Source organism: Lithobates pipiens, unplaced genomic scaffold, assembly GCF_037356315.1.
Source record: "Lithobates pipiens isolate NorthernLeopardFrog02 unplaced genomic scaffold, aLitPip1_a1.2 Scaffold_1, whole genome shotgun sequence".
In the NCBI taxonomy this organism is placed as follows: Eukaryota; Metazoa; Chordata; class Amphibia; order Anura; family Ranidae; genus Lithobates; species Lithobates pipiens.
In genome coordinates this window covers 128,058,431-128,119,378 of record NW_027507685.1, presented here as the reverse complement: position 1 = coordinate 128,119,378, position 60,948 = coordinate 128,058,431, and the positions used below count along the sequence as shown (strand labels likewise).

The following is a 60,948-nucleotide window of genomic DNA, read 5'->3' as shown; positions in this document are numbered from 1 at the left end:
CTCAACATAGAGGACGCAAGGATTAGGCCGCTACTTAGTGTGACATAATTAGGAAGGACAAGGCCTAATTTAACTCTTATGCTGCCACAATCTGCTAGGTCTCGGCAGCTGTTGGTTTTATCATTCAGATAGAAGTGGTTAGTGGATGGTTAAAAATGGAGCAGCCGCTTTGTAGTGTAGGCTGAGCATCAGGAGGCTGATTTTTAGATTATTAGGAACATACTTGTGCAATGTGTTGGTACAGACACTCCTAGTCTATGTTGAGGGTGACAAAGCACAGCAATTGGAAGACATACATTGTCACCCTCATGATAAGACGACCGGGTATTTGTTTAATGAAAAAAATATTGAATATAATTTACAAGCTTTGTGTTAAAGAGGAAGTAAACCCTGATGAGTTTACTTCCCCTTTCATTCCCTGCAAAGGCAAGGCATAATGGACTACTATGCATCACATAGTATCCCATTATGTGTCACTTACCTGACACAGGAGCCAGCGAAGTCACCGATGGCCCCTGTAGTCCGCCGCATCCATCTTCTCGGTGGGTCTCGCAGCTCCACCGCTGTCATTCGGCGAAGCCGCGATGACGTCACTCCCGCGCATGCGCACGGGAGCCGAGACGCGCGGCATCTTCGTTATCGAGGATGCCATGCTCAGTGCGCCTGCACGCCGTAGACAGCGGTGCCTGTCTTCGGGCAAATATCTCCTAAACCGTATAGGTTTGGGAGATATTTCTTGGACCTACAGGTAAGCCTTAATCTAGGCTTACATGTAGGTCAAAAGTGGTTTGTAAGGGTTTACAACCACTTTAATGTAATTATGTAAGTGATTTATAACAACTGTCCTTAAAATAGTAGTATTGAAGAAAGTTGGCCTTTAAATGTAAGTTCAAATCTATAAGGCGATAGGTCATGATAATTTATTCATATAAAATACACCAAATACCATTCATAATATGTTACAGCTAGAAGAAAATTTGCAATAATAGATGACAAAAATATTTGTCTGCCACATTTTGGTAATCATGGGTATACAGAACTGGACATGATCTAAAAACAGTGACTTAACACACAGGGGTCAGCATATAGCTTGCTAAAGTGACCGACTCACTGCAATTCCCTGGCTTGCTGAAAGAAAAACTTAGATACATCGTATGTCTGCCCCACCGACCTCCCAAAAATTCTAGTTGTCTGGCTGTCAATACTGACCCATACTGACCCAGAACAAGAACAAAGCAACCAAAGACAGAGCTTCCGATCTGCAATGTGCTGTATGTAGTTCAGGGTTTGGAAAGCACGCACTGGAACAGCATGAAAGCTGTACAACTAACATTTTCAGGAGAGGTTAGTAATGGCAGCCTTTGTATTTCTTCAGTAGTCACTTAAGCCAGCCAGAGCTGGTTTGAATCCTGGCCGGTTAAGCTGAGACCAGCCGAGATTCAAACTGTCTATGGGCAGGCTGATTGTATCAAAGTTGATCTTTTGATCAACTTGGGTACGAACAGCATGCTGGATTTTTACATGATTATTAACAGTGACTATATCTCACAACAGTGGTGGTTCCCCCCAGCTAGGAGAACACAATAGCTCCGCAGGAGGAATTCCCCCATCAACACTGACTCTGTTGATTGGGGGGGGGGGGGGGTTGTTTTTTTTTTTTAGGTAATTTACAAGAAAAAGGGTTTGTGCATTGACAGATTCATTTTGCCAGTGCTGGCACTAATTTCATGTTAATGACAGGCAGACCCCTGCCACTTTCAAAAGACAGAAGCAGGTAAGAATCAGCAAACATACTATGCATAGAATTGTCCTGTTTTTTTTTTGTTTTACCTCCCAAAAGAAATAAAAATGGTAAAACAAGCCAGCAAAAGTAGCAGCAGCCAAACAACTATTTTCATAGATAATTTAAAGGTCCCATTCACACCATGGCAGTCTGTTGTGGTGCAGTTAACATGCATCATGTTAAGGCAGCCCATTCATTTGAAAAGGCTTCCAACACATCACAAACAACTAAAGCTACACCTGCCACATTTTTGGTAGTGCCCAAAAACTTGTGGCTGTTATCGGTCACATTCAAGGCTCCCTTCCAGCTCTCAAAGCCAATTGCAGAGCTGGTACTCATCCAGGGCACACCACACCTTTGTAACATCAGCCAACTGCAATTGACACCACTTAGGGTTTGGACATATATTATGATACATGTGTAGAGCTACAGTTCATTTATCTTTGATGGGTGTCAGAAGTCAGTTATGTATATCCCTTAGTGAAACATAATCAAGATGTATTTCATTTCATCAATGCAAATAAGTACTAAATATTTACACTGTACAGAAGCTCTTAATGGAAAAGTGTAGAACACTGCTGTCCCAAGAGGGGAAGGAAAAGACGCTCGTTTGCTCCCCATTAACAGTGCCTGCAAGAAGTTAAAACTTTGCCGTTTTTTTCTTTCCTTGCTCAAGAAGCGTTGAATATTTTCTGCAGTAGTGAGCGATTTGTCTGTGATCTTTCCTGTGCACGCTCTGCCTGCTCCTGCCTCTTCTGGATTCGTTTCTTGTCACCAGATGCCTTAAGGACCTGTATTTCAGCCTCAGTCTTGCGCTGCGTGAAGTTCCACTGCTTGTCAGGGAATTTGTTGCCCTCTGGCTCCATTGCCCTCTTACGGTCAGCTTTGGAGAACTTTTTGCTGCGCTCTATGTTCTGCAAGTAGAAATTAGTTTCTCTCTTGGCCTGGGACACCTCGGCGCGCATTCTCTGCTTCCGCACTTGCCTCTCGATGGCCAGCCTCTCGCTGAGATGAGTCCACTTGAAACGATGCAGATACTGTAGATGGAGAAGTGCAATAGTTAGCGAAAGTTACTTCTAGTTGCACCCAATCTGACAATTGTTCTAAATTTTCACCGTATATTATCTTTAAACATTTTTTTTAGGGATGTCAGTTTTTGTCCCTCTTGGAGTGATTTCCTATGTAGCCACTGCCACAGAAGTGAGGAAAATCTCTCTAATGGAGACATAACAAAAACCTAGCAGGTTCAAAATTTCTACCTACTATACTGTATGCAATTCTGTTAAAAAAAAAAATTTGCATTAAATTCCATGTTTTTGATATTGCTCAAAAAGCAGGACAAATAAGAAAATATGTTTTTACCCCATTTAAAAAGATATTTTAAAAGTGGTTGAATCTTTGTGGTTTATTTACTAAAAGGCAAATCCACTGTGCACTGCAAGTGCAGTCGCTGTAGATCTGAGGGGGACATGCAAGGGGGAAAAAAAAAAAAAAAAAAAAACAATTTTTGCACGAACATGATTGGATGATAGAAACCAGCAGAGCTTCCCCTAATTTCTACAGCAACTGCACTGCACAGTGGATTTGCCTTCAGTAAATAAACCCCTTTGTTCCCTATTAAATATTTTTATTTTCTTATAGCAAAATCATAAACAGGTTCTACATTTTTACTTTTATTACCACAGACTACTCCAACTTCTAGTACACACTATCAGCTGCCCAATTGGCAGAAACTCCAACCTCACCTTCATATTCCACATGTCATCATGGAAGCGGTTCTTTTTCCGTGTGCCCATAGGGGCGTTGTTCAGGCTTTTAGCTATCAGCTTAGCCACGCGCTTATCCCGGAATTCCACCCAGCCCTCTGTGAAGTCGCGGGCATTACTGCCAGCTTTCTTTTTCTTATTGCGAATTGCACGATCTGCCAAAAAAAAGTTTAAACACACAAACGTTACTTTAGAAATGTAATCACCCAACGTTCATACTAAAATTAAAGATGATATAATAATCAATGGACAAATTCATGTATAATCTAGGTGTAAGCTTGATCTAGGAGCCAGCAAGTGTCAGTAATGAATCTGCCCACTGATATTTCATTTTTCGGTGGATGTTGTAGTATGAACACACTGATTTGCTGGTGGAGTTACTTTTTTAAAAAAAATACTAAACAGATTAACCACTTCAACTCTGGAAGGTTTTACCCTCTTCCTAATCAGGCCATTTTTTTTGTAATATGGCACTGCTGTGTGATACTGTACACAAATAAAACTCATATTTTTTTTCCCCACAAATAGAGCTTTCTTTTGGTGGTATTTGATCACCTCTGCGGTTTTCATATTTTGGGCTTTAAACAAAAAAGGCAGACGATTTTGAAAAAAAAAATTTTTTTTTAACTTTTTGCTATAAAACATGTCCATCATCAATTTAGGCCAATGTGTATTCTGCTACATATTTTTGCTAAACAAAATCTCAATAAGTGCATATTGGTTTGCGCAAAAGTTATAGCGTCTACAAACTATGGGATATGTGACGGAACTTATCCCACATCATGGATACTCTCTCTCCCCCCCCCCTCTAGCAACAACTTAAAGACAATTATATAATTAACATGTTAATTAACACAGCACTTAAGGCAGCCTAGGTGACCAGACAGTCCGTCTCCGGAGGTCAATGTGATCAGCTCTTTCAATGATCATGTATTGTTCAGAATTAACAACCAAAAATAGTCTTTGGGCAAATCCAAGAAAACCTTCTCACAATAGCTGCGTTAATTAACACAAACAACAATGGGAGACTCTAAGAGCCCACACTATCCTGATTTACAATAAACACATTATAGCAGACAACAGACAGGTGGCTGGAGTTGATGACATCAGCATCTTCTATGAGCCCCAACATTATGAATCAGTCACTATTTATAATATGGCCGATGCAGGGTCCCCAGAGTCTGTGTGTCTTGGGGGACATGGACATGAATCTAAAGTAACACCACCTCAAGGGACCCCAGGCATATAGCTCACAAACAGCACCTTTCCTCCAAATGCTAGGGCCCATAATCGGTATAAAAAAAAAGACTAGCAGTCAGTCCCCTCCAAAAGCCTCTGTTCCTGTTGAGTCTGTCACAAGATAGATTTGGGGACTTTTTATATATTTTTTTTATACTAGTAATGGTGGCAATCAGCAATTTGTAGCGGGACTGCGACATTGCAGCAGACAAATCTGACACTAAGTGACACCAATACAGTGATCTGTGCTAAAAAAAACAAAAACGCACTCATCACTGTATAAATGACACTGGCAGTGAAGGGGTTAACACCAGGGGCGATCAAAGGGCTAAGTGTGTTGCCTATGAACGCTGGGGGGAGTGGATGCACTGGAGGAAAAGAGATGCACATTTCAGCTTAGCTGAAAACACAAGATCACTCTTTTACTCTGACAGAACAGTGTATTGGCTCCTGCTGTGCCCAATAACAGTGGGGGTGGCGCTCTGGCGGCGAGCACGCTCCCCCTAGATAGCATGCACAAAATCACATACAGGTACGTGATTTTGCGCAGCCAAGCCACCCTGCCACAGAATAAGTGCGGTGGGCGGTCCGAAAGCGGTTAGGGAGATTATTGTCATGAAAATGACCTTTTCAAATATATGTTAAAGCGGTTGTATACCCTTTTATTTTTACCTGTACTGTTTAGGAGATATTAAATTTACATGTAGCTGCTGACGTCAGTGGCGCATGCGCTGTAAAGGCCCGGGAGACCCTGCTGAACCTTGCCAGGAAGAAGACTCCCCTCAACCTCTTCTCAGGTCCTATACCAGCGCTTTTGACTCCCCTCTTGACCAGTGTCCCCAGAGCAAGCAGCTTGCAATGGGGGCACTGGTGCATGCTTTCTCCCAAGTGTCCACAAGGCAGAGTTGTGGCTTGGCCCCACCCCTTTCTCATTGGCTCACTGGCTGTGATTGACAGCAGTGGGAGCCAATGGAGCTTGTCTCAGCCAATGAGAAGTCACGGGACAGCTGAGTCTCTTATGCATATCGCTGGACCAAGAAGGTGAAAACCTTCCGCCTTTACAACCATCTCTAAGTGAAATTTATCATATATGTACATAGGGGCCATACACGGATAGATCATAATTTTATGACCACTGACAGGTTAACTGCTTGCTGCCCGCCCACTGTCAAATGACGGCGTCCAAGAACGGCTGCGCCGTGTTGCTAGGACACTGCACGACCCCGATCTGTGTTAACCATATGATCGGCTGTGTCCCATAACAGTCGGTCACATGTAAACACGGACAAAGTGTGAGGAGAGACGATCAGTGGCATCTCCTCACAGGGGGACATGTAGGAATGTAATCAGGGCACCGATTACAATAGTGAAATACAGTGCCCACAATTTCCCACCAATGCCAGCATACAGTGCCCACCACTGACCACAAGTGCCACCAATCAGTGCCCATTAGCCATGCCAGTCAGTGCTGTCCATCAGTGCCCATATGTACCGCCTATCCGTGCCCACCAGTGCCACCTATTAGTGCAGCATATTAGTACCACCTCATCAATGCCCACCAGTTCAACACTTTTTTTTTTCAAAATTTTTAATTTTTTTTGTAAAAAAAACAAAAAAAAAAACACAGCAGTGATTAAATACAAACAAAAGAAAGCTCTATTTGTGTGAATAAAATGATAAAAAATGTGTTGGGTACAGTGTAGCATGACCACACAATTGTCATTCGAAGTGCGACAGTGCTGAAAACTGAAAAATGGCCTGGGCACGAAGGTGTTAGTACAGTCCAAAGTAGCAGTTTTACTATAGTTTTACCTATAGTAGATCTATAGGCAAATCTTGTATAGAGTAAAGCCCCATACACACCATCAGACTTTCTGCAGATTTTTTCCTTCAGGATTTACCAAAACCATATAAAACCTTAGGAGTTTTCAATTTGTATGCAATCAGGCAGGCCCATGCATTACATGGTTTTGGTAAATCTGAAGACAAAAATCAGCAGAAAATCTGATAGTGTGTATGGGGCTTTAGGCAGGGTTATAACCCCTCAGATTTTTTTCACCATCTGTGTCCCACTGCAGAGATTTACCTGAATCTCCCTAACCAGTTCCTGACCGTCGCACGCGGATGTACGTCGGCAGAATGGCATGGACAGGCAAATAGGCGTACAGGTATGTTCCTTTAAATTTGCCGCCATGCCATCACGTGCACGCGCCGGCCGGGACCTCTGTGAGTCAGGTTGCGGGTCCTGCGGACTCGATCACAGCAGGGATACCGGCGGTCGTCTCACGGGAAGGAAGAATGGGGAGATGCTAATGTAAATAAGCATCTCCTTGTTCTGCCTAGTGACAGTGTCACTGATCTCTGCTCCCTGTGATCAGAGACGTGTCACATGTAGCCACACCCCCCCACAGTTAGAAACACGCCCCAGGACACACTTAACCCTTACCCTGCCCCCTTGTGCCCAACCTCTTCACTGCCAGTGTCATTTAAACAGGAACTGATTGCCGATTTACACATAGCACCAATTGCTATATAAATGACAATGGTCCCAAATATGTGTCAAAATTGTCTGACAATGTCGCAGTCACGAATAAATAAATAAATAATAAAAAAAAAAATCACAGATTGCCGCCATTACTAGTAAAAAACATATATAAATTAGTGATTTTCTTTTAATATCACTTTCCATAACCGTAAACGTGACAAATGAAAAGGGTACATTTTCTCAACGGGGCATGGACAGCAATAAAAACGGAGAGGTTCTAATCTCTCTCCACTTTATCCAAAACTTAAAGCCTTTAGACTTTAAGTGAATGACATTGATAATCTCTTTACAATGGAATCTGAAAGTGGGTGTGATGTATTGGGCAGCAAGTGAACATGTTGTCCCTGAAGTTGATGTGTTGAAAGCAGAAAAAAAATGGGCATCACGGTTTGTTGTGTATGGAGCCGAGTAGTTGCAGACCAGTCAAGGAGCCCATGCTGACCCGTGCCCACAGCCAAAAGCACCTAAAATGGGCATGTGAGCATCAGAACTGGACCACTGAGCACATTATAAAGCTCAGGGTCTTCTCTACACTTTGCACATCCAATTATGGTTTATTCCTCCTTCTCGCAAGTCCAGGTGATGGCTGACTTACTGAAAACAATGCACTTGTTGTGTGTCAAGAGACAAGAACAGTGACTGCACTGGGAATTTCCTTTGGTGGCAAATCGACAAAGACTAGGAAGAGCAAGCTTGTGAAAACTGATGCCAAGGCAAGCAATGCAATAATGAATCAATATTTGTGTTCAGTGAAAATGCGATATTACCGCCGCACCAATTCTGGTGATAAAGTGCTGAGCTTGAGCTTCTAGGCCTGCATACCTGCCACATCTATCCTAAGAAGTTGACCTTTCTGCTGGATTTTAGCATTTTACAATGGAATGGGAGAAATGCAAGCACCCTTATAGCAGGATGAATGAGTGATGTGAGTAGGGAAAAAAGGGGAACGTGCAAGCAGACCATACTGTTAAAGTCCCCAAAACAGTCAAGAAGCCAGCAAGTGAGAAAGTCCATCAGGCTACACCTAAAACTGAATTTTCAAAAAGTGCGACGCTTAAAAACAAAACAAAAAAAAATAAAAAAATAAAAAAAAACACACAATGACAATGCATCTATTGATGATAAATAGAATACATGTTACACCAGCACAATCTACACACACACACACACACACAACTGGAAAAATAAGTATTGAACATCGATTTCTAAAGATGCTATTTTAGAGCTGCACGATTCTCGATAAAATGAGAATCACTATTTTTTTTTGCTTAGATTAAAGATAACAATTCAAGGTGTAACATCATCTTTCACATTATACAAAAATAGGGCTAACTTTACTGTTTATAGGTTTTAATATTCAATAAAGTGTATTTGTTCCCAATAAAATGGCGTTTGAAAGACCGCTCTGCAAATAGTGTGACATAAAATATTGCAACAACCACAATTTTATTCTCTAGGGTCTCTGCTAAAAATATATAATGTTTGGGGGTTTGAAGTAATTTTCTAGTGAAAACATACCGATTTTAGCAACAAGTGTCAGAAAAAAGCTTAGGCCTCTTTCACACGGGATGGATCCGTGATGATCCGCCCCGTGGACATCCGCTTGCTAAGTGGGGATCCCCACTGAACAGGAAGATGACAGGTCCGTCTCTTCATACTGTGCAGGGATGGACCTGTCAGAGCGCCGCTCTCCCCTATGGGGTCACCCGATCCGATGACAGATGGAAAAGTAGGGTTTTCCTCCGTCACACTTTTTTTGGATCTGATGTCAGCGGACATGTCACGGGGCATGTTTTTTTGGTTTATTATAGCCAAAAATAAATACATTTCTAAAATAAGTGTGTGTGTGTGCGCGCGTTTACAAAATTGACGCTTTTTTGTTCTGTTTATAGCGCAAAAATTAAAAACCGCAGAGGAGATCAAATACCACCTAAAGAAAGTTCTATTTGTGGGAAAAAAGAAAGACATCAATTTTGTTTGGGTACAGCATCGCATGACCACGCAATTGTCAGTAAAAGCGACGTAGTGCCATACCGCAAAAAAAATGGCCTGGTCATTAAGGGGCACATCTTCCGATCCTTAAGTGGTTAAAATGTGGGTCCTAGCATGTTTTTTTCAGTACAAATATAAAACTGACCACCTCCTCTGTAAACAAACCAAATGGACTGCACTGTATTTATCACCTACTGTCCAGCAATATGGGAAATGATGTATTATGTTGACAGTTTGTGGACATTTTGAATACAATTGAACCAAAAAGTGCGCAGTATCCCTGAAACTGGACTATTATCCCAAAGAGTGCAATTCATAATGGAGAGTGGATATCACTGACTGCTGGACACCGTGGTCTGCATTTTATGACGTATGAATACAGGTCATGACTAGACAAAAGACCAGCCATATGAATTCAGCAGGTCACATGTTCATGCTCACCTTTGTTTTTGCTTTTTATTATCCCCCCCATTCATTTTAACCAGTTCTGGACCACCCACCATACATATACTGTGGCAGGGAGGCCCGGCTGTACGAAACAACATACTGGTATTATGTGTGCACCCACAGTGATCAGATTCGTTTCAGAACCGATCAGTCTACAGGCCCAGGTCAATTTCTGGCCCGGACCTGCTGATCGTTTCTGGCAAATGACAGACTGTCCTCTGTAATGTAAACACAGCAGAGGAAGTGATGTAATCTCCTTTGTGGAGCCCTTTTAGGTTCCAGTGAGCAAGGAGAAGACATCTACAGTGATTACATCAAGCACTAAACTGACAACAGTACATGTAGGCACACTTTTAACCTCCTGAAGGACCCCCCCCCCCCCCAAGTTAACCCTTTCACTCCCTGTCACCATGTCACCAAGTGCAGTTTTTGGATTTTACTGTGATCACTACATTGGTGTCACTTGTGACACTAAACAGCGTTAGGGCAGTCAGTGGTAGGCCCAGATAGGTATAGAGTACCCCTCCTATATTTCCCAATAAAGGTTTAACCCCTTGATCACCCCCCAGTTAACCATTTCACCCCATTACAGTGTCACTAGTATAGTGTACAGATCTCTTTTCTGATCACTGAATTAGTGTCACAGGTGTCATCATTTAGGCGTTCGGGTCAGTTAGTGGTAGAGTCAATCCCAGACAGCGTCAGATTTGAATTGCATGAACACACACACACACACACACACCCCATACCCTCCCTTACTAGTATAGTGTCTGAACGAATCAATATCTTTGATCTGATCTATACTAGTGTCCCATGTAGTATTGTGTAGTGTTCCCAAAAAGGCGGTGTTAAAAGGAGCAGCTCAGACACCTGCCATTACCTGCGTTTAGCCCCTCCGCCCAGCCCACCGAAAGTGCAGTATCAATAAATCACTGTCACTTTACAAAACAGCACGTCTGAGTCACGCCTGATCCCTGCATGTAACAGTTACATTTATTTTTTTTGGAGCGATTCAAGCAGTCTCTGACAACCAGGTGCATTTTTAGCTGTCACAGTAGCTATACCTGTAAATTTCGTGGTCAAAATGTTAAAGGAAAGGTATACTAGTGAAGAGGCCTACACGATACCGAGCATAACAGATGAGAGCGCAGGGGAAGCCTCACTGTCAGAATCACAATCTGATTCAGGCTCACTGTACAAACCTGTAGAGAGCAGCGGCACCCTGACAGACTGCTCTGACAAAGAAATAGGGGTCCCTGCTAAGGTCAGCCATACCAGACCCCATTCTTCTGTTACTGAGTTGCAACAACCGCATGGTTTTGTTTGCAGCAGGGAGCCAATACTAGTGCCGCTCAACCTTCTGGTGAACTGACAAGTACCAGCAGCCTAGTATGTCCTTGTTGTAGACAAACCAGCACTGCAGTAACACTTGGTGACTTGGCGAGTCCCATAAGTGCAGTTCAAGCTGGTACGGTGGCTAGCACAATTAGTGCCCCACAGCCACCAAGAATTAGAACACAGGCCCGTAAAGCCCATAGTGCCCTGACTGATGTGTATGCAGATCCTGATTGGAAGCCCACCACTTCTGCAGTGCCCGTACTTCCCCTATTCACTGGCCAACCCGGAATTCAGGTGGAAACCGCAAATTTTACTTCCTTTGACTTTTGCAAGCTATTTTTCACAGAAGATCTGTACAGATCTATTGTGGACCAGAGAATTGGGCTGGAAGCCTATAACGGTTCCCGAATTTAAGACCTAGCTGGGCCTATCCCTCCTCATGAAAATTACTAAAAAAAAAGTTAGTTGCAGATATATTTAGTTCACTGACCCAATTCACCATATGCTTGTGTTCTCTGCTGCCATGGCCAGGACTCAAATCTTGTGGTTCGTGCACTTCAACGACAATGAACTCTGTCATCCTCAGGGTGACCCTGAATTACGACAACCAACAAATTGCAGTGTTTATTCCCGATCAAGATGTCTGCATTGACAATTCCCTGATTCAATTTTCTGGCCGCCTTGTATTCAAACAGTTTCTCCCCAGCAAGCATGCCAGATATGGGGTCAAGATGTATAAGCTCTGTGACAGGGCAACAGGCTATACATATAGTCACCTGGTTTACAAGGGAAAAGATAGGCGTGTGGAGTCCCCCAACTACCCAGATTACATAGGATGCAGCGGCAAGATTGTTTGGGACTTGGTGTCACCCTTGTTTGGAAAGGGGTACTATTTACACATGGACAATTTTTATATAAGCATGCCACTTTATAGACACCTCTTTCGATTAGGAATTGGCGCATGTGGCACCATGCGGTCTACTCACCAAGGCTTCCCCCAACGACTTGTAGATGCCCGACTTAGTGTGGGGGAGAGAGGCTGCTTGAGGTTCAATGAATTACTTGCCGTGGGATGTAAGGACAAACCGAATGAGAAGCCTTGGAAATACTCAGGGACAATGCAGCTGAACTCTAAACCCCTCAGAAAGGCTTGAAAACACTCAGGAACTGAGTATTTCCAAGTGATTTCGGATGGCTCCGAACAATTCTGAGTGTAATCTGTGCCCCTGCACATCTGGCCAAATGCGGTACTGCACACCCCATTAGCTTGAATTCTGCTAGTTTTGTGAGACAACACTCGCAAACCAAGTCAGGATTTAGAAAAAAAAAAAAGCTGCTCATCTTTCAAAACGCTTGTTAACTGCGTTACTCGTTAACCAAGGTTCTACTGTATATATTTATAAAATAAAAAAAGTCAAAAATAATTGTTTTATTTTTGTGCTCTCTATTGTTCTGCTCTGTTTTACTGTATATTATGCTATACTGCAATGTTTTATCTGCAATGTTTGCTTTGCAGGCATGTCATTCTTCTGTTATACTGTACCGTTACTGTAATTTATGCTATAATGTCATGTTTTGTTACAGTATTATTACCTTTGCAGATATGTCCCAATAATATACTGTAGGATTACTGTGTTTTATTGTTATCCATTATTTGCTTTGCAGTTATGCCATTCAGCTGCAGCACAGGTTAATTTATTTTGACAGTAACAGGGTTTGCTCTCATGATATGTAAATCCCTGACTCCAGCGCTGTAGGCGGTGATTTAGCCACCACAGTTAAATAAAAGAGCATATATGCCAAAGTTTTTTTGTGTGGAAATTATCGATTTTATTTTTTGTCCACGGCACAGATCTCTGGATTCCTGCTGAGCCTGCTTTCATTCCAAGCTGACCACCAGTTGCTATTATCAGCAAGCTGCTGTGATTAAGCGCTAGTTGCCATGGATAGACAGTAATGGTGACTAGGACGGACACATTGACGCTGTCCTCAGGATTCACAGTCCTAGTCCCATCCACACGGATAATGTGTTGGCTACTGGTACCTTAAGCACAGACCTTACCTGCACTGAGGGCTTGGAGGATGTCCCCCCAGTCCTGGGTGAAATCGAAGTCTCTCAGTGGCTGTGTCCTGACGTACAATCCGAGAGCCAGGTAAGTGATGCCCAGCATCACAATGCATACAAAAAACGTGATGATGAGGGGATGATGGAGGACGCAGAATCGCAGGCCCTGACACAATGGCCACAGCGTGGTACACCAAGGATGGACCTGGCCTCAGCTAGGACACCTGCCTGGCTGCACTCTTTCCGGTACAAGTGGATTGCCCCTATGCTTCAGCATATATTTTTTACTCTTTTCTTTTTGGCACAAATTGCAATAATAAAAAAAAATGAAAATAAAGTTGTTTTATTGAGTTAATGTTTTTCTGATACTGTGATTTATTGTTACCATTATTTGCTTTGCAGGTACGAAATTCATCTGCAGCACAGATTTATTTTAACAGCAACAGGGTTTGCTCTCACAAAACATAAGTCCGTGACCCCAGCGCTGTAGGAGGCGATTTCACCATGACAGTTTAAAAAAATAAAAATAAAAAAGAAGAATAGCATATATGACGAAGAATAGGGGCAGAGGTGGATATAGGGACAGCTCACCCCTATGCTTTGGCATATATATTTATTGATGCCCATCATTAGAAGTGGGTGGATGCAGGGCGGTATTATAATGGTGGGCATACCACCAATTAATGTGAATAGAGAAATATGTTAGGTTCTCTTCTTTTGGTCAGCCTACAGGCTGCATGAAAAAAAAAAAAAAAAAAAAAAAGAAGAAGAAAGAACATTACAATATATGCTCAAAAAGGACCAGCGATGTACTGATATGTTGCTGGATTTTGAGTGGATATACCAGAATGATGCCTGTTGGTTTAGGTATCATCTTGGTATCTTTTTTCAGCCAGGTTTCATGTAAAAGCAATCCTAGTGGCTAATAAGCTGCTTGACCAGTGATATGCAATTAGCGGACCTGCAGCTGTTGCAGAACTACAAGTCCCATGAGGCAGAGCAAGACTGACAGCCACAAGCATGACACTCAGAGACATGATGGGACTTGTAGTTTTGCAGCTGGAGGTCCGCTAATTGCATATCCCTGTGCTAGACTGCTTTTACAAGCGGTGGGAGGGAACATCCTCGCCCCCTCCTGCCATCTTCTTTGGTTTTCTCTGGCTCTCCTGTCCCACTGGGGAACCCGAGAATGCAGCCGGTGGTGTTGCCAGCTGACCATAGACCAGAATGGCTCCAATCATCTATATGGCCTAAGAAACCGAAAGCTATGAGAATTTTATGACCTTGGTTTCACTGGATATAAACAGTGCCATTGGGAAAGCATCTTATCACATCGATCTTGGTGTGGTCGGAAGCTTTAAGGGCTGAGGGCTTTTTTAAGAGTACCTGTCACTACTTATTGCTATCATAGGGGATATTTACATTTCCTGTAATAATAAAAATGATTAAAAAAAAAAAAAAAAGTTTACAAAAGGGACAGTGTAAAAAATAAAAAAGCTAAATAAATAATACCCCTGTCCTCTCATGCAAAGGCGAACAAAGGCATTTGTCTCGTGTCGTATGTAAACAGCAATTGCACCATGTATGTGAGATATAGTCGCATATGTCAGATCGAGGGCAGTAATTCTAGCAGTAGACCTTCTCTGTTAATCTAAAGTGGTAACCTGTAAAGGTTTTTAAAAAAGGTAGTTTGTCACTGCTGGACGGGCGTTCGTAATTTTAAAGCACGTCATGTTTGGTATCTATGTACTCGGCATAAGATAATCTTACCAAACATTTGGGCAAAACTTTATTTTTTTCACTGAAGTTCAAAAAAGTGATTTTTTTTTTTTAACCCAAAAAATTGCGTTTGAAAAATCGCTGCCTAAATACTTTGTGAAAAAAGTCAACACCCACCATTTTAATATGTAGGACCTCCGCTTAAAAAAAAATAAAATGATAGATTATATATATATATATATATATATATATATATATATATATATATATATATATATATATATATATATATATAAATGTTTGAGGGTTCAAAGTCATTTTCTAGCAAAAAGGAAAAAAAAATATTCATGTGAATAAAAAAAAATGGAATTACGTACGGTAATGTCCTTTTCCAGGAGTCTTTCAGGACAGCCACCTTTGAGAGACACTGGCTCCTCCCCTCTTAGGAAACACCGCCTTAATTTTCATGATTTAAGCCTCCTCCTCCCTTCGTTCCTCAGTTCTTCCAGAGTACCTCCGGCCAACTGGGGAGACACAAGAACACGTCAAACAAACAAACTTTTAAGTCTTACCTGACGGCCTCATGTAATGAGTTCCCGATGATCTGCAAAAAACTTGGGTGGGAACCGGTGCTGTCCTGAAAGACTCCTGGAAAAGGACATTACCGTACGTAATTCCATTTTTCCCCAATCGTCTTTCAGGACAGCCACCTTTGAGAGGATAAGCGAGTACCTTGTCTTAGGGTGGGACCTACTGCTTGCAGCACCTTGTGACCAAAGGGCTTGGTCTTTGGCTGAGAGAAGATCCAATCTATAGCGCTTCACGAACGTAGAAAACTTGAACCACGTTGCGGCTCTACAGATCTGTTCAGGAGACACACCAGCCCACTTTGTCTGCGGAGTTGCCGCTGTCCTGGCTGAGTGTGCTTTAATTCTAACTGGAGGCTTTAATACCCCAACCACGCAAGTCTGCCCAATGGCTGACCTTAACCATCTGGTTAGCGTACTTCTAAAGGCTTTGGAACCCTTCCTAGCCCCTGGAAGTAACACTAAAAGTAAATCAGACTTCCTGAACTGGCTTTGTGTAACCAAAATAATGAAGGACACATCTTCTAACGTCCAATAAGATGTGTTCCTGTTCGCTCACTGGTTCTGAACGAAAAATAGGCAGCATAATCTCTCGGACTCTCTGAGGATTAGAGCCTACCATTAGGTAAAAAGGCCAGAATGGTCTTAAAAACTGAATGGTCTGGAAAGGGAGTGCCTTAACAGAAAGGGTTTCGAGTTTACTCACTTTCCTTGCCGCAGTGATCGCCACAAAAAACAGTTTTGAGAGTGATCAACCATAACAAGCCAGGTTCCAAATGCTGAAAAAGGTTCCTTTGTGAGAACCTGTAAAACTAATGAGCGACCCCGACTGGGAAGGGGGCGACCAAAGGCTTGGTCTTTGCCTACTTAAGGCTCTAAGAACCTTACTATACCAAGGTCTGATATTAGATGCCCTTCCAGGAATACGCTAAAAGCGAAAACCTGACTCTTCAATGTTTATGGGGCTAAACCTTTATCTGCCCCTGACTGCAGGAACTCTAGAACGGCTACGAGGCTGTGCACATTGAAGGAGTTCTCTGAGCACCAGCTGTTAGACCATTTTCTTGAAGGTATGGAGACGGTTCGAGTTTCTATTTACCTGCAATTCAGAAGAGTGGCTATTAAACAGTCTGAGACCTCTTTGCCCTTCAGCAATTCCTTCTCAGTAGCCAAGCTGCAAGAATCCACCTAGGGACCGCAGACCGGACCCTGGGAAAAGGGACACTCCTAGACCGGGAAAACCCGGGGGGGGGGGGGGGGGGTTCCACTGACAGGCCCTTCAGAATGGAGAACCACGGCCTCCTGGGCCCAAGAGGTGTGATTAGAAAATAGGTAGTAATCTCCACCTGAAAACTTCCCTGACCCTGCAGGAATCAGAACGGGAGGGGAGAAAGCATAGCACTTAGAGAAACCCTAACTCTGTGCTTTAGTGTGTCTGCTCCCAACCTCCCATCTCCCCTGTTCATGGAACAGGAGATGGCTTCCTTTGCGTTTTCCCTTGAGAAAAAGAAAGGTCTATCCAAGGAATCCCCCAACTCTGGGTGATCCATTCGAAGAACCTCCTGCTTGAGAACCTGGTTGCTCTGAGGAAATCTAATATCAGGATTTGCTCTCCTTCAAAACAGATCACTGAAAAGACAGGATTTTAATATTCGGCCCATCTGAGGATGGCCTTCGCTAGGACCCATAAGGATCCGCTCCAGGAGTCCCCGTCCTGTCGACGCAAGCCACTGCCAAGGGATTGTTTCCATGACTCTTACATGAAGTCTCCTGAGAACCAGATCTACTGTTCTCAACTCCCTCCAATTTGAGGATCTCTTAGATTCCTTCCTCTCCCAGGTACCCTGTACCAAACAGGAGTCTAGGTGTGTACCCCAACCTAAGCCGTTCGTATCGGTTGTAACCACCCTGGATACTGGGAAACTCCATTCTAGGTCTTGTAACAAACGTGCTCCCTCTCCCAAAGGGACCTCTTTACCTGAGTTGGAACCAAAGAGTCCCAAGACCCCTGACTGTGGTCCCAAAGCTTCAAGATGAATAGTTTACAGAGGACGGTAACATGACCCCGTCCACTGAACTGCTAGGAGCGTGGCTGTCAGTAAACTCAACCTGCCTAACTGAGTTTTTGACAGTTGCCCTGGAGAAACAACAGTGCTCTGTCTATCTTCTGGATCTTCTCCAAGGAGGGAAGACCTTTTGTTCTGTTGAGCCCAGCACCTACCCCAGGAAGGGGACCCCCTGGTAAGGAATTTAAGTTGGGTTTCTCTAGGTTCAGAGGCCAACCCAGGCTCACTAACAGGTCTTTTGTTACCTGTTGATTCCAAATCGACTGCGCCAGAGAATGTACAAACCGGAGAAGATCGTCAAGACACACGATCACCGAGACTCCCCTGAGACGCAGGAATGCCAGAACTTTTACCATCACTTTGGTGAAGATAGGAGGAGGAAAGGGATAGCCCAAAAGGGAAGTGCTTTGAACTGAAGGTGTAGCACCCCTACAGAAGTTATCACTGCCAGCCTAAGGAAACGCTGGTGGTTCTCTGCAATGGGAATATGCAGGTATGCATTCTTACTATCCATGCCCTGAAACAGTTTTGGTGGAAGAGGTGCCCTCACCCAGTGACCAAAACCAACGAAAGCCATCTGTAGGTGACTAAGACACACAGACGCTTCAGGTTCAGGATGAGCCTGAACTTTTTTCCAAAGGCTTGTGAACCACAAAAATGTGAGAATAGGAGCCCTTCCTATATATCCTGCTGGGACCTGTATTACCACTTCCTGTTCCTCTAACTCCTGAAGAGGAAAGAAGGGCACATTTTGGCAGCTCAGTGACAAGGAGTCTCAAACAAGGGGGAGTTCTGAAAACTCCAAACTGTAACCCCTTCTGATGATCCTCATCACAAACTAATTGGAGGTGATCATCTCCCACTGGGGGAGGAAGGCCCCCTTTTTTTTTTTTTTTTTTTTTTAATATTTCCTCTTAAGGGAAACGGCCTTTTACTTATCAGCCGTGCGATCTTGCACTGCTTAAAGACCTGGCAAAAACAGCAGGTTTCCTGTAAAAAAGGATTACACAGAGCTTTTGCCTTGGACGCCTTGACCCCCTGCCATGTCTTCAGCCTTGAGGCCCTCCAGGCTGAGTTGGTCAGAGCCGAAGATCTTGCATACATTCGCCTGGATTGAATCGAAGCAGCGTATGCCGACTCCTTAAGCAGCATGGGAAAGGAGGATAGAAAGTCTCCTCTGCCGTCATTGCTTCATGCATCTGGCTAAGCCGACACTTCATATTATGAGCCACCACTGTGGCCGCTATGGCAGGCTTAGATATTTTCTTAAGAGAAAAAGCCCATGCATCCTTCAGAAGTGAGTCCATCATTTCAAACATAGGGTCTGAAGGTATTCCCATGTCCCCGAGGACAGGTCAGTATGCCTGGACATCTGAAGAAAGGTAGTCTCTAACCTGGGAGATTCTATTCCAGACAAGAGCTTCCTCTTCCGCCCAAGAAAAAATCTTTGCTTTAATGCACCAGAAAAGAAAGGTTTTCCTTCGGGACCCCGCCATTCCTGATGGCATCGATCAAGACATCATGAACCGGGAAACACCCGCTTCCCCCAGGTCCTAGTACATCTGATCGTGGGGTGACAATGCCTTCTTTCTAAAGTGGTATGAATAGCTCTCAAGAGCTTATCCACTTCATCCAGGGGGAAGTTTATATCGAGGGGTTCTTTTGGGTTCCCCACCCAAGCCCTCACCTTTATCAGATTCCCTTGGGAGTCTGAGACGGCACTGTCAACTTCTTCCTCAACTTCCTCTCTGGAACCCTCTAGACTCTCCCTTAACCTGCAGGAGGAACATCCATCGGGTTAGGTGGAACACTCTGCTGTGCTGGTGAAAGAGTGCTCTGGAGCTGAGGCTACTGGAACCTTCACAGGAGCTGCCAGATATGCACCGTGTTCTGCTGCCTGTTTCCTGATGGCGCTCAAACAGGGACCTGAACCCTCTGAGGCCACTGGAACCTTAGGTTAAAGGTCTGACTGAGCTATCCGGTGCTTCAATACACTCTTTACCAAGTGCCTTTGAACCAGGGATTCCCCCAAAGAGGCTCTATATGAAGGACGCTCCCTCCTAGAACCAAGGGGAGACTTGCTCATGTCCTTCTGAGACCTAGAGATAAAAGAGCAGCATAAAATCCTAAAAAAAGAAACACCAGCACTACTTAAGAGGACCACCGGGAGTGCCCTCCCCTAGGATCAATCTCCATCTGGATCCCAGACGCACTGCCCTTCCCCCCGACCACCTAGGGGGAAAAAACACCAGTGGAGCTACTGGTTGTAAGGTAAGGGAACCCCTCGCCAGGGCTTTTACCTTTGAGTGGCTGGTGCCGTTACTCCTGGAGCTCCTGAAGCCACTGCTTTGGACATTCTCCTGTTGAGGAAGAGTGGTACGAACGTGCCTCCAACAGCTACCTGTGCAACTGTAGAAAGAGAGGCTGCACCAGCCGAACGCTAGGTTCCCCTCCACGTGCCGCGTCCGGAACCGGAAGACGCGGATCCAACGAAGAGGTCTGCCCCCACCGGAATTGACGTCGCCCGCCAACCGGTCCGGCCTCTGGCTCCCAGCCGACTGGATACACAGGGGGGCCTTGGACGTCCTCGTTGCAGCGCCCCACTGGGCGAAACGCAGGGATGAACCTCCCCAAAAACTTCCTGCTTTCCCCAAGCGAAGATTGGAGTGCGTATAGAGAAAAAGGTCAGTCAAAAGTTCAGCTTCCCCAGCCGACCGGACTGCCTGTTCCGTTAAAACACCCGCGGGTGAACGGACGACCCTGTAAAACTTCCTGCTTTCCCCAAGCGAAGTTTAGGGTGTATAGACAGTACGAACGCTTCAGCTCCCCGCTGATCCGACTGTCAAGGGCCGACCGATAGACGGTCGGGTAACCGAGTGGGGCCGGGGCTCCGCTCGGATAGCTTCAGTCTCACCAACCGAATTCAGCTAAGGTTCCATAGCGATGTCTCCCCACCGGAGGAAACACCATAACTGAGGAACGAAGGGAGGAGGAGGCTTAAATCATGAAAATGAAGGCGGTGTTTCCTAAGAGGGGAGGAGCCAGTGTCTCTCAAAGGTGGCTGTCCTGAAAGACGATTGGGGAAAAAGTGTCAGAAAGGGCTGTGTCTTCAAGTGGTAAGAAGAGTGGGTGATGTGTGGCATAAGCTTCTAATGTTGGACATAAAATGCCAGGACAGGTCAAAACCCCCCAAATGACCCCTTTTTTTGGAACGTAGACACCCCAAGCTATTTGCAGAGAGGCATATTGAGTAGAGGTCGACCGATATGGGTTTTTCTCTGGCTGATATTTTGAAATCGGGGCAGCTGATGGCCGATATATGAAAGAAAGGGGAAGTGGACACATACACGCAACGGCCCTCCCAGGTAACATCCCATTGGCTGGTGTTTGATAGCTGCTGGGTTTTAAACATTGATAGAAAAAACTTTTTTTTTTTTTTCTTCATTATCCAAAACAATTTAGAGATACAAAATACTCACTATGCCTCTTAGAAAATACCTTGGCATATCTACTTGCGCAAATGGGGTAATTTGGGGGAGGTTATGCTATCCTGGCATTTAATGGCCTCGGAAACTGTGATAGGCAGTGAGGAGTAAAATCAACAATTTACACCCTTAGAAAGCCTGAAGACGGTGCTTGGTTTTCAGGGTCCTATACGCGGCTAGACTGCCAAAAAGTCTCACACATGTGATATCCCCATACTCAGGGGTAGCAGCATAATGTATTTTAGGGTGTAATTTTACATATAACCATGGCATTTTTGAGCAAAATATAATTTAACCGCTTGCCGACCAGCTGCTGTCATACTGTGGCAGGTCGGGTCATTCCCGAGAATCGCCGTAGCTATATGGTCAGTCCCATTAAAAGCTATAGCAGGCACGCCCACCGCAATCACTCCACAGAGAGCCAGAATGGGGATCTGTCAATGTAAACAAACAGATCCCTGTTCTGACAGGGAAGTACAGAGTGTTTGTCTCTTCCTAGTGATTAGGAACAGCAATCTCACTGTAATCCCAGTCAGACCCCTTCCCCCACAGTTAGAAACACCTCCCTAGGGAACACCTTGATTGTCCCTAATGCCCTGTACACACGACCGGACTTTCCGGCAGAAAAGGTCAGATGGAATCATTCTGTCGGACATTCCAATCGCGTGTGGGCTTCATCTGACTTTCATTTGACAGACCTAAAACAACGCAAGGGCAGCTATTGGCTACTGAACTTCCTTTTTCTAGTCCCATCTTACGTCATTGCGTTCTAAACGATCGGACTTTGGTGTGATCGTGTGTAGGCAAGTCCATTTCAGCGGTACTCCATTGAAAAGTCCTTCGGAGTTCAGTCTGATGAGAAGTCCGCTCGTGTGTACGCGGCATTAGTATTAATCCCTTCCCTGCCAGTTTCGTTTACACAGTAATCTTTTTAGCACTGATTACTGTAGAAATGTCACTGGTCCCAAAAAGTGTCAAAAGTATCCGATCTGTCTGCCACAATGTCGCAGTCCTGCTAAAAAAATGCTAATCACCGCCATTAATAGTAAAAAACAAAACAAAAAACAAATGTAAAAATAAAAATGCCATAAATCTATCCCCCTATTTTGTAGACGCTATAAATTTTGCGCAAGCCAATCAATATATGCCTTTTCCCACAAATTGAGCTTTCTTTTGGTGGTATTTTATCACCTCTGCGGTTTTTATTTTTTGCGCTATAAACAAAGAACGACAATTTTGAAAAAAAAAAATATATATATTTTCCTTTCTTTTTTGCTGTATACATATCTCCCCCCCGCCAAAAAAAAAAATTGCAATAGGTGATTAGTTTGAGCAAAAGTTATCGCGTCTACAAACTATAGGATAGATTTAGGGACTTCTATTTATATTTTTTACTAGTAATGGTGGCGATCTGAGATTTTTAGCAGGGCTGTGACATTGTGACGGTCAAATCTGACCCCAAATTACACTTTTTGGGGACCAGTGACATTTTTACATTGATCAGTGCTATAAAAATGCACTGATCAATGTACAAATGACACTGGCAGGGAAGGGGTTAACACTAGGGGACGATCAAGGGGTTAAGTGTCTTCCCTAAGTGTGTTCTAACTGTAGGGGGCATGGGATCACTGGAACATGACAGATCACTGTTCCCGATCACTGGGAGCAGAAGTTTTCTGACATGTCCCCCGTCCGCTTGTGTACACTGGCAGATACCCGTTCTGCCTCCGTACTAGGCGATCACAGGCAGACAGACTCCGCCTGACCCCGGGCACAAGAGTGCGCCCGCAACTGAGCGAGCCGCCGTACAGGTAGAGCGATTCGCGCAGGAGAGCCGACCTGCCACCATATAATGACAGCGGCTGGTGGGCAAGTGCTTAATGTGCAATTAGTTTTATTTTTTTTAGATAAAGCAGCTTAAGTGGACCCCAAAGTCTGCAGCAGATTCAGACATGCCCCAGAGCTCCATTTCTGCTGAATAGACAGAGGTTGACCAAGTGTGGTCTACAGTTTCTCTGGAATAAGCACTGTCTTAGTTTAGATTCCATTAAAGTCTCCCTCATTACAACAATTGCTTACCTTCCGCTTGCAGAAAAATACGTCCCACTTCTCCATGGGTGCTCAGCATGTTTCGAATGTGGCGAGGACGGAGGCGAGGTGGGATGTGACCCAGGTATATGATGCCAGGCTCAACAGACTTCTTCTTTGTACCAGCAAGATTTTCATCTTCACCCAGCATCTCTGTATGGAGTTCCGATGCATCTTCTCCTTGTTCATCCTTACTCTCCGTTTTCTTCATCCCTCCATTCTCAGCATCCGCCTCTTCTTCATCTGTCCCTACCGCCTCTTCTTCCACTCCAACCTCTTCATCTTCAGTTCCATCCTCCTCTTCTTCACTCCCAGCTACTTCCCTTTCTCTGTCTGACATGTTTTGTGCTAAAAGTAGGGAAAAAAAATAAATAAAAGATAGTTGAGGAAAGAAAATGTTTTGCCCCTATTTTATGACAGCAACCACTTAAAGTGTAACGCCACTTTTGTTAAGAAAAAAAAAAAAAAATTATATATATATATATATATATAAATAAATACCCCCCCCCCGGTGATGTACATTGCAGTGATTTTAACAAACGTTGTTGCAGATTCCTACCTTTCTTTATTCTGAAGAAATCTCTGTGCGTTGGTAGCCCTGCGAGAAAGTGAATCTATTGGGAGTATTTCACCAAAAATGACATTTTTGTTGCAGGGGATGCCTGAAATCTGACTTGTATCTTAGGGCAGACTTCTGGGAAAATCAGTGGGCCAATCACTCAAGCAGGAAATGATGTTTGTAGGGGGCGTTCTGTAAACATTCTGTGTACAGAACATCTCCAGGTAGTCATATGGCATTTTCAGAATATTACAGATCTGCAGATATTAAAAAAACATTTCCTTTTTCAAGCAATTACAATAGGACTTGTGTCACAATTGTATACACTATATTATTTTTTTGTTTATTTGCTTTTCTTTTCCCCATGAAAGTGGAGTTACCCTTTAATAATTTTTATACAGCCTGCTGTATACGGTATAAAATATTCATTTTATAAACACCTCACTGGTGCATAATCGGTAATTAAGCTCTGCTCTAGTCTGTCCCGAGAGGACCAGTTATTACCTCAATTGGTATCACCATCTTTCACAGAGCATAGAGAAGGCGGAGACAGGCTGTCAATCACATCCTACGATAGTCATTTCTGCCCTTCGTGTGACAATCAAGGATCACTGCCAGCGTTTGCATGGTTTTGTTCCAACCTATGTGCCTCTCTAACAGTGAAAGACACGCAGAAAGTATAATATAGCTCTGCAAAAAGTAAAGCAATGGTAGGCAACCTTCGATAGGTGGAGATCTACCTGAACATCATAAGAGACCAAAGCTCATCTGGGTTCTATTGTTTGGGAGGTATTCTCCCCTATTTTCTTTTTGCCTCCATATTTGTATTTTTGAAAATTTCTTAAAGTGGTTCTGCACCTTTAAGAAAAATATTAAAAGCCAGCAGCTACAAATATTGCAGCTGCTGACTTTTAATAAATTGACACTTACTTGTCCCAGGGTCCAGCGATGTCGGCGGCAGATGACGAGCGATCGCTCGTCTCTCTGCTGCCCCCGCCGCCATCCTCTGTCAGGGAATCGGGAAGTGAAGCATTGCGGCTTCACTGCCCGGTTCCCTACCGCGCATGTACGAGTCGCGCTGCGCGTCTCTGCTGGTCCCCGACGTGTCCTGGGAACTGTATGTTTCCCAGAACACAACGGGGGGGGGGAAGCATCTGCAGCGGTCTGGTCCCGGAAGTGGGTGCAGATACATGGATTATCGAGGTAACTGCACCCCCTCCCCCCCTGAAGGGTGCCGATTGTGGCACCGGAGGGGGGGGGAGGGATCAGATGAGCGGAACTTCCACTTCAGGGTTAATTAACATAAGGTTTAATTAACATATCCAGTGGAAAAAAAAAAGGGGGGGGGTCACCAGGGTTCAGCGCTTTTTTTTTTTTTTTTTTTTTAAACTAGATATCCCTAACTAAAAACAGTAAGGAAAAATATATAAAAAAAAAAAAAATATCACTGTAAAAATATAAAAACTTAGCCTACCTTTTTTTTTAACAAACAGTGGTGCTTTATTGAAAAATATGACATAGTACAGCTTATGCATGACTCTAAAAAAACTGATAACATTATCCATTGCCTTAAGCAGTAAACTGAGCTATACCAAGTTAGATTGTACATAGTCCCGATGGGGTCGCTGCCCACCACTATAGGTATCATTTACTTGCAAGACATGTTCTGTATTATTACAATTCGTTGGAGTAACAGTGCTTTTGTGCAATCTTACAACTTCCCATATTAAAACCTACACACTACAGCATGCACATCAGGTCAGTGTCCACAGTGCCCAGACCTTCTCAAACTTCCAGGGACAGCCCCTGTTCGAATAGGTCATTTTATACAATTGGAGTGCTGCGTTGACTGTCATTTCCCAGGCAACTACTTCAGGATTTGTGGGGATGTAGCCATTTCATTCAAATTTCTTTCGTAGCATAATACAGGAGGTAGGATATCAGTAGCTTCAGATGATGAGGACAATGATCATCATCCGGGATTCCCAGGACAGGGTGGGTCAAATTCAATCAAATTTAATTGTAATCTAAGGTTTATTTCTGTAAACACTGCCTCCCAATATGACCAAATCAATGGGCACTTCCCAAAACATATGTAGATATGAGCCCCGCTGTGTTTTGCAGTGGGGATACACAAGGTCCAGCTCCGGGAAGATCCTATGTAGGCTCTCTGGAGTATAATACACCCGGTGCAGAAATTTGACCCGTATCAGCTTATGTCGGGATGATATTACAAGCTTGGGACCCTGTTCTAGACAATCCTCCCAGTCCTCTTTATCCAAAGATGGGATAGCCCCCTTCCAGTATTCCCAGTTTCCCCATCCTGGGGAGGTCTGTACATAAGAGAGCACCATAGAGGGCCGAAAGTGGTTTGCGTAGGTCTTCAGATGCCAAAAGTTCTTCAATAGAGTCAGCCTTGATAACCGGAGATCTAGGGAACTGGGCATTCGCGGCATGCCTCAGCTGGAAGTATCAAAACAGCATCCAGCTAGGCAGTCCAAACTTCTGGGAGAGTGTAGGGAAACCCAGGAGGGTACCTGCTGGCATAATGTCTCCAACAGTCTTCACCCCGTGCCTGGCCCAAAGCTGCGGGTCAAGAACAGTACGGAAGTGAGGCAGACCCGGGTTGCCCCATAGAGGTTGAGCAGGAGAAAACTGTCCGGGAACAGAAAACTGACATACTTAGCCTACCTTAAGGCTGGGTTTACCGGGCTTGAAGTCAGGCAAAAATTCGGACCCGATTCGCACCTAAAAATGGAAAACAGGAACGCACCGGACCCCTGCTGCGAGCCGCTCCGCATATAGTGTGAACCAGCTTAAAAGTGGACAGTGTCAATCAGTAGAACAGTAGTTGGTGTCAGTAGTTTATTTTTAAATTATTTTTTACAATTACTTTTTTCTAAATCAGCCCTGTGGATGGGCTTTGGTGAACTATCAATGGGCTAAACAGCCCCCTGATGCCTCACTTTTAAGACAGAAAGGTGACTGTGGACACAGTGCTCAATCTCTGCAGCCTCAGCTGCATAGAATGAATTAAACAGTAATAGCTCTGCACAGAGCTTCCTGTTCATCCACAAACTGAAGCATAGTAAATGTTTATTATGCTTCAGTTGCATGAATGAACACCATGTGTATTCATTCAGAAAAGTAAGGGGTCAGTAAATATGACATCTTTTCTGGCCCGTTCCTCCACCCTGAAACATTCCCCTGCCGCAGCTGGCAGAAAAGGAGAGAAGGGAAAGCACACTGGGGAGGCCAGACAGGGAACCTGGACAGGAGGGGCGGCATTTACTGCAACTGATCCCCATTACTCCTGTAGCTGCTAAACGCCGGCAGGAGAAAGGGGAGCAAAAGTGGCCTTTAAAGCGGAGGTCCACCCTAAAGTGGACCTTCCGCTCATCGGAACCCTCCCCCCCTCCGGTGCCACAATCGGCACCTTTAAGGGGGGTGCAGTTACCTGGATAATCCAGGTAACTGCACCCACTTCCGGGACAGCTCTCTGCGGAAAGGGGCGTAACTTACGCCCCTTTCCGCAAGTGCCCGCCCCTTCCCGCAAGTGCCCCGCTGCCTGCTGGGAAACACACAGCTCCCAGAGGCAGCGGGGAGCGTCCTTATTGCGCAGCGCAATTCACGCATGCGCAGTAGGGAACCGGGAAATGAAGCCGAAAGGCTCCATTTCCTGATTCCCATACCCAAGATGGCGGCGGCAGGACCCGACAGACAACCTAGCGATCGGCTTCGGGTGCCGACATCGCGGGCGCGCTGGACAGGTAAGTGTCACTATTTTAAAAGTCAGTAGCTGCAGTATTTGTAGCTGCTGGCTTTTAAAAAAAAAAAAAAAAACGCGGAGTCCCGGTGGACTCCCGCTTTAACCACTTGCCGACCGCCTCACGCCGATGTACGTCGGCAGAATGGCACGGGCAGGCATAAGCACGTACATGTACGTGATTTGCCTCCCGCGGGTCGGGGGCCCGATCGGGCCCCCGCCCGGTGCCTGCGGCGGTCGGTTTTCGTTCGGGAGCGATCCCGGACGAGGGGACGGCCATTCATTCATGGCCACCCCCTCGCGATCGCTCCCGACGAATGGAAATCCCCGGTGACATCACTTCCTCTCCTGTAATGTAAACACAGGAGAGGAAGTGATGTATTCTCTCCTCCGTGTCGGTATTTTTCGTTCCGACACGGAGGAGAGCGGATCAGTGAGTTGCACCAACACATCCCACACACAGTAGAACATGCCAGGCACACTCACACCCCCCCTTTACCCCCCGATCACCCCCCCAATTACCCCTGCCCCCCCAGTCACAGTGACACCAATGTCATTTTTTTTTTTTTTTTTTTTTTTTTTGCATTGGTGTCATTTGTGACTGTAATAACTGTTAGGGCAGTTAGGGTTAGCCCCCTTTAGTTCTAATGTACCCCCCTAACCCCCCCAATAAAGGTTTAACCCCGTGATCACCCCCCGTCGCCAGTGTCACTAAGGCTGGGTTCACATTGCAGCGGTTTATGAGAACGAATGTGATTCGCACCGCACTGCAGTGCAAATCACATCCGATCTCTGTGCGATTCGAGTTCAGCCATTCGCCGCACCCGCCGCACCCGCCACACCCGCCGCACCCGCCGCAAATTCGCACGGGACCCTTTTTTTGGCCCGCAGCAGAATCGGATCGCATGGGTGTTCACACCATGCGATCCGAGTTTGCAGATCGCACTGCGATATGCGAACTGATCTGGGGGTGTCAGTAACATTTCACTGACACTCCCAGCAGTTCGCATAGGGCAGTGTGAACTGCCGCCGGGAGGCATGCGATGCGGGAACCCGCCGCGGATTCGCGGCGTTTCCGCATCGCTCCAGTGTGAACCCAGCCTAATAAGCGATCATTTTTCTGATCGCCGTATTAGTGTCACAGGTGACGCTAGTTAGGCAGGTAGGTATTTAGGTTCGCCGCAGCTTTTTATAGCGCTAGGGACCCCCATATACTACCGCATAAAGCCCCCTGATTGCCCCCTAGTTAACCCTTTCACCAGTGATCACCATATAACTGTTACAGGTGACGCTGGTTGGTTAGTTATTTTTTTATAGTTTCAGGGCACCCGCCATTTATTACCTAATAAAGGTTTAACCCCCTGATCACCCGGCAGGTGTCATTTGTGACTAATAACTGTTAGGGCAGTTAGGGTTAGCCCCCTTTAGTTCTAAGGTACCCCCCTAACCCCCCCAATAAAGGTTTAACCCCGTGATCACCCCCCGTCGCCAGTGTCACTAAGGCTGGGTTCACATTGCAGCGGTTTATGAGAACGGATGTGATTCGCACCGCACTGCAGTGCAAATCACATCCGATCTCTGTGCGATTCGAGTTCAGCTATACAGATAGTATGGCTGAATTCGTGTCGCACCCGCCGCACCCGCCGCAAACTCGCACGGGACCCTTTTTTTGGTCCGCAGCAGAATCGGATCGCATGGGTGTTCACACCATGCGATCCAAGTTTGCAGATCGCACTGCGATATGCGAACTGATCTGGGGGTGTCATTAACATTTCACTGACACTCCCAGCAGTTCGCATAGGGCAGTGTGAACTGCCGCCGGGAGGCATGCGATGCGGGAACCCGCCGCGCATTCGTGGCGTTCCCGCATCGCTCCAGTGTGAACCCAGCCTAATAAGCGATCGTTTTTCTGATCGCTGTATTAGTGTCACAGGTGACGCTAGTTAGGCAGGTAGGTATTTAGGTTCGCCGCAGCTTTTTATAGCGCCAGGGACCCCCATATACTACCGCATAAAGCCCCCTGATTGCCCCCTAGTTAACCCTTTCACCAGTGATCACCATATAACTGTTACAGGTGACGCTGGTTGGTTAGTTATTTTTTTATAGTTTCAGGGCACCCGCCATTTATTACCTAGTCTCACTAGTGTACCCCTAAATTTAGGGGTGTCTACTTTCTAAAATGGGGTCATTTGGGGGGGGGGGTTTGTGCCATCTTGGCATTTTATGGCCTTCAAAACTGTAACGCCCTTAGAAAGCCTGAAGGCGGTGCTTGGTTTTTGGGGCCCCGTACGCGGCTAGGCTCCCAAAAAGTCCCACATATGTGGTATCCCCGTACTCAGGAGAAGCAGCAGAATTTATTTTGGGGTGTCATTTCACATATGCCCATGGCATGCGTGAGCAATATATCATTTAGTGACAACTTTGTGAAAAAAAAAAAAAGTTTGTAATTTTCCCGCAACTTGTGGCAAAATATAAAATATTCCATGGACTCAACATGCCTCTCAGCAAATAGCTTGGGGTGTCTACTTTCTAAAATGGGGTCATTTGTGGGGGTTTTGTGCCATCTTGGCATTTTATGGCCTTCAAAACTGTAATAGGTAGTGAGAAGTGAACTCAAAAAATTACGCCCTTAGAAAGCCTGAAGGCGGTGCTTGGTTTTCGGGGCCCCGTACGCGGCTAGGCTCCCAAAAAGTCCCACATATGTGGTATCCCCGTACTCAGGAGAAGCAGCAGAATTTATTTTGGGGTGTCATTTCACATATGCCCATGGCATGCATGAGCAATATATCATTTAGTGACAACTTTGTGAAAAAAAAAAAAAAAAAAAAAAAGTTTGTAATTTTCCCGCAACTTGTGGCAAAATATAAAATATTCCATGGACTCAACATGCCTCTCAGCAAATAGCTTGGGGTGTCTACTTTCTAAAATGGGGTCATTTGTGGGGGTTTTGTGCCATCTTGGCATTTTATGGCCTTCAAAACTGTAATAGGTAGTGAGGCGTGAAATCAAAAATTTACGCCCTTAGAAAGCCTGAAGGCGGTGCTTGGTTTTCGGGGCCCTGTACGCGGCTAGGCTCCCAAAAAGTCCCACATATGTGGTATCCCCGTACTCAGGAGAAGCAGCAGAATTTATTTTGGGGTGTCATTTCACATACGCCCATAGCATGTGTGAGCAATATATCATTTAGTGACAACTTTGTGTAAAAAAAAAAAAAAAATTTTTTTTTTGTCATTATTCAATCGCTTGAGGCAAAAAAATAAAATATTCAATGGGCTCAACATGCCTCTTATCAATTTCCTTAGGGGGTCTACTTTCCAAAATGGGGTCATTTGGGGGGGTTTTGTACTGCCCTGTCATTTTAGCACCTCAAGAAATGAGATAGGCAGTCGTAAACTAAAAGCTGCGTAAATTCCAGAAAACGTACCTTAGTTTGTAGATGTGACAACTTTTGCGCAAACCAATAAATATACAATTATTGACTTTTTTTTTACCAAAGACATGTGGCTGAATACATTTTGGCCTAAATGTATGACTAAAATTGAGTTTATTGGATTTTTCTAATAACAAAAAGTAGAAAATATCATTTTTTTTCAAAATTTGCGGTCTTTTTACGTTTATATCGCAAAAAATAAAAATCGCAGAGGCAATCAAATACCATCAAAAGAAAGCTCTATTTGTGGGAAGAAAAGGACGCAAATTTTGTTTGGGTACAACATTGCATGACCGCGCAATTACCAGTTAAAGCAGCGCAGTGCCAAAGTGTAAAAAGACCTCTGGTCATTTACCAGCAAAATGGTCCGGTCTGAAAGTGGTTAAGCTGCTACGGCAGGAAAGGGGATTGGCTCCAATCTAGGTTCCTCCTATCCAGGTTCTGGGGTTGGCAAGGAAGGAACGCAATCTACCCCTCACCTACCTGCAATCGACAAGTAGATTGATGAGTTGCCAATCCCCACAATGACTGAAGCCAGAGAGACAGATTGCAATTTTTTTAAAGGGCAGTCAGAATATATTTTTCTCACATGCATCCTTCAAAAGTAGACTGTCACGTAAGAGAAAATATGGGTTTTGCCATAATCATTAAACTGGAAGACTAAGCAGTTCTGCGGTTCTTGACGTCACTCCCCACTAGAGTATAACTAAAGGCATTTCTTTTTTTTGGACAGAGTTGGGAGGGATTAGAACACCTGTCAAGTCTTTTCTGCTGTCTGTGACCCTCTCTATTTGTCCTGTTTATCATTATAATCAAAAGTGAAAGTAAAAAAACGAATTCAAATTTTGGGCTGTCCCTAGAAGAGTAACAGAGGGGAAATTTTCCTATGGGTGGCCCCAATGGATTCCCTTTATTTGCAAGGGTTTCTTCTCACTTCCTGTTTTGGCTATGGGACAGGAAGTAAAGGTAAATCTCCCCAATGGGACAAAAATTACAAAAGAATAAAAATAAAAATAAATAATACATGGATATGGCAGGGGTTATAACCCTCTATACAAAATGAAAGAAAAAAGGTTTCATCTATGATTCTACTTTAATGACCTGAGGACCCGCCGCAGCAGTTATACTGCGGCAGGTTGGTTCCCCCGGGCCGTCGTAGCTGTACGTCAGGCGCTTTAAGAGCACTAGGGGTTGCGCATGCCCAATGATGGAGCCAATGTGCGTGCCAAGGTCTGTTGGAGGGACATTCCCAGTGAATATAATGTGCATTATCACAGTATGAATGGGCCCTTATTATTAGGACAGGAAAGCTGTAACCTACCTTTTCCATGTTGAAGGCATACCCTTATGACCCTGTGCTGTGTCGATTCCCCCCTCTCCAGTGCGAGGCGGGGCCTGGTAAACATTTTATTAACCAGCCCCTTCCTTTTTTGAATGAGCACAAGGAGTGATCTGTACTGATCACTCCTGTCTTTATTCCTAACTGAAGCATAGTAAACTATGTTGGCTGCAGAGAAGGGGACTGGGTAATCTCTGTTCTCAATTTCTTTCTCTGTCTCAAAAGTAAGACATCAGGGGTTCCATTTAGACTAGAGGTGCACCGAAATTATGTCCGCCAAAACATATTGGCCGAAAACAGAAAAGGTGGTCCGCCCTGGGTGTTGCATGTTGCGGGGGTGTCATCCTGGCAGCTCAGTCAAAGTACTTACCTCCCTCCCTCCTCGTCACGCAGAGCAGCGATCTGTCTCATGGAGCTTAATTGTCTGGGCAGCCGCAGTAACAAAGTCCTGCCCCTATGATAGACGGCACACTGATCCAATGCTGGGAAATTGAATCACTGTGACATATCATGACATATCATAGGATGCGAGACTTTGTTATTGTGGCTGTTCAGTCCGGGAAATTCAAATCCAGCTCTGCGACACAGGAGCTCGCCACTCTGATCCGGGCACTGGTAAAGGCTACACCAGACGGGTACCAGTGAGGCTGCATTAATCTCTTGTATCATGTCTGCAGTCTATGACCATCTCCTGTATCATGTCTGCTAAAGGTGCACCAAATGGAAATTCTTCTCACCCCTCCAGTCCCGCTGACCTGGAGCGCGGCGATCACCCGCGCTGACACACCAGGTCACTGCCTCACGGATCCGGGGCTTAGAAATCCCCTCGCCTAAATCTCCAAAACGTACTTTGCCAGGAGGTATGTTTAGGAGCATTCTAATTGGTAGGCACCGACTAATCAGAACATGCATAGCCCATCCTGTCACTGCGGGTGAAGAGGAGAGAAAGCCACTGGGATTTCTAATCCCTGTACCGATACTCCGGCGATACGAGCTGTCAGTGTGAGGGATCGACAGACTCCATGTTAGCGGGACCGGGGGTGATCTGGGAGGGGATACCGTGCAAGTTCACCTTACAGAGTTTCTGTAAAGGTGAACTTACACTTTAAGTGGAGGTCCACCCAAAAAAAAAAAAATAATTTAAAATTAAAAGCCAGCAGCTACACACTCTACAGCTGCTGGCTTTCAAAAAATAGAAGACATACCTGTCCTGGAGTCCAACGGCGTTGGCACCGTTTCCGTCAGCTGTCGGGTGCTGTTGGTGCCATTGCGGGTAAGCGAACTAGGCAGTGTAGCCTTATGGAACCCTACTGCGCATATGCGAGGCTCCGCTCTCCTACTGGCCCGGTGATGGAAGAGGAAGAAGAAGAAGAGGAAGAAGAAGAAGAAGAGGAGGAGGAGGAGGAGGAGCCAGGGCCACGGCAGACTCCTGGAAGTGGGAACAGGATACTTGTCAAAGACAGGTATCTCCCCCCCAGGAAAGGTGCCAATTGTGGCACCGGAGGGGGAGAGAGGAGACAAAATGAGCAGAAGTGCCACTTTTGGGTGGAACTCCACTTTAAGAGAGATTGCAGACATGATACAAGAGATGGTTGCAGACTGCATTTTGCTTTAGTTTTTTTTGCACTAAATGGCCAATAAATTCATATTAAATTAAACTGATATTAACCACTACAATACATGGCACTTTCACCCCCTTCCTTCCCAGCCCAATTTTCAGCTTTCAGCGCTCTCGCTCTTTCAGTGACAATTGCGCGGTCATGCTACACTGTACCCAAATGAAATTGTTATCATTTTTTTCGCACAAATAGAGCTTTATTTTGGTGTTATTTATTCACGACTCCGTTTTTTTTTTTTTGCGATATAAGCGCAAAAATAGCGGAAATTTGGAAAAAAAACTATATTTTCTTTTTTCTATTTGAAAAGAAATCCAATAAAATCAAATTTTGTCATAAATTTAAGCCAAAATGTATTCTGCTACATGTTTTTGGTAAAAAAAATTCCGTTAAGTGTATAATAATTGGTTTGTGTGATCACGGACATATGTACGCAAATGATCATGTACATATGTGTGCAGGTGATCACGTACATATGTGTGCAGATAATCATTGGGACATGTGATTTTAGTGGGACATATGTGGGGGACATGTTTTTATTATTAGGGACATGTGTTTTTATTATTTGGGGACATGTATGTTTTGGGGACATGTGTGTTTTGGGGACATATGTGGGGACTGTGTTTGTACTGTGTGGTGTGTTGTGTGTGTACACTACACTGATGATCAGTGAGTAAAAAGCTGTAAAAAGCAGCCCATACTCACTGATCATCAGCCGGCTGCAGCGATCTGCTCTCTTCTCCTCAGCGGTGACTTCCGTGTGAGGAGAGGAGAGCCGATTGCCTAGCAACCGGCTGTTTGTTTACATCACATGACGGCCGTGATTGGACACGGCCGTCATGTGATCAGGAGGGCCAATCACAGAGCCCTCCTGCCGATCTGAGATGTGCCGTGTCCGGGTGACACGAGCACATCGGGATCGCGCCGCTGCGCGGGCGCGCGCGCGCGCGATCCCGCTGCTCCTGAATGACGTTTCCAAACGTCCTATCAGGAGCAGGCGGCTCCCACCCGGCCGTATATACGCATTGGCCGGGTGGGAAGTGGTTAAATAGTCGAAAATAATACAAAATTACATATAAAAAAGATATAATTATTTTTTTTAAAACCATCATTTTCGGTTTTCAGGCTAGGTGCATCCTGCATTTTCAGTACCAAAATTTCCATTCGGTGCACCTCTACTTTAGACTCTTTATTTCACTAAAGCCCGTTAAAGGGGCCCCCAAAAAAAATAAAAAAAAAAAAAATGTAAAAAAAGTAATAAAAATATTGTAATAAATAAAAAAACAACCAACACCAATCTTTGCCCTACTGACACCATCCACTGCTCTGATGATACACACGCATGTGTGTTTGTGCTCTGGGGTGCACACCCTAATACAATAGGCTGTGCACACCAATTGATCTCATTTAAGCCAGGCCATACACCATACAATCTGATTGTACAATATCCACCATGCTTGCCAAAAGTGTAGAACATGGAGACATACCTAAACTACCCATTTCATTAGTATCCAATCAGACAGGCTCTTGCAGTACACAGTTGACAGCAGACCTACAGAAGATCGTACAATCAGATTGTATAGTGTATGGTCAGTTTTACTACAACAATGTGACCATGAATCAATAAATCAACGAAATAGTACAACAACTGTTTCCAACTCTAACATCCCTCTACAAGGCTGTCTAGGTGATGCCATTATCCTAGCAGCCTGATAATAAAGTTCGCTCAGGGAAGCCCTCTTAGCTCCCTCATTCTGCTGTATAACCGGTAAAAGCACAAAAAACCGGAGACTCTTCTACTTACTCAGCCCGAAGCTCAGCTCCACGCAACGTGCTGTCCGGCGCAGCTTGCTGACGTCACCGTCGAAGGTGTAGCTATCGGGACTCTCTGGGTGTAGTGGGCGGTGCTGGGGTCACATGATAGAGGAAGGCGCCAGGCGGGAGGATTGAGCAGAGCTGTGAGGGAGATGTGTTATCAGCGCGCCTAGAGAGTAACCATGACTTCCAGTGTGCTATTAATGTGAGAAATACCAATGTATTCTATGATGTGGTTACGTGCCTTTTACTTAAAGAGGAAGTAAACCCTGATGAGTTTACTTCCTCTTTTTTTCCCTGCAAAGGCAAAGCATAATGGACTCCTACGCATCGCATAGCAGTCCATTATGTGTCACTTACCTGACACAGGAGCCAGCGAAGTCGCGCTGTCCCCTGTAGTCCGCCGCATCCATCTTGCTGGTGGCGTCTCGCAGCTCCGCCGCTGTCATTTGGCGAAGCCGCGATGACGTCACTCCCGCGCATGCGCACGGGAGTCGACAAATGAGGCAGCTCCATTCTTGGCATGCGCCGTAGACAGCGGTGCCCGTTTTCGGGCAAATATCTCCTAAACCATATAGGTTTAGGAGATATTGCTTGGACCTACAGGTAAGCCTTAATCTAGGCTTACCTGTAGGACAAAGTGGTTTGTAAGGGTTTACAACCACTTTAACAATATAGTTTATGAAACCATTGTATGAATATTGACACTTTTTTTAGTTTTTTTTTGCTAAGAAAATACTAATTAAGATATACAGTGCCTTGAAAAAGTATTCACACCCCCTGAAATGTTCCACATTTTGTCATGTTACAACCAAAAACATAAATGTATTTTACTGGGATTTTATGTGATAGACCAACACAAAGTGACACATAATTGTGAAGTGGAAAGAAAATGATAAATGGGTTTCCGAATTTTACAAATAAATATGTGAAAAGTGTGAGCATTTGTATTCAGCCCCCTTTTCTTCAATACCCCTAACTAAAATCTAGTGGAACCAATTGCCTTCAGAAGTCACCTCATTAGTAAATAGAGTCCACCTGTGTGTAATTTAATCTCAGTATAAATACAGCTGTTCTGTGAAGTCCTCAGAGGTTTCTTAGAGAACCTTAGTGACCAAACAGCACCATGAAGGCCAAGGAACACACCAGACAGGTCAGGGATAAAGTTGTGGAGAAGTTTAACCAGTTCCCGACCAGCGCACGACGATGTACGTCGACAGAATTGCACGGGCAGGCATATTGGCGTACAGGTACGTCAAATCTTCAATGCCGCCCTGCCATCGGGAGCGCGCCGCCGGCGGCGCGCTCCTGCGCTGGTCGGGACCCCCGTGAGTCCGGTTGCGGGACATACCCGCGATCGTCTCACGGGGCGGCTGAATGGAGGAAATGCCGTGTAAACAGCATTTCTCCATTCTGCCTAGCAACTAGTGACGCTGATCTCTGCTCCATGTGATTGGAGCAGAGAACAGTGTTCACTAAATGAAAGCCCAACCCCCCCCACAGTTAGTAACACACCCCTAGGAACACTTAACCCCTACACTGCCACCCACTGGTTAACCCCTTCACTGCCAGTGTCATTTACACAGGAATCACTGCATTTATATAGCAGTGATTAGTACTGTATAAATGACAATGGTCCCAAAAATGTGTCAAAAATGTCCGATGGGTCCCCCACAATGTCGCAGTCACAATAAAAATCGCTGATCGCCGCCATTACTAGTAAAAAAAAAAATAATAAAAAATTATTAATAAAAATGCTATAAAACTATCCCTATTTTGTAAAAGCTATAACTTTTGCGCAAACCAATCAATAATCGCTTATTGTGATTTTTTTTACCAAAAATATGTAGAAGAATACGTATCGGCCTAAACTGAGGGAAAAAAATGTTTTTTTATATATTTTTGGGGGATATTTGTTATAACAAAAAGTAAAAAATAATGCGTTTTTTTCAAAATTGTCGCTCTATTTTTGTTTATAGCGCAAAAAATAAAAACCGCGGGGGTGATCAAATACCACCAAAAGAAATCTCTATTTGTGGGAAAAAAAGGACGTCGATTTTGTTTGGGAGCCACGTCGCACGACCACGCAATTGTCAGTTAAAGCGACGCAGTGCCGAATCGCAAAAAGTGGTCTGGTCTTTGACCAGCAAAATGGTCCGGTCTGTAAGTGGTTAAAGCAGGGTTAGGTTATAAAAAAAATATCCCAAGCTTTGAACATCTCACAGAGCACTGTTCAATCCATCATCTGATAATGGAAAGAGTATGGCACAACTGCAAACCTACCAAGAAATGTCCGTCCACCTAAACTGGCAGGCCGGGCAAGGAGAGCATTAATCAGAGAAGCAGCCCAGAGGCCCATGGTAACTCTGGAGGAGACGCAGAGATCCACAGCTCAGGTGGGAGAATCTGTCCTCAGGACAACTATTAATCGTCCACTTCACAAATCTGGCCATTATGGAAGAGTGGCAAGAAGAAAGCCATAAGAAGTCCCGTTTGCGAGAAGCAATGTGGGGGACACAGCAAACGTGGAAGAAGATGCTCTGGTCAGATAAGCCCAAAATTGAACACCCCACCCCCACTGTGAAACATGGTGGTGGCAGCATCATGTTGTGGGGATACTTTTCTTCAGCAGGGACAGGGAACGGAAACCTGGTCAGAGTTGATGGGAAGATGGATAGAGCCAAATACAGGACAATCTTAGAAGAAAACTTGTTAGAGTCTGTAAAAGACTTGAGACTGGGGTGGAGATTCACCTTCCAGAAGGACAACAACCCTAAACATACAACCAGAGCTACAATGGAATGGTTTAGATCAAAGCATATTCATGTGTTAGAATGGCCTAAAGCCCAGACCTAAATCCAATTGAGAATATGTGATAAGACCTGAAAATTGCTGTTCACAAACAATCTCCATCTGACAGAGCTTGCACTATTTTGAAAAGAAGAATGGGCAAAAATGTCCCTCTCTAGATGTGCAAAGCTGGTAGAGACATCCCCAAAATGATTTGCAGCTGTAATTGCAGTGAAAGGCGGTTCTACAAAGTATTGACTCAGGGGGGCTGAATACAAATGCACAACAAACTTTTCACATAAAGAATAGGTTTGCAGATGATGGACTTTATAGGCATAACACAGGTATAGATTAAAAACTGTAAGTTGGCATCTGGGTATATACTTGCGCAATGATAGATCCTATACATTACTACCGTATATACTCGAGTATAGGCCGACCCGAATATAAGCCGAGGCCCCCAATTTACCCCCAAAAAACTGGAAAACTTATTGACTCGTGTATAAGCCGAGGGTGAGACATGGCTGTCCATCCCTGTGTGTCCGTCCATCCCTGTGTGTGTGTCCGTCCATCCATCCCTGTGTGTGTGTCCATCCATCCATCCATCCATCCATCCCTGTGTGTCCGTCCATCCATCCCTGTGTGTGTATCCATCCATCCCTGTGTGTGTGTGTGTGTGTGTGTGTGTGTGTGTGTGTGTGTGTGTATTCATCCATCCCTGTGTGTGTGTGTGTGTGTGTGTATCCATCCATCCATCCCTGTGTGTGTGTGTGTGTGTGTGTGTGTGTGTGTGTGTGTGTGTGTGTGTGTGTCCGTGCAGCCTTGTGTGTGTGTCCAGCCTACCTGTGTCCCAAGCCTCCGTCCCGAGCCGCCGTCGTCCCGAGCCTCCTCTGTCCCGTGCCTCCTCTGTCCCGTGCCTTCCGGTGTCCCGTGCCTTCCGGTGTCCCGTGCCTCCTCTGTCCCGTGCCTCCTCCGTCCCGTGCCTCCTCCGTCCCGTGTCGTGCCGATGGATCGCCGCTCTTCTCGGCGGCCATTCTACGATTCAAAAGCTGCGCCTCCGTCCTCCGCCTGTGATAGGCGGAACACTCAATTTCCCAGCAGCCTGTGTTCCGCCTATCACGGACATCCTCTCATACTCGTCCGTAGTATGAGAATGAACGGATGTCCGTGATAGGCGGAACACTGACTGCTGGGAAATTCAGTGTTCCGCCTATCACAGGCGGAGGCGGAGAAGGAGGCGCGGCTTTTGAATTTTAATGTCCGCCGTCTGTCTGCTCGATACGCTGATCGAGCAGTCAGACAGCGGTGACTCGAGTATAAGCCGAGGGGGCACTTTCAGCCTCAAAAAAGAGGCTGAAAATCTCGGCTTATACTCGAGTATATACGGTATCTTTTATAGATTAACTATCTTAATGTTATATCTGCCGTTGTGACTTTGAGTCCAGGTGAGATGCTTTGTGGGTAGCAGTGTAGTAATCTGAATACCATCAAAGCAATAAGAAGCGTCCCTTGAACACACGCAACATGTAGAGCTGAGCTGCATTATGCAATTTTTTTCCATAAAAATAACAAAGATGTTATACTTACCTGCTTTATGCAGTAAATTTGCACAGAACAGCCCAGATTCTCTTCTCAGGTCCCTCGCTGGCGCTTCTGGCCCCTCCCTCCTGTCGCTTGCTCTCACAACAAGCATCTTGCTATGGGGCACCCATGCTGAGTCACAGCTCCCTGTGTCCATTCAGACACAGAGCTATGGCCTGTCCCCGCCCCCTCTCTCTTCTGAGTGGCTGACGGACTTTGACAGCAGCGGGAGCCAATGGCGCTGCTGTTGTGTCTCAGCCAGTCAAGAGGGATAGTTTTGGATAGCTGAGACACTTATGGACATTGCTGGACAGAGATGGGGCTCAGGTAAGTATTAGGAGGGCTGCTTTCAGATTGGATGGAGAGCATCTGTGGACAACATTTTTTAAGTCTTGCCACAGATTCTCAATTTGATTTAGGTCTGGACTTTGACTGGGCCATTCTAACACATGAATATGCTTTGATCTAAACCATTCCATTGTAGCTCTGGCTGTATGTTTACAGCCGTTGTCCTGCTGGAAGGTGAACCTTCGCCCTAGTATCAAGTCTTTTGCAGACTCTAATGCCGTGTACACACGATCGGACTATCTGGTGGACTTAGTCCGGCGGACAAACCTCCGGACTTTAAAGCGGAGGTCCGCCAGACTTTAAAACGAGTGGACCTGCCCACACACGACCAGACTTTTCCAGCGGACTAGGTGCGGCGGACAAACCGCCGGACTATGGCCAGACTTTTGAAATTACAGGACTTGCCCACACACTGAGGAAAGTCTGTTCATTTTGAACGCAGCTCCAGGTAGACGGGACTAGTGAAGGAAGTCAATGTCGCCGCCTTCGGCGGTGAGATTGACACCTCGCTGGCCCCGTCACCTGGTATGGACTTAAAGGGGAAGCCCTACGCTGAAAAAAACGGTGTGGGGGTCTCCCTCAAAGTCCATATCAGACCCTTATCCAAGCACCCAGCCCGGCCGGTCAGGAAAGGGGGTGGGGGCGAGCGAGCGCCCCCCTCCTGAGCCGTACTAGGCCGCGTGCCCTCAACATGGGGGGTGCTTTGGGGAAGGGGGGGCGCTGAGGCCCCCCCACCCAAAGAACCTTGTCCCCATGTTGATGAGGACAAGGGCCTCTTCCCGACAACCCTGGCTGTTGGTTGTCGGGGTCTGCGGGCAGGGGGCTTATCGGAATCCAGGAGCCCCCTTTAATAAGGGGCCCCCAGATACTGGTCCCCCACCCTATGTGAATGAGTATGGGGTACAATACCCCTACCCATTCACCTGGGGAAAAAAATTTAAATAAAACACAACACAAGGTTTTAAAATAATTTATTGCACAGCTCCGGGGGTCTTCTTCCGTCTTGGGGGATCTTCTCTCCGGACTGGCTTTCTGCTTCGTCGCCGCCCGGGGCTCTTCTTCCGACTTCGGGGGTCTTGTCCCCCTCTTCGGTTCTTCTTGCCGGACCTCCGCTTCCTTCTTCCAGCTCTTTTACTAGCGGTGGTCCGGTCTTCTGTCGTCGTCGCCGCCTTCTCTTCTTCTTCCTGTCTTCTTCCTTGAGATGTTGACTCAACGCTTTCTCTGGCCGCAATGACAGGGACGCGTTGTGCGGCGACTTATATAGGGACAATGGGCGGGGTCACCGGGTGATGTCACATGGTGACCCCGTCCCCTTATGATGTCACAGTCCCAGCATCCTCCGGGACTGTGACATCATAAGGGGCTGGCGGACTAGCACACAGATGGGCGGCTTGTCCGCCGGACAATTTTGAGTCAAAACTTCTTTCTAAGTCAGCCAGACTTTTGTGAAAAAAAAGTCCGCCGGACTTTGGGCCTCTTGGCTACTTCTCTGATTAACCACTTCAGCCCCAAAAGGATTTACCCCCTTAATGACGAGGGCATTTTTTGTGATATGGCACTGCATTACTTTAACGACTGGGCGGTCGGACTGTACCCAAATAAAATTGATGTCCTTTTTTTTCCCACACATAGAGTTTTCTTTTGGTGGTATTTTATCACCTCTATGGTTTTTATTTTTTGTGCTATAAACAAAAAAAAGAACGACAATTTTGGTAAAAAATATATATTTTAATTTCTGCTATAAAACATATTCAAAAAACAAATTTCTTAGTCAATTTAGGCCAATATGCATTCTACATATTTTTGGTTAAAAAATCCCAATAAGCGTACATTGATTGGTTTGCGCAAAAGTTATAGCGTAAACAAACCATGGGATATATATATGGACTTTTCATTTATCTTATTGTTTTTACTGGTAATGGCGGCGATCAGCGATATTTAGCGAGACTGCGACATTGCGATGGACATATCTGACCCTAAGTGACACTTTTTGGGGACCAATGACACCAATACAGTGATCAGTTAAAAATGCACTGATTAATGTATAAATGACACTGGCAGGGAGGGGGTTAACATCAGGTACGATCCAAGGGTTAAGTGTGTTTTCTAACTGTGTGGGGGAAGAGATCACTGTTCCTGATTACTAGGAACAGAAGATCTTTGTATACATCCCCGTCAGAATGGCAATCTGCCTTGTTTACATAGGCAGATCCCCATTCTGCCTCTGTGGAGCAACCGCTAATTGGCTCCCCATCCGTACAGTGGGCATGCCCCCACATTATCGATTGCATGAATTAGCAATAGAAGTATTTGCCCCCTTCCTGATTTTTTATTTTTATGCATATTTCCCACACTTAAATGATTCAGATCATCAAACACATTTTAATATTACACAAAGATACCCCGAGTAAATCCAAGATGCAGCTTTTAAATTATTATTTCATTTATTAAGGGAAAAAAGCTGTTCAAACCTGCCTGGCCCTGTGTGAAAAAGTAATTGCCCCCTCCCATGCTGAATCATGAATGAACTGTGATTAAGCGCAATTTTTTGGAAAGCTGAGTTAAATTTCACTTGCCGCACCCAGGCCTGATCACTGCCAGACCTGTTGAATCAAGAACTCACATAAATAAAAGCTGTCTGACAAAGTGAAGCACGCTAACAGATCACAAAAAGTAACACATTATGCCACAATCTAAAAAAAATTCAAGAACAGATGAGAAATAAACATGTATTCCTAGAGCATGACGACGACTAATCCAGGGGGTCATAAAATAACTCAGGACAACATCTGAAGAGCTGAAGGCCTTGCCACTCACTTGCTTCAGGTAAGATCAGTGTTCATGATTCAACAATAAGAAAGAAACTGGGCAAAAATTGCATTCATGGGGTTCCAAGGCCAAAGCCACTGCTGACCAAAAAGAACACAAAGGCTCATCTCATCTCTACCAAAAAAAAATCTTGATTATCCCCAAGACTTTTAGGCAAATATGATGACTGATGAGACAAAAATGTAACTTTTTGGAAAGTGTGCGTCCCGTTACATCTGGCATAAAAACAAATACAGCATTTCATAGCAAGAACATCATACCAACAGTCAGACATGGTGGTGGTAGCTTGATGGTCTGGAGCTGCTTTGCAGCTTCAGGACCCGGACGATTTATCATAATTGATGGAACCATCAATTCTGAGCTCTAATAGAAAATCCTAAAGGAGAATGTCCGGCCATCAGTTCATGACCTCAAGCTCAAGTGTACTTGGGTTATGCAGCAGGACAATGTTCCGGAAAAACAACAGCAAGTCCACCTCCAAATGGTTCAAAGAAAGCAAAATGTAGGTTTTGGAGTGGCCTAGTCAAAGCCTGGACTTAAATCCAATTGAGATGCTGTATCATGACCTTACACAGACTGTTCATGCTGGTAAACCCTCCAGTATGGCAGAATTAAAAGAATTCTGCAAATAAGAGTGCTCCACAGCAGTGTGAAAGACTCATTGCCGGTTATCGCAAATGTTTGATTGCAGTTGTTGCCACCAAGGGTGCCACAACGAGTTATGAGGTTTAGGGGGCAAATATTTTTTCACATAAAGCCAGGCAGGTTTGAATAGCTTTTTTGCCTTAATAAATTAAGCTATAATTTAAAAACTGCATTTTGTATTTACTTGGGCTATCTGTGTAATAATAAAAAATTTTGTTTGATGATCTGAGTCATTTAAGTGTGACAAATATGCAAAAAAATCAGAAAGGGGCCAAATACTTTTTCACACAACTGCATCTGTAAGAGGAGCATGTGTTGATCTTTGCATGGAGCAGCACTAAGAAAAGTTAATCAAGCAAGTGCAGTGTACACAAAAGGCACATAGTGGAATTATATAATCTTTTAGGCTGCATTCACACCTGAGAATTTTTCAGCTCATAAAACGCCCGAAAAACGCACAACAAGCAAAATCCCACTAATTTCAATAGCACCATAGGCCAGGACTCCTGTCTGCCAGGCAGAGCTGTCTTTAAGGATGAGCACTGACCTCTCTCTATTCCTGGGATGATTATGAAGCCAGCGCACAGGTGTTCAATTACCAAGCCTACCCAAATCTGGCATACACTGCTCATATGCACCTGTGACACGGGTGTTGCATCTCCACATATCCTCCCCCCCTGTTTCGCACCGGAGGGAGAAATACAACACCCTTCCTCCTAAACAGGCACTCCACCCACCTCTTTTTCCGAGTGTGCTTCCATATGCACTTCTTCCTAATTTTTGGGAGCTTACATTTCTTCTCACCTCCCCCAGATCTACTCTCTCAAGACTGTAGGGGTCCTATTTTGACTTCTGTCTCAACTTTACCCAGCACTTTTTGGGTTTCAGGTTTGTTGATACCTGTGTGGTTACCCCTGACAACCGCTTTCTTAAAATTACCCAGTTCAAAACCACCAGGAGCTCTGGTCCCATCGCTTGCTAGGACAGTGTCTGAGGAGGGATCACACACAGGGAAGCAGTTAGGCCCCTTTCACACTGTGGCGGTGCGGGCGTTGGTGGTAAAGTGGTGCCATTTTTAGCGCCGCTTTACCGTAGTTTTAGCAGCGGTATTCGGGCACTAGCGGGGTGGTTTTAACCTCCGCTAGCGGACAAAAAAGGGTTAAAAGCGCCGCTGCAGCGGCGCTTTGCCGGCGGTATAGCCGCACTGCCCCATTGATTTCAATGGGTAGGAGCGGTGAATACCATGGTGAAAAAGCCATGACGGATCTACCCTTCCTTGGTGAGTGGCTCTTTGGAGCCTAGTTGGATGACATCATTAAGAATGCCACAGGTGGGAAGAGTACCTTACTCCCACAGACCAGGAAGACTAAGGAGCCACGCCTTAGGAAAGGGCCCTAATTTTCAGCTCAAAAGAGGCTTTTCCGTCTGCCCGGGGCTTCGGCTAAATGCTCCCAGCCCAACAGGACGACCTCTGAGGGACAAAAGCGCCCATGGAACAAGCCGAACAAGCCTGTGAGCAAAAGTGCTCATGAAGATTTGCCCCCGTCCGTCTCTCGGGTGGGGGGTTGCCTTCGGGAGTTTGCAGTCCGGTTGGCCTTTCGGCTGTCCGACCAATGGGTCTGCAAACTTCTGGCTACAAGAAAGATTTCCTCTCTTGGCCACCAAACAGATTCTTCCCCTCCAGCATACCCTTACTCCCGGCTCGCCGAGAGGCCCTAATGGGGGCAGTAAGGGACCTGCTAAGTCGCAGGGTGATAGTGCCTGTTCCGGAGTTGGAAAGGTTCCAGGGGTTGTACTCCAATCTGTTTGTGGTCCCCAAAAAGGAAGGGGTACGTCCAATCTTGGACCTGAAAGCCCTCAATTGCTTTGTAAAAGTACAGAGGTTCAGGATGGAATCAGTTGGCTCAGTGGTCGCTGCACTCCATCAAGGGGACTCCCTGGCATCCTTGGACATCCAGGATGCGTACCTGCACATACCCATATGCCTCCGGCATCACAGGTTTCTGTGATTTGCAGTGGGGGAAGCCCACTACCAGTTTGTGGCCCTTCCCTTTGGTTTGGCATCAGCTCCCCGAGTCTTTGCCAAGGTATTGGCTTCAATTTTGGCGTTGTTGCGATAACTATTGATTGCGATCCCACGTTATCTAGACAATCTCCTCCTGAGAGCATCTTCCGCCCCAAAATTAAAGGAGGATGTGGCGATCAGCATGCAAACCCTGCAGGATTTTGAGTGGCTGTTGAACCTAAAGAAGTCGGTACTTATACCGATTTAGCGTTTGGAGTACCTAAGCCTACTGCTGGACTCCATCGAAGCGAGAGTGTTTCTCCCTTCAGACAAGCTGCAGACTCTCAGAACCGCGGTAAAACTATTGATGAACAGCAGGTGGTCATCGCTACGCTTTTGCATGCTAGTCCTGGGGCTCATGGTGGCCTCCTTCGAGGCAGTACCGTACACCCAGTTTCATACCAGAGTCTTGCAGAAGGAAATCTTGACGAAATGGGACACATCTCCGTTATCCCTGGATCGTCAGATTCAGGTGAGCCAGTCAGTCAGGGACTCCCTGCTCTGGTGGCTGAGGTCCCCGGCACTTTGGTCCAGGAAGTCGTTCCTACCTCTACATTGGATGGTGATCACAACAGATGCCAGTCTGACCGGCTGGGATGGAGTACCGGGAGTACAGTTGACCCAGGGCCTCTGGTCAGGGGAAGAATCCAAGTTGCTGATCAGTGTGCTCGAGCTTCGAGCGATCAGGCTATGCCTCTCCACATGGTCGATGAGACTACGAGGGCGTCTGATCAGGATCCAGTCAGACAACGCCACGGCGGTGGCATATGTCAACCATCAAGGAGGAACAAGAAGCTCGGCTGCAGCACGGGGGGTTCACTCACATCCTTCAGTGGGTAGAGTGACATGTACTGGCCCTATCGGCCATTTACATGCCGGGAGTGAAAACTGGCAGGTGGACTACCTAAGTCGCCAGATACTGGACCCAGGAGAATGGGTGCTGCATCCGGAGGTGTTCAGGCTACTTTGCCTGGGATGGGGCACACCAGACGTGGATCTCCTAGCTTCACGTCTCAATTGGAAGGTGCCAAGATTCATATCCAGGACAAGAGATCCTTGGGCAGACGCGTCAGACACGCTGATGACTCCGTGGGGTCAATATCGACTGATCTTGGCCTTTCCTCCGCTAAAGCTACTACCACGTCTGCTCCGCAGAGTGGAGGCCGAGGGGACTCCAGTAATTCTGATTGCCCCAGATTGGCCTTGGCGCCCCTGGTACGTAGACCTAGTACGCCTGGTTGCGGACGCTCTCTGGTGACTACCGATGTGAGATGACCTTTTGAGAGCTAAGGAACCGAGGCCCATCGAACTCTGTGATTTCAACTATGCTGAGAGCACGGAAATCTTCTTCTCGGAACATATACTATCGTATCTGGAAGGCCTACATCTCCATGTGTGAAGAGAAAGGATGGCGTCCTCGCACCTATTCTGTTTCCAGCATCATGCTGTTTCTACAGCAAGGAGTAGACCAGAAATTGTCTTTAAGCACCATTAAAGGACAAATATCAGCTTTTTTCAGTGACCCCTGGCAGCTCATTCTCTAGTGAGCACTTTTATTCAGGGGGCCTGGCTTGTAGTTCCTCCGGTGAGTCCACCTTTTTGTTTTTTAGTTTTTAACATAGATTTTATATATTTTTGACAGTCAAAAAAAAACAATAGATCACGGTGCAAGAACATGCAGAGATATACATTTGACAGCAGTATCTGTTTTGTAGCCAATTGAGTACAATATTTATAACAATCATATATGTCTCACTTAATATCTTGGGGGGTGGGACGGGCGGGACCCGCAGGATCAACCAGGTCTTTCAGTGCCTATTTGCCAGAGAGAGGTCAACGGTAATCAACACAGTCTTTGGTATCAAGTGGGGGACAAGGGGTTGCCTGATCCTACTCCAGGGTCAGCTCTCGTTCCTCCACCCAGGCCGCCCAGATTTTATTGAATTTTTTCGGACAGTTTCTTCCCAAATAAGTTAATTTATAGAGAGGTAGAGCATTATTGATTAGGGACATCCAAAGTTGCCTATCTGGGGGTTGAGTTTAGTTCCATCTTAGAAGAATTGCCTTTCTAGCATAGAAAGACGTATAGAAAACAAATAATTTTTTCCTTTGAGGAGCCTCCAGGGAGTCACAGATCCCCAACAGAAAAGGGATAGGACTGTAGAGTTTATATCTTCAAGGATTACCTTCCAGTACTCTTCTATTTTGGGGCAGGACCAGACCATATGGAAGAGATCTGCACCATCCGATCCACATTTGGGACACACTGCCGATCTACCGGGATAGATTTTTGCCAAGCGCACTGGGGAGTAGTAGGCACGGTGTAAGAATTGAGTAAATCTATCTCTGGCTGAAATCAAGGGTAAATACTGCTGTATACCCTCTTCCCAATCATCATCCGCCAGGTTTGGAATATCATCCTGCCATGCCCTACACAGCTGGGAGACTTTAGATATATCCTGAACTGCCAACATATTATAGATACTAGAGAGTGTTCTACCTCCGAAGATCTCAACAATTTCTCCAGTTCCGACATCTGTAGTGCTATCACAGGGGGGAATTGAGCGCGATATGCATGTCGCAACTGGAGAAATCTAAAAAACATGTGATTCGGCAGGTCTTTGTCTGTCTTTAGAGTTTCAAAGGTGAGCATCCGTCCCTCCGAAACAATGTCACCCAGCTGTATAATCCCATGTCTAGCCAAAATAGTTGGGTCAGGTATGGAGCGGAAGTGGGGCAGACGTGGATTACCCCATAGCGGAGTTGTTGGGGACCATGTGTTTGATTTCCTAGCCTTCAAGTTGACCGTGTCCCATACTTTAAGTGTCGTCTTAATAGGTGGGGTCACCTGTTTGTTGGATTTAGGTCCCCTGTGGATTAGGTTCCTGAGCTCTGCGTAGAAGCCCAACAGGGCTGCCTCCAACGTGGATGCTGGATTGTCCGGGCTCTCAGCCAACCACCATTTAACAGTGACTAATACTGCTGCCCAGTAATATTTTAGGAAGCTCGGAAGGGCCAGGCCCCCCAGTGTGAGCGGCAGTTGCAGTGTCATCTTTGCTACTCAGGGTACCGGTCCCCTCCATATGAAGGCGGTGATTAAGCTGTCTAATCTATTAAAGAAGGCTACAGGGATGGCCACCGGGGTTTGTCTAAAGAGGTAGGTGAATTTGGGCAGCACTGTCATCTTGATAAGGTTAACTCGGCCCACAGGGGTAAGTGGGAGGGACTTCCAGGCTGCACATCTTTGGGACAATTGGGAGATTACTGGATTTAAATTCAAGGTAATAAATTGATTTAGGTCCCTGTGAATCTCCACCCCCAGATACCTGAATTGGGAAACCCTCTGGAGCAGTGCATCTGAGGGCCGGGAATTAGTGTCAGAGGGGAGTAGGAATAGTATGGATTTTCCCAAATTTACACATATTCCCGAGTATTTTCCAAATCTGTCAATCTCCGATAGTGCTTTCTGTAGGGATGTCCCGTCGTCTTGGAGATACAAGAGTGTATCTTCCGCATACATTGACACTTTTTCATGTAGTGAGCCCACCGTAATACCACGTATCTGGGGATCGGATCGCAAGATAATGGGTTCTATTGCCAGCGCGAACAATCCTGGGAAAAGGGGGCACCCCTGTCTCGTCCCTCTGCCCAAAGGGAAGGGTGGGGAAAGGACCGTACCTGTACGGACCCTAGCTGTTGGAGACCTGTACACAGCCCTGACCCAGGAGATAAAAACCGTGCTGAAACCGAACCTACGGAGGACCTCCTATAGATTTTGCCACTTAACCAAGTTAAAAGCTTTCTCTGCATCCAGGGAGGCCACCACCGCAGGTCATTCGCACTCATCCCCAGAGGCCAAGACCGCATACAACCTCCGTAGATTAATGTCCGTCTCTTTACCGGGCATGAAGCCTAACTGATCCGCATGTACTAAGGTGAGTATCACATCGTTCAAGCGCTTGGCTAGAATCTTGGTCAATTTTTTGGCATCTGCATTGAGAAGGGATATAGGCCTATAGGATGAGCACAATTGCGGATCCTTCCCTGGTTTGGGTATAACTACTATAATAGCTTGGGCCATTGATTGGGCCCCATCCTGTAATGTTTTAATAATCATGTGGTGCAGCCTAGGTACCAGTTCTGCCATGTACTGTTTGTAGAACTCTGGTGGGAACCCATCCCAACCTGGGGTTTTGCCTGATTGTACCGAGCTTAGTGCTAGTTGAACCTCCTCCAAGGTAATCGGGGGTTCTAAACTTTCCCTCGCTAAGGACGTGAGGGTCGGAAATGGTACTCCGTCCAGGAACTCACCTAACTCTTTAACTGTGCCAGATGTCCTAGAGGTATAGAGTTTGGAGTAGTAATCTACAAAGCAGGCGTTGACACCCACTGGATCAGCCACCAGAGTTCCATCCTCTCGTCGGAGCCAAGGTATAGTGGAAACTGGGGACTGTTCCTTGGAGATCCAAGCCAGCATCCTCCCCATCTTGTCCCCCTGTTCAACTATTCTCTGTGTCTGAACCAATTGGCGATTATGTACTTTTGTTACCCTGAGTATCATCACCTCTCTATAAGCCACTCTCGTATCCTGGCCTGTAATAGGGTTCGCAGTCTGGGCATAGCGGGACTCAAGAGCTAGGGCTTTTTCCTCCGCCTCTTACAACGTAATCTGGTCATTCTTACGTTCCCTGGCTATAGAGGATATGTAGCAACCTCTGGTGTATGCCTTAAAGGCCTCCCACTCATTCCCTGGCGAGGTGGTGCCCTCATTCAGTAACCAGTATTGTTTAATCATTTTGCCCAATTCGACCTCCAGAGTAGGATTGGCTATCCAAATCCTGCATAAACGCCAAATCCTGTCTGCCGGGGGTGTTTTGGTTTGTATGCAGCAAAGCAGGGGTGAGTGGTCGGATATACCCCATGGAAGCATCCTGATATCCTGTATTTTGGTAATGCTAGTACTGGCATACATAAGGTCAATACGAGATAGGGTGTTATGGGATAAAGTGTGGCATGTATACATGCGTTCCGAGGGATGCTTCCACTGCTATACATCGACCAGTCCAAATATCTGGGCCCATCTAGACAGGATTGAATCAGTATTAGAGTCCGGGGAGAGTCTATCAAGAGAGGGGTTCGGGGGTATGTTAAAATCCCCCACCAGGAGACTGTTGTCTGTAGGGATTTGTGCCAGTAGGGAGGTAACCAAATGAAGAAGAGAGAGATTGGTAGGGGGCAGCAGGTATAAACCAACAATCACCATTTCTACCGTGTCTATGAGAGCATGTAACAGCACATAACGCCCCTCTGGGTCCAGTTTCACTGTAAGAAGTTCAAAGGTAAGAGACTTGCTAACCCCTCTGGCATAACTCGAGTGGGTAGCGTGATAGTGGTGCCGCACCCAGGGCCGTTTAAGGCTCATAATTCTGCCACCCACCAGGTGCGTTTCTTGAAGTATACAAATATGAGGGCTGTATTTCTTCAAGTATTCAAAGACTAGAGAGCATTTTACCCTATCGTTCATACCTCTTACATTCCAAGAAATTACCTTCAATGGAGCCATGGTTTAATAGGAGAGGGGCAATTTCCGGGGGAAAACTCCACAGACTGGACCCAGAGAGATCTGTGTACCCGCCAACCCTAGAACATCCCATATCCTCTGTCCACATATAATACATAGCCACATAAAACTGCATGGTAGTTTTTGCATATTGTATTCACTGTTAAGAGACTAGATTCATAGAAACAACAAAAAAGAAAAAACTAAGAAACAAATCAAAACTTATAAACCAGAACACCCATCCCAGCCCACCCCACACCCCGTCGCACATTGCACATGGTGCCCTGAGAACCTAAATTTAACCCAACAGGGAACTTGTATAACTATGCCCTAGAAATATCTCCTATGGGGGCAGTGTGTAGCAGATAGCACTCCAAGGACACAGTTTCTGACAGCAGGAGCAGGACACTCCGCAGTCTATTTTCTGGAGGAAGTATAGTTGAAAAGTTTCAGCAGAGAAAAAATAAAAACCCCCAAGGGGGCAAAGAAACATGGCTGCCAGCAGTGATCAGCACCATACACTTAGATCAATCTAAGGGCTTAAGCTTAGTTGCAACAATAACTTTAGTAACTGGAAAAAGGATCCTAAATCCACATAGGGACCATCCAAACTTGATCCGGAAAGGGGGGGACATAAATAGGAGGGAAAAGAGGTCCCTTGCATTCCCCAACTCCAGTCTCCTCGCACAGCTCCCTGTGACGATGGGGTGATAGTATCGAGTACCGGTCAATGCTCCCATATCAACTAGGTCATTAAAGCGCGTAGCTTTCCCTGCTCCCCCCATAGTTTGTTGTATCTCCCCAAGTCTCACACCCCTTACCTCCGCATGCCAGTCAAACATACACGATGGCTCCAGGGGGGCCTTCCAGGACCATCTTCAGGGGAATGGAGAGGGGGGCAGGGAGGTAGTGGAGCCTGTGAACAGGAACAAAGCACGAGGAGTGGAGCCGGTATCTGCCTGGGAAGCTGCTTCAGCGGTCTTTAGGGAGGGAGTCTAGGCAGTGGGATGTCTCACCGGGGGATGTAAAGAATTTTGTTGACTCACCATCCACCACCCTAAGCCGAGCCGGGAACAACATGTTGTACTTTATCCCCCTGGTGCAAAGCTGTGCCTTGATCTGGTCGAAGGTCCGTCTTTTCTGCTGGGTCTCTATGGAGTAGTCCGGGAACAGCATAAGTTTGGCATTTTCATGGCGCAGCTCGTCTATTTTCCGGGCCTCTCGGAGCACCAGGTCCCGGTCTCTAAAATTGAGCAGCCTGAAGATAAGGGTTCTCGGTGGAGCTCCAGGCGGGCCTCTGGCAGAAGGCATCCGATGCACTCTCTCGACCGCAAAGTGGGGGAGAATTGGGCCTGTGGGAGTAGCGTGCGTAAAAGCCGCTCTGTGTAGGCCGGATCTCGGCCTTCAGCACCTTCAGGGAGACCCACCAGAAGGAGGTTGTTCATCCGGTTCCTGCTCTCCTGGTCCTCCGCTCGAGACTCCATGGCTTTCACTTTCAGCTGGAGAGTACGGAGGGAGGTGTCGTGGTCGTGGATTGTGTCCTCAGCATCTCCGATTCTCCTCTCCGCCTCCGATATTCTATTATGGACCTTGTCCATGTCCCTTCTAACCAGGCCCATCTCCATCTATATCTGCTCTATTTTCGCCATCAATGTAGTCTGGCAGCCCATGATGGCTTGCATGAGTGCATTAAATTGATCAGTTCCAAGAGCGGCTGGATCTGGTTGTTCAGTTTGGGACCCCATGCTGGACAAAGTCGTCGCACGTGGGTCCCGAGGCAGTGGCGGGGTTCTTGGAGCCTGATTCCGCTTTCACTACGAACCGGAGTTTCCCCTTTTCATGCCCAGTTCCAGCTAGCACACTTTGGTCAGGGTAACTTAAAGATCTATCCCCAAGGGTCAGATAATTGTGCCGTCCAGATGCAGAGGTCCTGTCCCACACGTCCTCTCAGTTCGCAATCTTAACCATGCCCCCCGGTGCGTCCACCTTTACCCCTGTGGGATCTGAACCTGGTGTTATCGGCGCTTCAGAAACCGTCCTTCGAGAACATCAGAGAAATTCCCTTGTTGGCTCTTTCCCAGAAAGTGGTCTTTCTAGTGGCCATTACATTGGCCAGGAGGTTTTCGGAACTGGCAGCCATGTCTGGCAAGTCGCCCTATCTGGTTATCCATAAGGATAAGGTGGTGTTGCGTCCGCAACCTTCTTTTCTGCCGAAGGTGGTTTCGGCGTTTCACATCAATGAAGATATTGTGTTACCATCTCTGTGTCCTAAACTGACACATCCTAAGGAGATGGCCCTTCATTCCCTGGACGTGGTCCAGGCTCTAGGATGTATTTGTGTCAGGCCTGGCTTAGCCCTTCCTTCTCTGGGCTGGCTGCTCAGCTGTCGGCTAATTGCCAGCTCTCATCTCTCTCCACAGTTACCAGCTGTTCCTGATCATGCTCGTCTGACCTGCCTACTTAAAGCTGTCCAGCTCACTTCACCTCTGCCTTCGCCTTGGTCACATCACAAGAAACCATCTCCTGCGGTTCTGTTCAATGACTGGGTTGCTGACATCCCTTCTGGCTCCTTATCCTGCTTGCTGTTGCTCTACTTGGATCCCTGACTTCTGGCCTTGCTGATTACCCGATCTGGTTATTGAACTCTGGACTGGCTGACTACTCGATCCGGTTACTGGACTCTGGCTATGCTTTGACTACGCTTTTTCTATTTACCTTTTTATTTTTATTTAATAAACAAGTGTGATTTAATTGTACTTCTTTCTCGGTCTGATTCATGGTTTCTGACAGTAGGCGAAGGGCATGAATTCAGAAGATACAGTCAATCCACTTGTTGGTAATATTTTTCCAAAATGGATGAGCAAGATCACCGCATGGATCAGTTTACCATGGTGTTACTAACGCTCCTGAGTCGCACGGCTCACCTGGAATCCCCCACGGTGGCTGCTCCAGTACAACCTGAGTCACAGGCCATCCCTGCTGCTGCGCCAGTCTCTGTGCAGGCACCCGTCTCCAGTATTACCTCTATAAGAGGTATGTCTGGTTCTGCTCCGCTTCCCCAGCGATTTGGGGGTGATCCAGTTCAATGCAGAGGGTTTCTCAATCAGGTTGAGATATACTTTGAGATGCTGCCCCAGGCGTTTCCCACGGACAGAATCAAAGTAGGTTTCGTGATATCTTTGCTTTCTATGAGAGCCTAGGACTGGGCTAACCCTCTATGGGAGACACAAAAACCTGTTGTCTTGAGTTACCCTCAGTTTGTGGCCTCTTTAAAAGGGTATTTGATGTTCCCGCACACTCCGCTTCTGCTGCCAAGTGCCTCATGTCCATCAAACAGAGTACGAAAACGGTTGCCAACTACGCCATTGAATTCCGTACTCTGGCAGCAGAGGTTGCTTAGAACAATGAGGACCTTGTTGCTGATTTTTCTCATGGTCTCTCGGATTCCATCAAGGATGAGATAGCAGCCCGAGATATACCCAATGAGCTGGAGAGCTTGATCTCGTTTGCCATCCTCATTGACTCCAGACTCAGAGAAAGACTTTCTCTTAAGGAGCGCTTACGGAAGCCTCCTGTACATTTGCCTCCGAGCTTTGTAGTCCCACCCATGCCTCCCTCACTTCCCATGCCTCCTGGTACCGAGTCTGTCAGTGAAGATGAACTCATGCACCTGGGCTTCACGCGTCTTTCTGCGGATGAGAGAGCCTTTAGGAGGAGGGAGATTGTGCCTTTATTGTGGCCAGGCAGGTCACTTTTTGAAGTCTTGTTCTACCCGTCCAGGGAAGGCCCGAACCTTGAGGTCCTGTCATGGAAAGACCTTAGGTGGCGATGTTTCGTCCCCAGTTATCCAGAAGGATAAGCCCCTGGTTTCCGTCACCCTTTCTTGGGCTGAGTCGTCCATTGAGATACAGGCTCTAATTGACTCTGGGGCTGCAGGCCTGTTCATTGATGCTGCATTTTTTTCGCAGTACTCGATTCCGCTGCAGCTGCGTGACACTCCACTTGCCATTGAGGCTCTTGACTGGAGACCTTTACAGCCTGCCCCATGGGCTATGTCATTTCCACTGCTGGTTTTTCGATGGACCCAGAGAAACTTTCGGCAGTCCTACAGTGGCCTCGACCCGTGGGTTTACGTCCTCTGCAGCATTTCCTGGGTTTTGCCAACCACTATCGGAAGTTTATTCGTAACTTCTCGTCTCTGGTCAAGCCCCTGACTGATATGACCAGAAAGGACGGTAACCCACAGAGTTGGTCTCCGGAGTCCATTAAGGCCTTTGAGACTCTCAAGGCTGCCTTTGTTTCTGCTCCTGTGTTGGCACATCCTGATCCTACGTTGCCTTTTATCCTAGAAGTTGATGCTTCTGAGACTGGAGTTGGCGCCCTTCTGTCTCAACGTCCTAACTCTGAGAGCGTTATGCATCTGTGTGGCTACTTTTCCAAAAAATTGTCACCTGCTGAGTGCAATTATGAGATTGGTGACAGAGAGCTGTTGGCGATCATTTTAGCTCTGAAAGAATGGAGACATCTCCGTGAAGGTACCACTGTGCCTGTTCTTATTCTTAATGACCATAAGAATCTTACATTCTTGTCTGAGGCTAAGCGACTCTCTCCCAAAAGGGCGTGATGGGCTCTCTTCTTGTTGAGCTTTAATTACATTGTCTCATTCTTACCCGGTACTAAGAATGTAAGGGCTGATACCTTGTCACGACAATTTCCCTCCACTTCCAAGTCGGAAGTCGGTTTCCGGTTCCTATGATTCCTCCTGATCGTATCTTGGCTACGGTTTGCACCTGTCTTACTTCTCCTTTGGGTGACAAAATTCTTGTTGCTCGGGTCCATGCTCCTCCTGAGAAACCTTGTGACCACTGCTTTGTACCAGAGAGTCTCTGTACTGCTGTGCTCCAGACTTACCATTCTCCCAAGGCAGCTGGCCACCCTGGGAAGAATCAACTCATTTGGGCCATTTCCCAACAATTCTGGTGGCCTAGTCTACGGGCTGATGTTACTGCCTTCGTAGCTGCCTGTCCCATGTGTGCTCAGAGTAAGACTCCACAACACCTTCCAGCGGGCCTCCTACAACCCATACCCAATGGAGAGAGGCCCTGGACTCACCTGTCAATGGATTTCATTGTGGAGTTGCTCGACTCCCAAGGCAACACTGTTATCCTTATGGTGGTTGACCGGTTCTCAAAGATGTGTCATTTTATTCCACTTAAGTAGTTGCCTACCTCTAAGGAACTGGCTTCCATTTTTGCTAGGGAGATCTTTCGCTTACATGGGCTACCCAAGGTGATTGTCTCGGACAGGGGCAGTCAGTTTGTTTCCAGGTTCTGGCGAGCCTTTTGTGCACAGTTGGGAATCCAGCTTGCGTTCTCTTCTGCGTATCTCCCGCAGTCTAATGGGGCCGCAGAGCGAGCCAATCAGTCCTTGGAGCAATTCCTGCGTTGCTATATTTCTGACCACCATAACAACTGGTCAGACCTATTACCATGGGCAGAGTTTGCTCACAACAGTGCCTTGAATTCTGCCTCCCGATTGTCTCCATTTATGGCGAATTATGGTTTTCAACCTTCCATGTTGCCTGACTCGTTTGTTCCGCAGAGTATTCCTGTGTTAGAGGAGCATCTCCGTGGTCTTCGTTCCACTTGGGTACAAGTCCAGGAGTCTTTGCATCATGCTAATGATAGGTACAGACTCCATGCTGACCGCAGACGCCTACCTGCGCCTTCCTACCAGGTTGGGGACAGGGTCTGGCTGGCTGGCTGGCTGTCATCTCGCAACCTCCGGCTTCGTGTTCCCTCACTGAAGTTTGCACCTTGGTTTATTGGGCCTTTCCGTATCCTCAACCCAGTGGCTTACGCGTTGGACCTTCCTCCTAGTATGCGCATCTCAAATGTGTTTCATGTCTCCTTATTGAAACCATTGGTCTGTAACCGATTTACCACCTCTGTGCCATGCCCTCACCCTATTCATTTTAAGAACCATGAGGACTATGAGGTACAATCCATTGTTGACTCCCGTAGGTTCTGTGGGCGCATACAGTACCTGGTGCATTGGAAGGGGTACGGTGGTACGGAGGAACGCTCCTGGATTTCATCCTCGGATGTACATGCCCCTGTCCTCGTCCGCGAGTTCCATAGACGGTTTCCCCTCAAGCCCGGTGGCCCTCCGAGGGAGAGGGATCATTGAGGAGGGGGTACTGTCAGGGCTGGCTTAGCCCTTCCTTCTCTGGGCTGGCTGCTCAGCTGTCGGCTAATTGCCAGCTCTCATCTCTCTCCACAGTCACCAGCTGTTCCTGATTATGCTTGTCTGACCTGCCTACTTAAAACTATCCAGCTCACTTCACCTCTGCCTTCGCCTTGGTCACATCACAGGAAACCATCCACTGCGGTTCTGTTCAATGATTGGGTTGCTGACATCCCTTCTGGCTCCTTATCCTGCTTGCTGTTGCTCTACTTGGATCCCTGACTTCTGGCCTGGCTGATTACCCGATCTGGTTATTGAACTCTGGACTGGCTGACTACTCGATCTGGTTACTGGACTTTGACTATGCTTTTTCTATTTACATTTTTATTTAATAAACAAGTGTAATTTAATTGTACTTCTGTCTCGGTCTGATTCATGGTTTCTGACAATTTGTCTACCTTGGCTCCCTTTCGGAAGTCAGACTCTCTGTTTCTTTCGGTAGCTGGGCTGAAAAAAGGTATGGCGATCTCGCCGGCCGCCATTTCCAGGTGGATCAGACAGATTGTGGTACAGGCCTATGCCTTGAAGGGGCAGGCGCCCCCCTTTCCTGTCACGGCCCATTCCACCAGGGCAATTGGAACCTCTTGGGTTTCCGACATCAAGTGTCAGTCGTTCAAATGTGTAAGGCGACTTGGTTGTCCGTTCACACTTTTACCAAATTCTACACAGTGGATCTAAGCGCATTGTCTGATGCCTGCTTTGGCCACAAAGTTTTGCAGGCGGCCGTGTAATGTTGCAATGCTGCACTCCTTTTTCTGTTTTTTAAAGAAAATACTGTTACTTTTGAGTATAATGAGTATAATATAATCAGTCAGTGAACAAAAGAGAAAATAGGATTTTTGTACTCACGTTAAACTCCTTTTCTCTGAAGTTCACTGACTGACACAGCACCCTCCCTTCCTATTGCTTGACGTTATACTGCTTGTTGACGTACTGAAGCTGCAGGAAGCAGGGGTTGTTACTGAAGGGGGGCGGAACTATAAAGTTCTGTTTTGTTTTTTTCACATGTATAACACGTTCTGCCTAGTCCTCTCCTGAAGGTGGCATAACAACCCTATGGTCAAGAATAATGGAGCTGTGTCAGTCAGTAAACTTCAGAGAAAGGGATTTTATGGTGAGTACAAAAATCCTATTTTTCCCTTTTTGCATTGTGGACACAATTTCTGCTGTGCATTTACACTCGCTCAGACCTTCAGGCATGAGAGGGTTAATCTCTGCAACAGCCAATGCACTGTGGTCTACAAGCTGTTCCACAGACACCTCTCCTGGCATAGCAGCCATAGTGTCCACTACACCTTTACTAAGAGAAAGTTTTTTCCAACATGCTAATATCCATCTGGCCATACCATCCCAGTATGTACTGGTTGAACTCCCATCAGAGGTACTACACAACACTTCTCCAACTGTGCAAGGAGACACAGGACAGATTGGCTCAACAGCAGACACATTAAACATATCACTTTGTTTTAAACTGCATTGTGGCAACACATTTTTAAAGCGGGAGTCCACCGGGACTCCGCGTTTTTTTTTTTTTTAAAAGCCAGCAGCTACAAATACTGCAGCTGCTGACTTTTAAAATAGTGACACTTACCTGTCCAGCGCGCCCACGATGTCGGCACCGGAAGCCGATCTGTAGATCGTATCTCGGGTGCTGCCGCCGCCATCTTGGGTATGGGAATCAGGAAATGGAGCCTTTCGGCTTCATTTCCCGGTTCCCTACTGCGCATGCGCGAGCCGCGCTGCGCAATGAGGACGGTCCCCGCTGCCTCTGGGATCTGTGTGTTTTCCCAGCAGGCAGCGGGGCACTTGCGGGAAGGGGCGGGCACTTGTGGAAAGGGGCGTAATATACGCCCCTTTCCGCAGAGAGCTATCCCGGAAGTGGGTACAGATACCTGTACTGTACAGGTATCTGCACCCCCCTCCCCCTGAAAGGTGCCAATTGTGGCGCCGGAGGGGGGGAGGGTTCCGATGAGCGGAAGGTCCACTTTAGGGTGGACCTCCGCTTTAAGTACACCATGTTGCAGTACCTCACCCTTACCACTGTGAACAGATGATGTTTCATTGCAGTCATCAAGCTTTACATTAAAGGGGAAGTAAACCCTGATGGGTTTACTTCCTCTTTCATTCCCTGCAAAGGTAAAGCATAATGAACACAGGAGCCAGCGAAGTCACCGCTGTCCCCTGTAGTCTGGTGCATCCATTTTCTCGGTGGGTCTCGCTGCTCCGCGAAGCCGCGATGACGTCACTCCCGCGCATGCGCACGGGAGCCACCACTCGCGGCATATCACCGCTGACCGCGGCGCGCTCAGTGCGCGCATGCACCATAGACAGCGATGCCTGCCTTTCGGCAAATATCTCCTAAACCGTGCAGGCCAGTCAGCCTGTTGCTTTCTGCTGCTGTATTTCCCCAAGCGATCCCCAGGTGAAATGAAAGACTCTCGGGCTTCCCAGCCCTCTTTGTGGGAATAGTGAGCCACTGCTTCATAGGAGCCCCACCATCCAGATAGCTTTTCTCAGGTATCCCAGCCCTCTTGGTGGGAACAGTGAGCAACCTCCTCATAGCAGCCCCACCATCCAGATTACACTTCGTCTCTGGTTACCACGAGCACTCTCCCTGCAGTGCTTCTCCAACTGGCTGTAACCGTTCCTCTTGAGCCCACTAGCCAGGACTCTCATAAGGATCATTCCACCATCCACCATAGGTCACATGACTGACCTTGCCTTTGTTGCTACGGGCAACAACATGCATCTTTGCAGCAACAGTTGCACAGTTCCTTCAGGAATTTTTATTTTTTTTGGCGTACTGTCTCCTTACAGCTGAGACACAGCACCCATCACTTTGGTTCACACAACAACAGCAACACATACAGTCTCTTGACATGCGCGGTTTTTGGCATGTGCGGATCTGGACCAGCGCCATCTGTGCCCAACACCAATTTCTCCACCAACTGTAACGATCAGGGGTAATTATGAAGCCAGCGCACAGGTGTGCAATTAGCAAGCCTACCAAAATCAGGCATACACTGTTCATATGCACCTGTGACATGGGATGGCATCTCCACAGCGTTTTGTCACCTGAAGCAAAACGCCTGAAAAATGCCTTAAGCTCAAAAAAGAACATAAGCTTCTTTGTGGCAGATTAAAGGCATTTTTCTGCTTTTTACATTGGTGACCTTTGCCGCGATTTCAGGGAATAGCTGTGTAACTCGCATCAAAGTCGGACCAAAGTAGTGCAGGGA

The 60,948-nt window shown here is 46.2% G+C and overlaps 1 protein-coding gene across 2 annotated transcripts; it reads right to left on the bottom strand.

Annotated features, from left to right (window-relative positions):
• Window positions 1–904: 904 nt before the first annotated feature.
• On the bottom strand, window positions 905–35,733 carry ABT1 (activator of basal transcription 1). Of its 2 annotated transcripts, none has more exons than XM_077476489.1 (4): window positions 35,635–35,733; window positions 23,112–23,468; window positions 3,529–3,704; window positions 905–2,820 (listed from the first exon to the last, which is right to left on the bottom strand). In XM_077476489.1, exons 2-4 carry the CDS (start codon window positions 23,458–23,460, stop codon window positions 2,455–2,457), a joined length of 891 nt encoding a protein of 296 aa, XP_077332615.1. In that variant the 5' UTR covers window positions 23,461–23,468; window positions 35,635–35,733; the 3' UTR covers window positions 905–2,454. The 2 variants fall into 2 exon arrangements, with proteins under 2 accessions (XP_077332615.1, XP_077332623.1); XM_077476497.1 differs by lacking the exon at window positions 35,635–35,733 and adding an exon at window positions 23,680–23,838.
• Between the last annotated feature and the right edge of the window lie 25,215 nt (window positions 35,734–60,948).

Bases quoted from the DNA above. Each gene is read 5' to 3' on its own strand.
- ABT1 (XM_077476489.1), bottom strand. From the start codon at position 23,460: ATGTCAGACAGAGAAAGGGAAGTAGCTGGGAGTGAAGAAGAGGAGGAT. The intron at 3,705-23,111 runs GTAAGCAATTGT...TTTTTTTGGCAG, and splicing joins TATTTTTCTGCAAGCGGAAG to ATCGTGCAATTCGCAATAAG. The intron at 2,821-3,528 runs GTGAGGTTGGAG...CTCCATCTACAG, and splicing joins ATGACATGTGGAATATGAAG to TATCTGCATCGTTTCAAGTG.